Source organism: Lutra lutra, chromosome 16 (assembly GCF_902655055.1).
Source record: "Lutra lutra chromosome 16, mLutLut1.2, whole genome shotgun sequence".
NCBI classification, from domain to species: domain Eukaryota; kingdom Metazoa; phylum Chordata; class Mammalia; order Carnivora; family Mustelidae; genus Lutra; species Lutra lutra.
Window position 1 is genome coordinate 41151532 of NC_062293.1, and position 70577 is coordinate 41222108.

The window sequence follows — 70577 nt, forward strand, 5'->3', positions numbered from 1 at the left end:
TGAAAGTTCTCAGGTTTAAGACCTTGAACCTCATCATCTGTCCCTGCTTTTCAGGAATGGATCATCTTGGGTAGGAAACATATTTTTAAAACAAATAGTAATAATGGAAAGCAAAAACGCGGTAATGAGGCAAAATAGAATTTGGAGAGAAGTCTGGGATATTGGGCACGACCTCTGTCCTAGTTCAAGTTCTGGTAATTATTGTTCTAATGATTGAGCTACTGAGAGGTGACCCTTGAGGGGGAAAAATCTTAGTTTTTCTATACATTTTAAACAAACATTGGGCCAACATTTTAGAATCTGTTCTTTCACTTGCTGATACACCATGGTCTTCATGACAGTCTGTTTTGATTCACACCAGCATTTTGAATGGCTGGAGGGGCTCCCCTGGGTGGACATATAAGAATTTATTTTTTTGACCATATTGTTAGGTACTTCTGTTTCTGTTTTGTGATTACGGCTCAGAAAAACTTGTATTTTTACATGATATCATACTGGGGCACCTGGGTGGCTCAGTGGGTTAAAGCCTCTGCCTTCGGCTCAGGTCATGATCCCAGGGTTCTGGGATCGAGCCCCACATCGGGCTCTCTGCTCAGCGGGGAGCCTGCTTCCCTTCCTCTCTGCCTCTCTGCCTCCTTGTGATCTTTGTCTGTCAAATAAATAAATAAAATCTTTTAAAAAATGATATCATACTGATATGATATCAATATGATAGAAACCTATCAGTAAGCTTCTTTGCATTTACTTTCTCCGATATCAAGCTTAAAAAGCCATCCCCTATCCAGGGATGTATTAAGTTTACAAGTATTTACAAAGTACCAGTGACGTGCCAGGTTCTATTCTATTCTATTCTATTCTATTCTATTCTATTCTATTCTACTCATTGATCTATTAATGAACAAAACAGATAAAATTCCCAGTTCTTTTGGAGCTTATAGTTGTGGGGGGGTGGGGGTTGGTAATAAACAATAAACCTAAGGTCTCCTGGGTGGCTCAGTTGTTAAGCGTCTGCCTTTGGCTCAAATCATGATCCTGGGGTCCTGGGACTGAGCCCCACATTGGGCTCTCTACTGGGCAGGAAGCCTGCTTCTCCCTCTCCCTCTCCCACTCCCCCTGCTTGTGTTCCATCTTTCTTTTGCTGTCTCTTGCTCTCTGTCAAATAAAGTCTATAAAAACAAACAATAAACCTAATTGAATGATATGTTAGGAAGTGGTGAATGATAATAAAAAAAAGGTAGAGTGGGGTAAGGATGGTGGGCAGTGCTGGGAGAGAGAGATGGCAGGGGGAAGGGAGTTGGGGGGGGCAGGGAATCATGTCCTTTAGGCTCTTTAAATCAGGGTGTAAGCCAAAAGGCACACACTGAATGGACCTATAACCACTGGGTACATTGTCTCTTATTTAGTCCAATAGTCTGGCCTCCTTCCAGTAAAGGAATGGGTCACGGTTTCAGTTTCTTTGGTTGTGTTTTAGAGGAAGTGGTTGGCCAACATTGAGGCCACATTGTGAGAATATATGTGTCTTTAAATGTAGGGATCCTGGCGGGGATGGGTAAAATAGCGGAAGAGGGAGGTCCGGGCTGCGGGTTATGGGATGAATCAGTCACGGGGGCAAAAGGCACAGCACAGGGAATAGAGTCAATGGTGGTGTAATAGCATTGTACAGTGACAGAGGGGAGCCACACCTGGGAGCGTAGCCCAATGTGTAGAGTTGTGGAACCACTATGTTGTCCACCTGAAATGAACGTAACGTGGGTCAACTATCCTTCAATTAAAAAAAAAATTTTTTTTTAATGTGGGAGTCACACTCAGCTCAACAGGATGCTGGCTCCATGCCAGTCACTCAGGGTCTGAGAGTAGCCCAGGGGGGAAACAGTTGTTCCAATCTTCCCACCCCTGGCCCCACAGCCCCCAGTGGTTCACGGAGTGGAAGAAGGAGCCAGAAGACCTCGCACTACTTAAAATGGTCCCCATACCATTTTCTTCTTCTAGACCTTTATTCATCTTTCACATTTAACTCCATCTATTAGGAATTCATTTTGGAATACGATGCCATGGCAAGGCCCTAACTTTAACTTTTCTCCTCCAAAATGTTAACAAAATCAAATGTTTTTATTCTCTCCCTGTTGATCGGAAGCATCATGTTATTTGCGTTCTGAATTGAGTACTTAAGGGCACATCACCAAACACCAGCTCCAAAGGGTGACACTAGCTAGACCCGTCATCTTGGGAGGTGACACAAAATTCTGAATGTCTCCTCTTTGCGGATGTCTAGCCTCACATTACTTTCTATGATTTTACTATTAGACAGTCTCACCTTTTTCTATTTGCTTAGGAAGATACCCTGACTGGCTTGCAAACTCTTTGCTGGAATTGTAACGCTACTGGACTGTATTTATAGTAACAAAAAACAACGTGTACTATTTCCCGCATGCTTTCTCCACACCGAGCTCTGTTCTGTGTCCTTTGTATTGAACTTCATTTAAATCCCAACACAAGTCTCCCAAATAGTATTTTACAGTTTGGGACACTGAGTCCAGAAAGGCCCCGTAGCTCCCTCGAGGTCCCACACGGTGACCCTGAGTCTGAATTTGAACCCCAGCAGTCCGAGCTGTTAATCTACAACGGGTGACTTTGCTAGAGGAGTGACCGGGGGAATGGGGAGACAGAATGGTCGTATCTAGAAAATGCTTGGATCCACACATTCACCGTACTTGGAAGTGCTTCATACCTCCAGGATCCTTACTAGACCTTGACTGAAAAGGCCAGCAATAAAGTTGATTGGCCTGTCCAGCCAGAAAGGCTCTGTGAAAGCAGGAGCTTCCTGGCATGCCAGCCAGAGGACAGCTGGGGGTGAACTAGCTTGTGCTAATTTACACACAAAGTGCGTCATCAGTCGCTCTAGGGGAAACACCGGGGCCACCTTGGCTGTGAACATTTGTTGGCGTTTGTTGGCGACCGTCCTTGACGCGATCCACTTCGGGTCCTGGTCTGTCAGCCGTCTCACTTCTGCACCAGATTTATTCTGAACACCCTTGCCTGTCCACAGCAGAGCTGCAGATCCCACCGGGAGCCCTCCTTTCGGCCCTACGTTGCCTCACCACCTCACGCTGTGTTTTATTTCTTCCTCCCGGGTCTGTATACTTTCCGTTTCCTTTTCTTGTTTGATCACGTGAGCAAGGCCTTCCTGCACAGCGTTGCCAAGGAGAGGCGAGAGGGGACATCCTCGCCTTGAACCCGATCTTAGAGGGAAAGCTTAAGAGTTTCTCACCATTCAGTATGATGTTACCTGCAGGCTTTGGTAGGTCTTCTTTATCGGGTTGAGAAAGTTCCCTCTGTTTCTAGGGTATGGACAGTTTTTATCTTGATGGCTGTTGGATAGTATCACAACTTTTTTTTTTTTTTAAGATTTTACATATTTATTTGAGAGAGAGCAGGAGGAAGGGCAGAAGGAGGAGGAGAGAAAGAATCCCAAGCAGATTCCTCGCTGAGCACAGAGCCCGACATGGGGCTCGATCTCACGACTCTGAGATCATGACCTGAGCTGAAAGTCGAGTTGGATGCTTAACCAACTGAGCCACCCAGGCGCCCCTGTCACAACTTTTAAAGATATGTCATGGCATATTTTGTTGTCAATAAAGGCTCATTGATAATGTAATTGTAAAAAGCAGTAATATTCCATTCGTATGGTGATATTGGCAAATATTTCAACACCCTCTGCTTTTGAATTTTTAGGTAGTTTTTGTTTCTTTTAGAGGTACAGAGACTAATTAAGTAAAGACAGAGACGCATCATTTCAGAACCTTACATCTGAGAGGGCTGGGAAAGAGGAGAACCAGAAGCAAAGAGAAGCGGGGGCCCTGGAGACAAGGAAGGACGGGCGTGGAGGGTGAGTGAGATCAGGAAATACTGCCTTCACCTGGCGTCTGCTTCCCTCACACTGTATCCCAGCTACGGGCTAGTCTGGTCTGTGCCTCTGACTTGCTCCTGCTCCTAGAACCACAGTCGGAGGGGAGGGGACGCTATAGGCTTTCATGTGCCAAAGGGCTGGATTCCTGCCCTGCTGCAGGTACCCCTTCTTGTTCTCCTTGCTTGGGTCAGCATGCATTGCCACACGAGAGGGCCAGAGACCATCTGGGGAGGTCAGGAATGCTAATCACCAGGCATTTCGGGCTCTTCATCTTTGCATGGGAGGATTGTGCTTCCTGCTTTGAGATTTGTACCGTCACTCCAGGGTGATAACTTTCAGAACCAAAACATGGCTCACCATGCTCTTTCCTCCTGCTGAGGCAATCAGTGATGCTCCAAGCCCGACTGCCCTCCTCAGCCTGGGTCCCAGAAGAGGAAAGGGCAGGGCAGAGGGTCCTGCTGATGTGCCATGGACTTGCGGCATGGATGAGATACTAGCCTTGTTGCTGAGGCTGCTGAGATTTGGGGTTTTCTTGTTACTGTAGCACAACCTCACCTGTCCTCACTGATACTGTGTCTTCCTGGCCAAATTTTAGGACCCCAGATGAGAGTAACTTCCCATTTGCAACAGGTTCCCCATTCTTCTGGAGAATTCTGAACCGTATCAGATTTATAAAAATCCCAGTTTACACCCCACATAAACCATGTCTGCCATGTTCAAGCTGATGTCATAAATGTATGAGATGAAACCATCTTGTGGGACTTGTTCCGGCTGATTCACTGGATCAGCTTCACCCTTGCCTTCAGAAAGGTCTTACAGACCACTTGTTTATACCCTGCTCTGGGTGTTGGGCAGGCATGGGTATTGAGTAGACAGACCCTCCGTGGATGAAACCAGGATTGTATTTCTTTGTCCTCTGTCCTCTGCCTCTCCAGTCCTCTGATTATGCACAAGCTATGTTAACTAGTCCCCGATCACAACTGCAAGGTTTTGGGTTCTTCCCTCATTCTGGGCTTTGATTCCATCTTTGTGATGTCTATTCTTTCTTTTCCAATTGGAAGGTTATTCTCCTGGATGAAGACAGAAGCAAAATAAAACCTGAGTGGTTCTGCTTTCTCTCCATCATCTGTTTACATGACATCAAAGTCCCTGAGCCCTGACCTCACCTTAGCTTTCTTCTTTTTCATTTGTCAGAGTAGACCTTAAAAATCCCCTCATGTGTTCTTTAGCACATTTCCCCAGTGTCAGTTCATTCTGGATTAATTTATCTTTACTTGTTCCTGAATGTTTCTTAGAACTTAATTAATTAAATTAAAATAATGCTAAAATAACAGATATCCAAGATTAAAATGGCTCATAATTATGTAACCTAATCAAACTAAAGACTTCCCCCATGTTTTCTAACTCTCTATGCATATTTTGTTTTAATATACTGCTGGTAATATTATCTACAACAAACATTTACAATTTTCCAAAATGTAACACAGATACATAAAGTGGGAAAAACAAACATCTGTATCTCAGTGGCAGTATAGCTCAGGTCAAGAAAAGAAATAGATCATTCTAGCACCCCACAAGCCTGCTTCATACCTCCTCCTGGATTACTACCTTTCCCTCTCTGTGTAGTTAATACAATCTGGAGATTAACCTCTTCCTTGCCCCTCTTTATGGCTTTGCCCACTACCCATGTGACCTTCAGCTCTAGTTCAAGTGTGCCTGTTTTTGAAACTTACATAAATGTGACTGTAAGTATGTGCTTCTTTGTGCTGGCTTACTTTATTCAATATTGCATTTGTGGGGTTCATCCATGGTGCAGTATGTGGATGTCATTCATTCATTATCTAACCATACCAAATGTATTTCTCTGTTTCATGTGTGATGGTCGTTTGGATTGCTTTTAATTTTTGGACTTTCGTGAAGGATGCCACTTATGAGCATTCTAATTGCGTTTCTTGGTGCACACATGCACACATTTCTATTGGGTATATACCTAGGGATGAACTTGGATTGGATGCTATGTGGGTGTGCTGCTTTAGTAGATAACGCCAAACAGTTTTCCAAAGCGATCGCATCAATTTGCGCTCCAGTCAGCAGTGTGTGAGAGTGGCCATTGCTCTAAATCCTTTCCGACACTTGTTATCACTGCTTAATTTTAGCCATTCTTGTGGGCCTTTAGCAGTATCGTGTTATGTTTAATTTTGTGTTTCCCTGATTAATAATCAGGTTGAGCACCTTTTCATTTGTTTATTAACCATTGGAGATCTGTTCTGTAAAGTGCTTTTTCAAATCATTGGCCCAGTTCTCTTTTTGGTTGTTTGCTTCTCTCTTAAGGATTTGAAAGAATTTAAAAAACAGATGATCCATGTGAGTTTTTTGTGGTTATTTGTGTTGCAAATATCTTCTTTTACCTTGTGGCTTGTCCTTTCATTCTCTAAATGTCTTTTGATAATCAAATTTCTTCATTTTAATGGAGTCAGATTTAGCAATTGTTTCTTTCGTGACTGTTCTTGAAGAACTTCACCTGTTATCTAGAAGGATTCCTTCCTTCTGTCTTTCTTATCTGTCTTTCTTATGCTTTTCACTTCTTGTGGAATTATACAATATGTATTCTTGCTTCAAAAGAGTGTATAATTATGTTGTCCAACACCATTTATTGAAGACTGTCATTTCCCTACTTCTTTGCAGAGCTGCCTTTGTCATAAATCTCATGTATATATACATCTGGGCTTGCTTCTGGGCTTTTTTTTCTGTTCCGTTGATGAATTTGTCCTTACACCACACTGTTAAACTCTGTATGTTTCATAATAACTCCTTTTTTTTTAAAGATTTTATTTATTTTTTTGACAGACAGAGATCACAAGTAGGCAGAGAGGCAGGTAGAGAGAGCAGGGGAAGCAGGTTCCCTGCTGAGCAGAGAGTCCGATGCAGGGCTCAATCCCAGGACCCTGGGATCATGACCTGGGCCAAAGGCAGAGGCTTTAGCCCACTGAGCCACCCAGGCGCCCCCCATAATAACTCTTGACGTTAGATAGAAAAAGTCCTCCCATCTTGTTCTTCTCATTCAAGAATGACATGGCTATTCTTAATATTTTGTACTTTCATATGCAGTTTTGAATCAGCTTATCAAGCTCTGCAAAAAAAAAGTTGGGATTTTGGTTGAGATTACGTTGAATTTATAGAATAATTTGGGTACAGTAGACGTCTTTACAATATTGAGTCTTCTGATTCATGAACATGGTATAGTCCTCTATTTTGATCTTTGCTATTTCTTATACTGTTTAGAGGTTTACTTTGTAACATATTTTACTAGATTTATTCTTAGGTTTATTTTTATGCTTTTGAAAATGGTATTTTATTTCATTGTATTTGTTTTTTTATATATAGAAACACAAATCTAGTATATTGACCTTGTTTCTAATGCATTACTAAATTTATTCATTAATTCTCAAAATGTATCTGTAATTCTTTGAGTTTTTATGCATCAAATATTACATGCAAATCATGACTGTTGTATTTTTTACTTTTTAATCCTTTCTCATCTTACTGCACCTTATTGCAGAGCAGTGATAACATTGGTGATAGCAAACATCCTTATTTTGTTCTTGATTTCAAAGGGGAATGTTTCATCATTTCACCATTAAGTATGAAGATTACAATAGGTTTTTTCAAGATGCCCTTCTCATGTTTAGGAAGTTACGTTCCATTCTTAGTTTGCTACAAATCATGAATGGATGTTATATTTTTATCAAAATATTTTTCTGTATTGAGATTGTTTTTATTCTTTATTCTGTCACTGTAATAAATTGTATTGATTTTTAAATGTTGATCCAACTTTGCCTTTGTAGAATAAACCCAACCTGATCTATTCATTAAAAAGCTGGGAAATATTTTGTTTAGGATTTTTACATTTATGTCCATGCTTGAGACTGACCTTTAATTTTTTTTCCTCTCTAAATGTTCTGGCTCAATTTTGTTGTCAAAGTCTTGCTGGCTTCACAAAATAAGCAAGAGATTAATATCTCTTATCCCCTAGAAGAGTTTGCAAGACTGGAATTATTTCTTCCTTACATGTTTGGCAGAATTTGCCAGTAAAGCTATCTAGAACTGTAGTTTTCTTTGTGGGAGTATTTTAAATTATGGATTGACTATGTCTTTTGAATATTCAGTTTTTCTATTTTCTTGTGTCCTTTTCTGTAAGTCACATTTTACAAGAAATTTGTCTTTTTTTTTTTTTTAAGATTTTATTTATTTGTCAGAGAGAGAGGAGAGTGAGTGAGCACAGGCAGACAGAATGGCAGGCAGAGGCAGAGGGAGAAGCAGGCTCCCTGCCAAGCAAGGAGCCCGATGTGGGACTCGATCTCAGGACGCTGGGATCATGACCTGAGCCGAAGGCAGCTGCTTAATCAACTGAGCCACCCAGGCGTCCCAAAATTTGTCTTTTTCATCTGGTGTTTAAAACGTATTGGGGTGGAGCTCTCCACAATATTTTCTTCTTATCTTTTCAATCTCTATGGAATCTATGGTAAGATTCTTGTTTTCACTGCTGACATTCATTATGTGTGCCTTTCTCTCTCTCCCGTGGGTCTTGCTTGGGGTTTACCGGTTGCTTTCATTCTTCCAGACACAACCATTCATCTTGTTCAAAACTCTTTAGTGTGTGTTCGTTTCCTAAAATTCACTTAATTTCTGCCCTACTTCTATTTTCTTTGAGTTTAATTTGTGATTCTTTGGTTAACATTTTGAGGTGGTAACATTTTGAGATGAAAGCTTAATCTTCGGGCTTTTCAGTCTTTCTTCTTTTCTCATATATGTGGTTAGAGTTTTGTAAGCATGTCTGTAGGTATAGCCCACAGCTGTCGATATATAGAACTTTGCAGTGTTCAGTTCAAAATATTTCAAAATTTCTGTTGCAATTTCTTTTCTAATTCATGGGTCATTTAGAAGTATGTTTCTTAATTTCCAAACATATTAGGGGTTTTTGGGTTATCTCTTTATGCTGATTTCAGTGTAATTGTATTATGATCACAGAATAAATATCCTGTATATAATTTCTGCTTTTCAAAGGTTTTAAAATTTTCTTTCTGGCCCAGCATATGTATAATTTTGTAAATGTTTAAGGTATGCTTACAAAGAGTCTGTTTACTGTAGCCATTGGGTACAGTATTTTATATATTTCCTTTAGGTCAATTTTACTGATCATATATTCAAATCTTTATCTGATTTTAAAAAATCAGCATCTGGGAGTTGTGTTCTAAAAGCCTCCTCCTCATAGAATTTTCTATTTCTTCTTAAGTTTTGCTTTTCATATACTTAAAGCTGTACTATTAGGTGAATACAAATTTGAAATTGTTCTATCTTCTTAATGAATTGAATGTTTTATAGTTACAAAATTTCTTACTTACCTCTGGCAGTTCGTTTTGCCTTAAAGCTTACATTATAAGATACTAGAATAGCACCACCAGCTTCCTTTTGGTTAGTCTTTCGTGGAATAATTTCCCCCTGTATTTTACTTTAAAAATACTTTAAGATACTTTTCTGTATCTTGGTTTATTAGATGTGCTTCCTGTAAACAACAGACAGTTGTGTTTTTTAATCTAACAGTAATTGGAGCATTTACTATATTTGTATTTTTTATAATGTCTGATGTATTTGCTCTTAAGCTCTTTATTACTGTTTTCTATCTGTTCCTCCTATTCCATGTTTCTTACCTCTCCTTCACTGACCACTTTTGGGTTGAGTAAGAATTTTCTTGTTACCTATCCCCCATTAGCTCAGAAGTTATATACCCTTTTACAAATAGACTATGCTAAAGATAAATAATATGCATCCTTGATTTATCAAGATCAATGATTAATGAGCACTTGCTCTTGCTTCCCAGACAATTTAAGGACTTTAGAACGCTTTTGCTCTATTTATCCTGGTCTGTTTTATATGCTAATGTTGTCATTTGTTTTAATTTTCTCTACAAATATATATCCCACCCCAAATAACTAATATTAGTGGTCTCGTAAGGATCCTTCTTCATCTTTCTCCATGCTCATATAAACATGTACTCATGTATACAGGGATTTCATCTTCAGTTTTTATAAAACTGAGGTTGTATTTGAAACATTTTTGCTGAAACTTGGCTTTACTTACATATATATGATCACTGTTTTTTAAAGTTAGTCATTAGATGCAGATCTAATTCAGCTTTTATTTAGCTACATATTATTCCATGTCATGGATCTACCATACCTTATCCAATAAACAAAAAAAATTATTTTTAGTCTTTGCCATTATAAGCATTGTTATAACAAATAACTTTATACACATCTTTATATGTTGGTGGTTACTGTATTGATTACTGTAGCTTTGCTATAGCTTTGTAGTAAGTCTTGAAATCTAGGATTTTGGTACCTCCAGCTTTATCTTTCTTTCTCAAGAGTGCTTTGGCTAGTTGGGGTTTTTTAAGGATTTTTTGTTTTGGTTTTGTGAAAAATACTATTGGTATTTTGATAAGGACAACATTGAGTCTGTACATTCCTTTGGGTAGTATGGATATTTTAATATTAATAATTCTTCTAATCCATGAGCATGTTGTATCTTTCCATTTGTTTGTGTCATCTTCAGTTTTTTTTCATCAGTGTCTTACAGTTTTCAGAGTATAGGCTTGTCACCTCTTTGGTTAAATTTTTATTTAACCAAATATTTATTTAAATAAATATTTATTTTATTCTTTTTGTTACAGTTATAAATGGGATTATTTTCTTAATTTCCCTTCCTGCTATTTGGTTAGTAGTGTATAGATTATGCAACAGATTTCTGTGCATTGATTTTGAATTCAGCAAATTTACCAAATTCATTTATTTGTTCTGATAGTTCTGCCCCCCCAACCTTTCTTTCTTTTTTTTTTTTAAAGATTTTATTTATTTATTTGACAGACAGATCACAAGTAGGCAGAGAGGCAGGCAGAGGGAGAGAGAGGAGGAAGCAGGCTCCCTGCTGAGCAGAGAGCCCGATGTGGGGCTCGATCCCAGGACCCTGGGATCATGACCTGAGCCGAAGGCAGAGGCTTAACCCACTGGCCACCCAGGCACCCCAACCCAACCTTTCTTTTAATAAGATTTACCAGAAGTCATATATGACATTTCCCTTTACTTCTGATGTCCGGATGTAGTTACATGACTCTATCTAACTGCAAGGGAGGCTAGAAAATAGTCTTTTATTCCAGGCAGCAGTATGCTCAGAAAAAAATAGGGGTTTGATTGACTAAGGAGGAAGGGGTGAAAGCATGATGCTATGGACACCTGCTAGGCTCTGCTGCGGTGGGAGCTGAACTCTTCTCTATTTTAACTAGAGAAGCTTAGTTTTTTAATCTGCTTAAATAGTTGGGTTCACTGTAGGATCTGAACACAAGAACTCTACATTTTAAAAGGAAGAACAAGAATCAAAACCATGGGGCCAAAGCAAGTGTCCCTTGCTTATAGAGCAAGTGGCAGCAAGAATGTAGAGCTGCCAATGGACCTTTCAACTCTTTTGTGGGCCTGGGGCTGGGTCTAAGAAATAGGCAGGGCCCCAACTTCTGGCTTCCACATCCTTGAGAACATATGGTGAGAAAAGGAGTGGAGGTTGGTCCTCCATGAGGTGAGTCCTTACAGAAGACTAGAGGGGAAAGGCCAGGAGGCAAAGGTCAAGCCAAGACTTATAGACGAGAAATGGCAGAATTGTGTATTACATAGAGTGGGCTAGGCTTCAGGATGCAGGGATGCAAAACATTCAGTTAGTCACTTAATCAAGAAAAGGCTTATTGCTTCTAACATAAAAGGCTGAGATAAGGGGCGCCCGGGTGGCTCAGTGGGTTAAAGCCTCTGCCTTCAGCTCGGGTCATGATCCCAGGGTTCTGGGATCGAGCCCTACATCGGGCTCTCTGCTCCGAGGGGAGCCTGCTTTCTCCTCTCTCTCTGCCTGCCTCTCGGCCTGCTTGTGATCTCTGTCTGTCAAATAAATAAATAAAACCTTAAAAAAAAAAAAAGGCTGAGATAAGCCCATGTAGTTGGTGGTTCTGTACCATGCCGGGGTATCTGTTGGTTAGTGGGAGGTCAAAGGAACAAGCATCTTAAAAATATATTGTAGGGGCAGCTGGATGGCTCAGTCAGTTAAGCATCTGACTTCAGCTCATGTCATGATCCCAGAATCCTGGGATCAAACCCTACATAGGGCTCCCTGCTCAACAGGGAGTCTGTTTCTCCCTCTACCTTCCCCCCTGCTCACTCACTCTCTCTCTCTCACTCACACTTTCTCTCTCAACTAAATGAAGTCTTTAAAAGATATCTTGTATTATGGAAGATTCCAAACGTACACAAAAAGCTCAGAGGGAATGATATTCTGAACCACGTTTAGAGAAATCTAGACTCTGCCCCCCGCCCATAGGTAATCATTCAAAAAATTCATTGGTTATCCTCCCAACTAAAAAAACTGTGTGTGTGTGTGTGTGTGTGTTGCATTCCTGCTGGGGCTATATGAGCATACTGGGAACAAACATTACACACAAGATTTACTACAAAGCTATAGTATGGTACTGGCACAAAAACAAATCAGTGGAATAGAACTGAGAATCCAGAAATAAACCCACACTTGTATGTCAATTAATCTGCAAGAAAGGAAGCAAAAATACACAGTTTCTTCTACAAATGGTCTTAGGAAAACTGGACAGTTCTATGCAAAAGACTGAAACGGAACCACTTTCTAACACCAGATACACAGTCTCCCTCCTTTCTTAGATACATGATTGTATACCAAACACACTTATCTCTTTTTTCACTTCACATCGCATCTGGGAGACCAGCCCCAAACCAAACATCGAAGTAGTCCTCATGCCTTTTAGCTGCTGCGTAGAACTCCATTGTATGGATGGACCATACATAATTTATTCAACCAGTCCCCAGACGATGGGCAGTTGCATTGTTTCCAGTCTTTTGCTACTTTAAATCATGCCACAGCAAGTAACTTGGGGCATATATCTTTTGAATTTTTGCTGGTGTGGTTTTTGGGCTAGAATCCTAAAAATGGAATTGCTGGGGCAAAGTGTAGTTGTGTATGTGATTTTACTAGGTATTACCAAATTCCCCTCCGTAGGAGTTACCATTTTTCCATTCCTGCCAGCGATATGTGAGTGCATAAGAAACAATTGTTAGTCTCCCAGTTTTCCCTTTTACAGATGAAAGATTAGAAGTACAGGTGCATCGAGTGACTGGCTCAGGTCACACAGCTAGTCAATAGCAGAGCTGGAACTTGGACCCAGCCAAGAAATGTTTCTCTGTTCTATAAGATGTATGGTAATGGCTTAGGAGGACCTCACTGTCTCTCCTTTCGGGTTTGGGGTTAGGGAAGCTTAACCTGTCTGTAACCATCATCCTGGCCTCCAGTGATGCCTCAGTCTCCAGTAGTTACATTCCAGTTCCAGAAAAATCTGTTTCTCACCCTTGGGGCTATAGTCTCCATGACCTCTGAGGATGGGTCATAGTATCAGGGTGACCCCTGTAAGAAGCAGCCTTTCCTCCCTGTTGCACGTGCATCATGATTTAGCACCCACCAGACTGGATGCTTCCTTCTTCCCTGATTACAGCATCTCTTTTCATGCTAAGATGTGGTAGATGCATGAAAAGCAGGAACAAATGTGCCTGGTGATCACTGGCTTCTCTGGAATCAGGGTATTGGAGGGAGCACTTAAAATTTTTTAGTTTTACAGTAAAATGACTCAGCTTCACAATGCTTTGAGAGAGCATAGCTTCTCCAACCAAAGAGAAGGCACAAGGGAGGGACAGAAAGTGTCACCTGGCATGACCCGGCACACTCTTCACACCAGTAACCTTCATACAGCCCTTCGATGTGGGTATTATGACCTCCTTCTCCCAGGTGCAGGAGGAGGCTCAGAGGGTAAAATGAGTTGTCCAAACTCACACGGATGGCAAATGGCAGAGGTTGCTTAAATCTAGCTTCTGTGGCACAAAGGCTTGTGTGGTTTTTATCTTTGGGGGTTTTTTAGTGCATTTACTTTCTCTCCAAAAAAGAGATCCAGACTTTACACAGGAAAACTCCCAGGATTGCCACATTCAGGGATCACACCCTGCTTTGGAAAAGTTTCAGTAGCCTGCCTCTGGTCCACCTGCCTTCCTGGTTCACCCACACTCTCCCCCATGTATTCCCCACATGACATCTAGCCCTGTGGCCATTATGAGTTGGGTTGTGTTCAGCTGCGAGTAACAGAGACTTCAACCCAATTTGGCTTAGATGATTGGGTGCATTTCTTGTCTAATAAAACTGAGATGGGCTCCAGTGACTTGATGTCAGAAGGTTTACCTTTTCTTTTTCCCTTGTCTTTCTGCTCTGCTTTCCATTGTATCAACCTAATTGTAATCCTGGCTCCCCTTCATGGTTGCAAGATGGCTGCCAATGACTTCTAGATTCTTCGTGTCCAGGAGGAAGAAGAGGTTCTTCCAGAGTGTTCTAGAAAGAGCTAGAGAACTAACACTTGTCTGCAGCCTCAGATGGACTCAGATGCCCATTCCTGAACCAGTTACATGAGCAGAGCATGGGGTATATCATTGGCTTAGACTTGAGCTCTACATCCCACTCCTAGTGCAGGGGTGGAGTTATCCCCCCAATCACATGGGAGATATGGACACAGAAACATAAATTAGGGTAGCTAGCATGTAAAATGGGTATGGGTATTAAACAAGCAACCCCCATGTCTACCACAGCTCCCAAATTCATGCCTCCATTTTGACCTCTGTGTTCAAAAGTCCAACCCTACTCAGTACCTCCACTTGAATGTCTGATATGCACCTCAACAGTAACATGGCCAAAATAGATCTCTTGATTCACTCCCTTGTCCACCTGTCCCCCCCACTCCTCAGTCTTCTCCATCTCAATAAATGGCATCAACCTTTCACCCATTTGCATATGCCAAAAATTAATTTTCTCTTACCACTCTCCCCATTACACACTGAGCTCTAGCCACACTGGCCTTCTTTTGGTTTCTAGGACTTCCCTACCTCAGGACCTTTGCACTTGCTATTCCCATTGCCCAATATGTCATTCAGGCCTTTATTCAAAATATCACTTTTCCTGGTCACTAGATCCAAATTAGGCACCCAGTCTGTCCCATACTTGTCACTGTCTATCACATCACCCAGATTTGGTTTCTTCTTAGCACGCGTCACTATATGACATGATCTTCTTCGATTTTTTTTTTCTTCTTTATTGTTTGTCCCCCCGCCCCCCCCAGAATGAAAGATCCATGCCAACAAAGACCTTGTCTGTCTTATTCACTTCTGTGTCCAGTAGATCTATACAAATATCTTTGTGATATCTATGTGAACACCCTAGTGATGCTGTCCCCTTGAGTTGTGTGACACAGCAGCCCCAACTATATCCCAGAACCAAGAACATGTCAGCTACATGGTAAATTCTCAATAAATATAGGTCCATAAATGGATGGATGCACAAATGGATGAGTAGAAGGATGGGTGGAGGGACGCCTGGGTGGCTCAGTTGGTTGGATGACTGTCTTCGGCTCAGGTCATGATCCCGGGGTCCCGGGATTGAGTCCCGCATCGGGCTCCCAGCTCCACGGGGAGTCTGCTTCTCCCCCTGACCTTCTCCTTGCTCATGTTCTCTCTCACTGTCTCTCTCTCAAATAAATAAATAAAATCTTTAAAAAAAAAAAAAGAAGGATGGGTGGAGAGATGGGTGGATGGGTAGATGGCTGGATAGGTGGATAGGGACTTTAAACATCACCCTTTGTAGAAAGATGATATGGTCAGTAGGCTCTGGTTGGGGCAGAGATTTCTTTGGAATCCAGAACCCTCCTTATTGTCTTCCCTCTACTATTACACTTCTCAGTCAGGTTGAAAAAAAAAGCATTCGGGCTTTGAAACCCCTGATGAGTTCGGCGATCCATTACTGTAATCCCACGTGATTCCCAATTCAAGAGCGCATTCTGACCCAGGCACCCCTCCTCAACCTGCCCTGGCTGAGGCAGGCTCCTCCTTGCAGCTCAGGACCCTGCCTTCCAAGTGTTGAAGAAATAACATCCTCGAACTAAAGTAATAATTATTACTATAATAACTACCATCTGTATGGCACTCTGCAGGCTGCAAGGTCGTTTTTTGCATAGATTATCTCAATTCCTCAATATAACACATCTGGTGCTATTATCATTATGTCATTGAAGCTTAGAGGGGAACTAGTCCAGGGATAGCAAGCCCTGACACCCTCTGTCTGCACCCACGGTAGACATCATTAATCAATTAAGGCACTCTTTCCTGTTTAGCCCAGCTCCAACCCCAGAATCTTCCATCTTGGGACACAGCCACTCCCCATCAGTCTGGCTGACACACAGGACAAAACATTTTCCCACTGGGCTCACCCAGGTCCCTCCTTTTGCATATGTGGCAGCTGGGGACTAGGGATGCCACCCAATGAGTTAGTGGCAAAGCCAATGCCAGAACCCTGGACTCTTGGCTCCCATGTAGTCAGAGGTCTTCCCATTGGCCGCTGTACGTGGTTCTCAAGACGATCAGGATTCTGATTTAACTGGGTGTCACGCTTTTAAAGGTCCCCAAGAGAATGTAATTTGCCACCAAGGTTGAAAGCTATGAACATTTTCTCCCTCTGTGATAGCGTGTTTATTATTTTTCCTGATGTTAAAAATTACCTGGGGCCACTTGTTAAATGTATGATGTACATTGTAAATATACAGGTTGTCTCCCCTGGAGAATCTGACTCAAGAGAACTGTCCTGGGGCCCGGGCATCTGCATTTTCACAAACCTCCCAGGGAATTCTGATCACTTGGGAAGTTAGGCCAGACAGCTCTGAACTGATTCAGCTAGGACTCTCTTTGGAAAGCCTAAGAATGAGGCCAGGTAGCAATTGAGGGTCAGGAGGCCAAGGGTGATCTGGGCTTTGTCTCTTTAAATAGTTGCAAAGGCTTCTGTCCATTTCCCATGCATTTGCTTTCTTTTGAAGTTTCCAGTCTAGATTATTATGTAATCCATCTCAAGAATTTATAAGAATAATATCGCCCTCATGCCTGGTTTATGTAGAAAAAGGGACAGCAAAGGGACAGATAAAGTAGAACGCGGAGGTAAGGATGAAATGAAAATTATTTGTCTATTTTAGACAAGCAATTTTCTCTAATGTTCTGTTCTCTTGTGTCGTTGTCCTTCTGAGAGCTCAAGGGCTTTTTAAGGTAGAGCGAATCTGGGGGGTTGTCCTTGAGCGAGACAAGCTGGAAATGTGGGTAGAGGTTGTCAGGAGCAGGGGCTAGAAGGACCCAACCATCCAGTATCAACATGCGGGCCAGAAGACCCCACTGCATGACACCGGGGCCTGAGTTGGGTAGGACAGAAGCAAAGTAGTGAGGTTTCACTGTGTGTCAGACACCGAGTGGGGTTCCTTTCTCCCCCCATGAAAATGCTGCCAAGTACAGTTAATATCTCCATTTTACAGATGAGTAAATTGAGGTTCAGGGAAATGACACTGTCTTTGGCCTAACTGGGATCTTCTTAGTCTAGGAAGGGAAAGCAGCATTTAACCCCATGCCCATTACTACTAGGAAGACCCAGGTTCACTGGAACATCAGGGTGAGAATATGCTTGGCATTTTAAAAATGGAAACTAGGGTTAATTTTTTTTCAGTCATACATATTCATGGTGAGACATAGCCTGCAGAATTACAAAGAGCAGATTTACCACCTCAATTTATCTGTCCTTGAGCTAATACTAAACTGGGTGGCAAATCCAGAGCAGGAAATCTGGAATTAAGAGCAGACCACAAATATGCACCAAAAACCTTAAAAATGCACACACCCTCTGACCCAGCAATTTCACCTCTAGGAATTTAGCCTCCCAAAATAGCTGAAAAAGTGGGCCAAGAAGTATTTACAAGACAACATTGTTTACAGCTTTGAGAAATGGGAAACATAACTGTCCAACAATAGACTTAATATAAAATAGCACATTCACTCAGGCAAATACCATATGCCCATGAAAAATGGTGCTGCAGACATGTGTCCATCGACCCAGAAAGCAGCTCATCACGCCTTTGTTGGGTGAGGAAACAGCCTGTGTTAGAGTGGCACATTTGATATGATCATGACTGTGTTAAAACAAACAAATAATATTCCAGGAGTGTTAAGTGAGATATAGATCAGTGTGTACATCAGATACACACCAAAATGTCAGCAGTGGATTATGGGATTATTTTTTTAAAAATTTTAAAGATTTTATTTATTTATTTGACAGTGAGAGAGCACAAACTGGGGGAGTGGCAGAGGGAGAGGGAGAAGCACGCTTAATATAGGAGCAGGGAACCAGACACAGGCCTCGATCCCAGGACCCTGGAATCATGACCTGAGCCGAAGGCAGACACCCAGCCCTCTGAGCCACCCAGGCGCCCTGGGTTACTGGATTGTTGTCTCTATATAGTGGGATTAGAGACCATTTTTATTTGCTTATTTTTTCTGCATTTATCCAAACACATTGAAAATACCTTGCTTAATTTTTTTTCCCGGTTTATTAAGCTAGAACTGACATATAGCGCTGTAGAAGTTGAAAGTGTATAGCAGCATGAGTTGACTTACATGTACTGGGAAGTGATCACTATCGTGGGTTTAAGTCTAGTTAACATCCCTCATCTCATATGATACAAAAAGAAAAAAGACAAAATGGTGTTTTTTTTTTTTTTCCTGTGTGATGAGAACTCTTAGGATTCACTCACTCTCTTAGCTTTGAGATTCACCATGCGGCAGTGTGACCTGGAGTCGCTGTGCTGTGCATTACGCCCCCAGTCCTTAGTCATCTCAGAACCGAAGTTGGTGCCTTTTGATCACTGTCATCCAGCCCTCCCCACCCCCCACTCCCTGTCTCTGGCAACCAAAATCTGGTCTCTTTTTCTTTTTCTTTTTTTTTTTTTTTAAGATTTTATTTATTTATTTGTCATAGAGAGAGAAGCGAGAGCGAGCACAGGCAGACAGAGTGGCAGGCAGAGGCAGAGGGAGAAGCAGGCTCGCTGCCAAACAAGGAGCCCGATGTGGGACTCGATCCCAGGACGCTGGGATCATGACCTGAGCCGAAGGCAGCTGCTTAACCAACTGAGCCACCCAGGCGTCCCTGGTCTCTTTTTCTATGGGTTTGGTTTTTTGTTCATTTGTGGGGTGTTTTATTTATTTATGTTTTAAGATTCCGTATATAAGTGAGCTCATACTGTATTTGTCTTTTGCTGTCTGACTGACTTCACTTAGCAAAGTACCCTCAAGGTCCATCCATCCATGTTGTTGCAAACGGCAGGATTTCCTTCTTTTTTATGGGCAAATAATATTCCATTGTGCATATATCTCTGTCCATTCACCATCCATTCATTCGTTGCTGGACACTTAGGTTATTCCGGCCTGCTTTTGTCTTGTTTTGTTTTGTTTTTTGCTTAACTGTTTCCTTCAGAGAACACCTGTCACTTGCATAACTAAATGAAAGTTGTAAAAGTCTCAATTAATGCCACCAGTGAGAAAGAGGTAGGGAAGGGACCTGGAGGCAGGGAGGGGCTGGGGGACATCCAGACCCCAAGCCAGGAGGTAGTGGGAGGTCTCATAAGCAGACAGATACACCCAGCTTACAAGCTGCATAGACAGGTTATGTCATGCCCTTGAACCTAATACCTGGTCGATTCATGGCATGTGGAGTTCGGCACTGCCATGCCCCCCCCCCGCCAACCGCCTACCATGTATCTATATGGGTCACCTGCTTTGTGTGGGGGAAGAAACACCTAACCCTTGAACCACATACACATCTGGAGGCATTCGTACAGAGAATGTCTGGCCATCCTGGAGATGAGGGGTTGGGTGGAGAATGGGGGTTCTTGAGAAGAATTCATGAATAAGCGAGGGACTTCTGGTGTAAGGAGCCCCACTCAGAGACCACCTGAAGTATTATTGGTGAGGCTGGTCCCATCTGTCTTGTGGCTGCTGCTCCAGCGTGGGGTGGGTCTGTGCTCGGTGGAGAGAGCAGGTGTGGACGTGTGATCCTTGAGAGCCGGGAGAGGAGCAAACGAGTGCTGCTCCATGAAGATTGCAGATGTTTGCTGCTGGGATGAACAAGCAGAGACCTCCAGGCTTTGGGGCACCAGGGGGGAGCCCATGGAGAGACGGTTGGCTGACTTGGAGCCACGAAGGACGAGGTAGTGGCCCAGCAGAAGGGGCAGAGGAGGACAGGCAGGGTGCTCTAGGAGGAATACGAGTGGCCGTCCGTCCTCGGGAGTTTGGTTCTGCATGTCAGTCTCCTATTGCTGCTGTAACAAGCTTCTGTAAACTTAGCTTACAACGGTGGGTCTTTCTCTCTCGCACTCTGGAGGTCAGAAGTCCTCTAAAATCAGGTTTCTGGCCAGGCTGCGTTTCTTCGGCCGGCTGGCTCTGGAGGAGGATCCATCCACTTGCCTTTTCCAGCTTCCGGCCCCTCCCTTGGATCACTCAGACCTTGGCCTTGTCTCCTCTGCTTCTGTCCCTACATTGTCGTCTCTGATTCTGACACTTCTGTCCCCTCCGATTGGGGCCCTTGTGACTGCACTGGGGCCACTAGATAATGCAAGATCATCTCCCCTTCTCAGGACCCCTAATCTGATCACGCCTTCAAAGCCTCTTTTGCCCTGTATTGTAACGTATTCCCAGGAAATTCTAGGGGTTAGGGTGTGGCCACCTTTTGGGGGCCCTACCGTATAACCCCAAAGGACAGGCAGGATGCCCCCAGAAAGCACTGCTGGGAGAAGGGGGAGCTTGGACTTAGTAGGTTTGGGCATTAATATTAAGTAGTTATTCACACTCACAAATGAGTGAAGTTTAGGGACCTTTAGGTTTCAATACAGATAGGGACCCTGGAGCCCAGGGGAACTAGGGATCTGTCCAAAGTCATAGGGCTAGTGCTCCAGCTTTTCTCCATGCTGTCTGTTTCACTCACCTGACACTAGGAAAAGGAAATACTGCTGTTGTTTAAGGCAGAGAATAAAACTTACCAGATTTTGGGGGGGAGTAGGTGGGTGTGGTTTGCTTTGCAAGGGAAAGCCCAGAGCCCCCTGAGTGTAGGTGGCCTGCAGGGACTTGCTGGGCCTCGGCCCTCCTTGGGAAGTTGTCCCTCACTGAGGCGTTTTATGAAGGGAGGATGGAGAGGGGCCAGGTGCTCCCCGTGCTGGCCCACAGCCCATTCTCCTGAGGCTGCGTGGCCACTGTTGGTCAGCCTTTGGCTCTTTCCGCAAGGAGGAAGATCTGATTGGATTGTGGGGTGGGTTCCAGGGACAAAGGGAAAGCACTTGGGACCCACCCAGCAAGAAAACATTTCTTTCTCTGACCTTCTGGAAAGCCCACACCAGTGTGTGGTCAGATGGTGAGAGCTTAGGGAAGGCCAGACTATAAGCTTTGCTGTTTTTCTTTCTTCCTCTTCTGAAGTCAGCCAGTTCTCAGTGGATTTGTCAGAAAGAAGCACTGACATCAGAATACCTAAGTTTCAGTCTTGCCCCTGCTTCTCGCCCGGTATATGACTCTAGATACATCCTCTGACATCTCTGGGCCTCAGTTTACCCATCGTAGAATCGAGGGTTCAGACTGAATGATCTGCAAGGTGTCTTTTAGGATGTGTCCAGCTTATGCTGGAATGCTTATGATAACCTCCCCACCGGTCTCCCCACTTCCTTCCTTGGAGGGTCCCAAGCCCACCCGGTTGCTAAAATCAAATCCCCTCCCCGCCCCCCGAGCACACTTGTTTCTGCTCTCTGCCATGCCCCGGTTGCCAGCCAGGTGCCTGGCCTTCAGCGGGCTCTGAGCTCCATGAACATGGAGAGAATGACTCAAAGGAGAAGGCCCAGGCAAAGGGGCCAGTGTCACACTCACCACGCACAGGGAAGGGAAGCCCCTCCGCCCGGTGCCCCCCACCCGGCTCGAGGCCTGCAGAATCCCAGGAAACAGGTTGTTAAGGAGCCAGCCGCCAGCAACCAAGTTAGATAATGAGGGCTTGGGTTTTTTCACCCCTGTTTACCTTGTGTTAAGTACACGAAAATGATGTCATTTCTGCACCCATCCAGCTGGCGCGGGTGACAGGGTCTCCTGGGCCTTCTCCTCTCCCCACCCTGGTCACCCCAACCTTCATCAGTGAGGGCGGGCCTCGGGGAGGCTGGTCAAAGCCACATCATAGCTCTATCCCAGTCTTCCCCTCCCATCCATCCCGTGTTTCCATTCTATCCCAAGTTCATCTCTCACCACGAAGGCTCAGTGGTGTCTAATTGGTCCTCTTGCCACTGGCTTGTCCCCTCCAGTCCCTTTACCCACCGCGGCCAGAGGGAGTTTCTAGATGGCACCTGCCTGACAACCTTGATGGGTTCCAGTGTTGTGTTCAGAAGGAATCTTCGCCTGACCTCAGAGCCTGGTGATCGGCCTCCTACTACCCACCACCGCACCCCAGGACTCCACGCCTCAGGCCTTCAGCCACCTGGAGCTTCTTCCGTATTCTTTTTTTTTTTTTTCCTTAAGATCATATTTATTTGAGAGAAAGTGCACACCTGCAAGCAGGGGGAGGGACAGAGTGGGGAGGAAGAGGGAGAGGGAGAGAATCGCAAACAGGCTCCACGAACAGAGTAGATAGAGCCTGTCGTGGGGCTCCATCTCACGACCCTGAGATGATGACCTGAGCCGAACCTGACTAAGCCACCCAGGTGCTCCATTCTTCTGTCCGCATTCTTTTTCTTCTTTTTTTTAGATTTTATTTGTTTATTTGACAGAGATCACAAGTAGGCAGAGAGTCAGGCAGAGAGAAAGGGGGGAAGCAGGCTCCCCTCTGAGCAGGGAGCCCAATGTGGGGCTCGATCCCAGGAACCTGAGATCATGACCTGAGCTGAAGGCAGAGGCTTAACCCACTGAGTCACCCAGGTGCCCCTCTATCCGCGTTCTTGAAGGCGACCTCCCCTCCCCAAGTTCTTCACCCCTGGGGCCCCCTTTCCCTTTACATGAACTCCTCCTAAGTCCCTCAGGGAGTCTCAGAACCAAGCCTCCCCGCTCCACTCCCAGCCCTATTCCCTCCCGTATGCCCTCATTGTGTCCTGGGAAGAGATGCTTTTGGAGATGGTCAGAGGTTGCAAAATTTGCAAGACCCAGAGAAGACCCTGAGCTTTGCTGATCCTCTTAGGAGGCGATGTGCATGGAGTGGAAGGAAGGGTGAGGAGCCTCCGCTGGCAGGGCCTTGTGTTCAGGAAATTGGATCTCACAAGGAGCACAGGAGGACAAAGGGCCTGGAGCTTGGAGCCTGGCTCCCTGTCCCACTGCCCCTCTGGAAGCTGTGGTCCTTCCAGTTTTTGCATGTCTGCGGGGCACACAGACCCCACGTGGCCGGGGTGCTGCCTCAGAGGCAGAGGGTAGGGGAGCTCTGACGGTCCTTGAGCCCGGGAGGGCCAAAGAGCAATTGCTCCTGTTCCAGGCTCTGAGCTGGGGGCTGCCGTCACAGGGGAAGCAAGATGCTTTCCTCACCCTGCCCAGTGCAGGTGACGGACGAACATGTGACACATGAATATTCCAATGTGATCAGAGACGCAAAGCTGAGCCAGGGACAAAGTAAGCCACGTGGATGGGCACTCCGTAAAGAGATGGTGACCAGTAACAGCCAAAGTGAGCTCATTCAGTCCTCACAGCAGCCTGTGATGGGGGGTGTAGCTCCCCTTAGCACACCAGTACCTACGGGGCACTTTTCTGCGCATGCACCAAACCAGACAACTACATAACCAAGCTGAGCCTTGGGGTGCCTGGGTGGCTCAGTCACTAAGTGTCTGCCTTCGGCTCAGGTCATGATCCTGGGGTCCTGGGATCAAGCACCACATCGGGCTCCCTGCTCTGTGGGAATCCTGCTTCTCCCTCTCCTGCTGCCTTTTCTTGTGTTCCCTCTTTCATTGTCTCTCTCTGTCAAATCAATAAAATCTTAAAACAAACAAACAAACAAACAAACAGGCTGAGCCTCAGTTTTGACTTCTGTTAAGTTGGCTTATTGATACCTGTGTTACCAGGCTTTGTGAGACTGAACAAAGGAATATATGTGGCAGGGCCTGGCTCCTAGCAGGTATCAGATTTCAGCTTTCTCAAGAATAAGGAGCCATCCTGACCACTGGACAAGATTGTAGGTGGGATTGGGGGTCTTTGACAGACAAAGCAAGTTGGGACCCGAATACAGGATGCATAGGGTGCGTTCTCTGGGGCCGAACTTCAGGACTCCTGGCCTCTGGGTACTACCTCCGCCTGACCCCTTCCCACGAGGCCCACCCTTCCAGCGCCACCACAGGCCACGCCACCCAAGTGTCTATCACCTCAGGTGTGCTCCCTTCGTGGTTCCTGCAGGCTCTGGGCTCACTGTCCTGGCCTGCCCCTGGCCTCGACTATTCTGAAGTGGAATGGCTAGTCCAGTTCACTCCTAATCTGGAGCCCCTTGAGGCAGATGGAGGGGGTGGTGAGGCCTGGCTTCCTCCTAATCCTGGACTCGATACCCCTACTCCCCCCACACCCCCGTGGCAGAGGCTGCCTCTTCCCTGCCAGGCTGGGCCAGCAGTTGCGCTGCCTATAAATAGCAGAGAGATTCCTCGTGGCCCAGTGAATGGCGCTGACATCCTGCCTCCGCCTGACTGAGCCCTGAGTCACAGGCCCCGCCGGAGGCCCGCCCAGGCAACCAGGCCTGCTCTCCGACATGGCTCAGAGGAAGTGTCAGAGCGGAGGGGAGTCTCTTGGGAGGCTGAAAGAGCCTGAAAGACATGCAGCTGGCATTTCCTCCCCACGAGGCCCACTAGGGCGCCTGAGTATGTGTGCACATGGATGCGAGCCAGGCCGAGGGGCCGGCCCTGGGAAGCACAGTGGCCTCGGCACCCCCTTCCCAAAGTATAATAGGAGGGGAGAACTCCCGGCAAACCTCCTGTGTGAACCTCATCGGTTCCCCTTGCACTCCTGTTCTGGCTTTTGCTTTTTTCAAAGCGCAAACCCAACCCACAGGGATGGGCACACCCACACAGGCTCAGAAAACCAGGCTGTGGGAAGGGGCAAGGACTGAGACCACTCCAGAGGGCCAAGTGGAAGGACCGGCAGGAGGCGGTGGGGGTCTTCGGCCCTTTGCACACTGCTCGAATCAGAAGGAAGTTCTCCCTGGCCACACTGGGTCCGCTGTCCCCCTGTGGCTCGGGGAGGGCAGAGGGAGCTTGGTAGGCTCTGTCCAGCGGGGAGAGGCCATCCCCCAAAATCCTGCTAGGAAGGAGAGTGCTTTTGATCGCCCAGGCCCAGGACATGTCCACTGTCAGTTCTCTGCTCGAGTGCCACCTGCTCTGAGAGGTCTGCCAGCTCCCCCCATCCAGAGGGTCCCCCACTCCAGTTGTCCCCTGCAAGAGCCTGGATACAATCTAATTTATGGAATGTGGTTTTGTTTTCTTAAGGTTCCGCGCACACACTCACATGCTTATTCACCTACTCGTACACACTCACACTCTTGTGCAGACACGCAGGCCTCTTCAGTGATCTGAGGAGCTTGAGCAGCCCCCTCCCTCACTGTCACCTCCCAGTCTCTCCCAACCCTCCCTCCCTGGGACCACTGGGGCAGGAGATCCCAGCTGCAGACCTGCATTCTTTGCACTTCTGACGCATGGGTTCTTCCTAGGAAGACGGAGACGTTCTCCTGACTCGTGCATAGGTGTTGGGGATCTCACAGTCTAGAGGGACTGTGGTGGAAAAAACCTGTTCCTGCCCCATAGCTCCTGGCTGATTTCCTGTGGCCCACAGTCAATGTCCCACCTCTGCTGCCTGGTTTCTCCACAGAGGACAAAGCTTGGGGCCCCAGGAACCTTCTGTACTTCTCTAGACACTACAGGCTCTTTCATATCTCTAGGCCACACCCAGCCCAACCCTTCCAGGTCCCCCTGGCCCAGTCCCCATACCTTCTTGCTCACCTAGCAAACTCCTACTTATACTTCAAGACCCATCCAAAGACCAGCTCCCCACAAGACTGTCAGCTGCATGAACGATGTCTACCCCTCCTTTCCTCAGTTTGTCCTGAATTCTTCAGAAACACAGATGCACAGAACCATGGGCTTGGCAAGGTCCTAAGAGACCCACAGTGGTTTGTGATTCGGGGATGGTTGGAAATGCGTGGGGTGTTTTTTGCTTGGCGTAGTGACAGGGACTGCGGGTGGTGTTTAATGGGCGGGGGGCTGGGAAGGCTAGGAAGGATCCTCCATCCTGAAGATCAATTAACAGCCCATTGAGAAACACTGTGCCGCCTTCTGTTGGAAGGGGAACCCAAGACCTAGGGAGGGAAAGCATCTTGTCAAGGTCACATAGGCACTTTGGGCACCAAGGGGGTTGGCACCCACTCCCTTGGGGGAGCACTCCTGGGTGGTGCGCCTGATAATGGCCTTCTGACCCTCTGGGTCCTCAGCGCCCAGCCCTGGCCACGCCATGGGCACCAGGGGTGTTATGGGAAATGTGTCTGGGAATGCCCCCAAGTTCCCACCAGCTGCCGCACCTTCTCCTGCCCTGTGCTGGCAGCCAGATGGCTTGACGTGGCTAGAGATGTGCCTGGAATGCAGAGCCAGCGTCCCCCAGGGAGGGGAGAGCTGGGCTTGTGGGCTGGGGCCAGAGATCTATAATTACAGCGTCCAGCTCCGTTAGCTCATCCCAACACCAGGAAAGCCACGCTTCAGATCAGCATCTGGGCCTAGCGACCACAACACCCCAGGGCCCAGCCTGGCCACAGGGGATCGGGGGGGGCACATGAACTGTGTTCCCTAAATCAGCCCCCCAGCCCTAGTCAGGAAAGGGGTGGCTCTTCTCCACACTCCCATCTCCCACTCTCAGCTGGGGCCCCCACGGACCCTTCCTATGGGCTGAAGGAACTTTTGAAAAACTTGAAAAGAAACTTGTAGAAACTGTAATTGGTTATACGTAAAGCCAGAGATGACAACATAACCTATCCTCCCGTCCCTATCACTCAGCTACAAGAATCATTGACCCAATAGCCCATCCTGCCTCATCCAGAGTATCCCCCCCAAGCCACACCCCTCTTCTGGGATGATTTTGAAGCAGGATGCCAAATGTGACATCATTTCATCCATAAATATGTCAGCGTGTATCTCAAAAAGGGCTCTTCCTTACAAACTACACCATAATCACGACACCATTGTTACACCAAAAAGTCTTCATGTTATCAAAGACCCAGTCCCTGTTCAAATTTCCAACTGTTACATAATTGCTTTTTTTCATAATTGCTTTTTTAAAAGTATAGTTTAAATTTTGATCCAAATAAGGTCTATATCTTGTAATGGGTGGGTTAATCAGTTTTGAGTTTCTTTGGGTCTAGAATTTGGTTTGGTTTTTTGGTATTCATGGGAAGAAACCAGCTGTTCGTCTTGGGGCAGTTTGCTTATTGCTGTCTGGTGGTGTGATACAGTGTAGTCTTCTGTCCTCTATCCTGGAACTTGGTAGTTAGAAGCAGAGGCCTGATCAGATTCAAGTTTGATTTTTTTTTTTTGACAAGACTACCTCATTAGATGGTGTTAAGTTCTTCCATCAAGAGACACATGGTATCTTAGTCTCTTTTTTCTCTAATGGTAGCAGCCATTCAAGCAATGAACTTGTTAGAGACTGCAAAATGGTATTATATTTCATTCCTTCTGCATTTATGAGCTAGACTCTGTCTATAGAAGAAACATACTATTTTCTATTATCTGGCATGTAGTGATTCTATTTAAAAGAAACTTTTAAAGTTTATCCACTCCCTCAGTGGACCCTGGGGTAAATGGTCCAGAGAGGGCAAGCCCCTCACTAAAGGACACACAGCAAATTGGGAGCAGGCCTGGAACTCAAACCTGGGTGCTGCCTCATATGCCACAACTACTCTGGAGGCAGATGGTGGAACAGAGAAGGCTGGGGTCCAGGAATCGGGCCAGGATTTGAATCTAGGACCTGCCATTTATAAGCATGGGACCTTGCGCCGACCACTCAGCCTTGGTGCTCTGGACAGTCCCACTTCCAGACAGTCCCACTGTCTGGGTGCTATGGACAGTCCCACTTCCCTCATGCAGCCCAGGTTTGCCAACCTTTCAGCCCTCTATAAGAAGAGGCTTGGAGAAGCCCATGCTGATCTCACAAGGTGGGCTACCTTCACCAGTCAGTGCTCAGGCCCATGGCGTCTTAGTTTAGTTTCCCATGACTGCTTCAGGACTTGCCTAAGGACCCTGCCTGCCCGAGGAGAGTTTCTTAGGAGATTCAGCCTTTTGTTAGCAAGGCGATGAGCTCAGGACTGGCCGTATTATTGTGAGCACTTTTGTTCAAAAGTGATTATGAATTTCAAGACAGTGACAGCAGGACATAAAACCGAGCACAGAGCTCTTCTGGGCACAGGCCGTGGGTACCATGCGGGTCCCAGGTCCACAAAACAGCCCCAGAGGAGCTTTGTCTCCATGGCACATGCATAGATCTCATCCAGTTCCACCAAAATTTGAGTAAGTTGGGACATACTGGCCACAACCAGCAGAAACCCCAATCTAGTGAGCTTCAGTTAAGAGGGTATTGGCAGTAAACAGGATTTAACAATTACCGTCATTTAATTGCTGTTTCATGGCTTTTGATCCTTTGAGTCAACATGTAGGCAAAGCAGTAAAAACTCGATTGTGGGGCAGAAGGAAATAGGAAAGCCACAGACAACGTAAAAAATCTTATTGCTGACCAAGGTGGCAGGTGAATGGGCAGAGGAGTGGTAGGGATGTCCATATTTATCCTTAATTCTAAAAAGGGCTGGCAAGACAGGATAAACTGCCTAAAGGTGGACAAAAGAAATAGACATTTAGATATAGGTAACCAGTAGGTGCCTACTAGATGTGCTCTAAGCCTCAGTGGAGGAGGAAGAGGCAGGAGTGTAAGTGAACTCAGTTCTTACAGACCTTTTGGAGAAATCCGTGGATTCAGTCTAAAGTTATAAACCAAGAAATGGGTGTAGAAGCTTCGTATCTAGGGTTATGGAGTAAACATCAGAAAAAAAATACAGAAGGAAATGTGTCAAATAGTTTGCCTCTAGAATGAAGCAGGAAGAACAGGGAGGAGCCTGCTGCTTTCCTTTATGAGCTCTTTGGTACTGTTCGATTTGTTACCATATTCCTACATTATTTTGATAATAACTAAAAGTTCTGGGGGGGTTGTGGGAATGGAAAGGCAGAAGGGCTGATGGCCACTGGCTCATTCAGGGCCTCATTCTCCCAGGCTCCAACACAGGGCCTCTGGTAATACAGCTCATGATCCAAGGGGAAAATGCAGAATATTCCAGGGAAGGATTCTGATTGGCTCAGCTGTCCACCCCTTGGGCCAATCCAGCTCATGCTGAACTCTGTTTGGCCTGCCCAGGGTTATGTGACCCTCTGATTGCCAGGAAGTTAAGCTTTCCCAGGGCTCTGTAGAGCAGTAGAAGAGGAGCTCTCCAGGGGAAGGGCAGGGCTGTTCTGGGAAGAAAGGGAGAAGGGATGCGGGGTATACCCAGGGTGCTGAGACTACCACGGGCCAGACGCTGACAGAGGGTCCAGGGTTGTGGGAGACGTGGGGACGACTGCAACATACAACTCCTACCGGGAGTTGGGATGAGAAATGGAGACAGGGCAACCAATAGCTGTTACCCAAGCGAGAATGCGGAAGAGCCACAGTGTTACCAATGCAGGGTTCTTCGGCAGTGGGCGGACAACCTGTACTGTCAGGGGGCATCCAGAACTCAAATCAGTTCCAAAGCGCCCGCCCCACTCCGCTCCAGAGATGCCCAGCTACAGCACAGTGACTTGGGTCCAGATCCCATTCCTGCTCAGGGATTTTTTTTCTCACCTCTCTGAGCCTGTTTCTCCATCAGAACAATGGGACAGACCCCAGTTTAGCTATTAGATTGGTTTGGGAGGCTGAGTACAGAGCTTGGAGAGTAGGAGTCACTTCTCTACCCTCCCAGAGTCCCAGGGCCCCCTGCCTACACTGCCAACTTTTCTTAAATAACCTGATGAGTTCCAGCTTAGCTTAGAATCAAAAGATGCTCTTCAGAGTTGTTTCGTTATCTGGTCTATAGAAGAATACCAGATAATTATCCAAATGCCAAATATCACTTAACTGTACCCAAATTGTTAATGTATACCCCCCACCCCCACTAACACAGAAGCTCCCTGAAGGCAGGCAAAGCATTATTCATTTTTGCATCTGTCTCTGGTACCCAGCCTAATGGATGCATCCTTCCTACCCCCCACTCTCATCAAGAGATATAATTAGCACACAGCACCGTGAACGTTGAAGATGTACAGCAGACCGACTTAACAAATACATTGTGAAATGATTACCACAGTAAGTTTAGTTTACATGCATCCTCTCTACAGATACAAAAAGAAAAAGAGAAAAGCATGTTATTTTCCCTGTGATGACAAGACCTCTCAGGACATATTGCTCTTACCTTTCAGATACAGCATACAGCGGTGTTAACTATTGTCCTCTCATTGATCATTACATCTCCAAAACTTATCTATTCCTGGGAGTTTGTATCTTTTGAACACCTTCATCCAATCCCCCAGTCCCTCCTGTGTCTCTGGTAACCACGAATCTGATCTCTTTTTCTATGAGTTTTGGTCTTTAGATTCACCATATAAGTGAAATCATACAGTATTTGTCTTTTTCTTTCTGATTTATTTCACTTAGCATAATACCCTCAAGTTTCACCCACTTTGTCACAGATGGCAGGATTTCCTTCTTTGTATGGCTGAATGATAATCCATTGTGTGTGTGTGTGTGTGTGTGTGTGTGTGTAACATTTCCTTTATCGACTCACCAGTCAATGGATACTTAGGTTATGTTCACATCTTGGCTATTTTAAATAATGCTGCTATGAACGTGGGGGTACAGATATGCCTTTGACATAGTGTTTTCACTTCCTTCTGATATATTCCCCCAAATAGAATTGCTGAATCATAGAGTCGTTCTAATTAAAATTTAAAAATTGTTATTATTGAACTATAGTTGACAATGTTAACGTTAGTTTTGGGTGTACAACGTAGTGATTTGATGTTTCTGTACATTACTCATAACCCACCATGATAAATGTAGTCACCATCAGTCACCATACAACATTATTACAGTATTATTGACTAAATCCCCCAGTGGTAATTACATCTCCATGATTTATTTTATAACTAGAAGTTTGTACCTCTTAATCTCATTCACCTATTTTGCCCATCTCCCCCCTTAACTCCCTTCAGCAACCACCAGCTTGTTTTCTGTATTTAAGTATCTGGTTTTGGGGTTGTTTGTTCATTTGTTTTGTTTTGGATCTGACCTGTAAGTGAAATCATGGTATTTGTCTTTCTCTGTCTGACTTATTTCACGTTGCATAATATCCTCCAGGTCCATCCATGTTGTCACGAATGGGAAGATTTTACTCTTTTTATGGCCGAGTAATGTTCCATCGTGTATATACACCATGCGTTCCTTACCCCTTCATCTATTGACCAACACTTTGGTTGCTTCCACACCTTGGCTACTGTAAATAATATTCCAGTGAACACAGGGGTGCACAGATCTTTTGAATTAGTTTTTGTCTTGTTTGGGTAAATGCCCAGTGGTGAAATGACTGGATCCTATGGTATTTCTCTTTTCAATCTTTCCAAGAGCCTCCATCCTGTTCTCCACAGTGGCTGTGTCAGGTTACAATCCCCCTTTCCCACATCCTCATCAACATCCGTTACCGCTTGTGAGGCCGTTATCTAATTGTGGTTTTTTTGTTTGTTTTGTTTTGTTTTTAAATTTTATTTATTTGACAGAGAGAGAGATCAAGATCACAAGTAGGCAGAGAGGCAAGCAGAGAGAGAGGGGGAAGCAGGCTCCCCGCTGAGCAGGGAGCCCGATGTGGGGCTCGATCCCAGGACTCTGAGATCATGACCTGAGCCGAAGGCAGAGGCTTAACCCGCTGAACCACCCAGGTGCCCTTCTAATTGTGGTTTTGATTTGCATTTCTCTGATGAGGAGTGATGTTCAGCACCGTTCATGTACCTGTTGACCATCTGTATGTCTTCTCTGGAAAAATGTCTCTTTGGGTCCTTTGCCTATTTTTATTTTTTGAAGACTTATTTATTTGAGAGAGAGAACAAGCAGAGGGAGGAGCAGAGGGTTAAGCAGGGAGCCTGATGCGGGACTCTTTGATCCCAGGACCCCCGAGATCACAACCGGAGCTGGCAGATGCTTCACCAACCGAGCCACCCAGGAGCCCCTGCCTCTTTTTAAATTAAACTCCCTGACTTTTCGCTCTCGAGGTGCATGCATTCTTTATATATTTTGGATAGTAACCCCCGATCAGATATGATTTGCAAATATTTTTTCCATTCTGTAGGCTGGCTTTCCACCTTGTGGATGAATTCTTTTGCTCCCCAGCAGCTTTTTGCTTTGATGTAATCCTGCTTGTTCATTTTTTATTTTGTTGCTGGTGCTCTAGGTGTTAATATCCAAAAAATCATTGCCAAGACTCACGTCAAGGAGCTTTTTCCCTATGTTTTCTTCCAGGCATTTCATGGCTTCTGGTCTTAGAGTGAGGTCCTTAAAGCATTTTGAGTTAATTTTCGTAAGCAGGTGAGATAGGAATCTATAATGGACACTTCTGATAGGTTTTGTTTTTTTTTTTAAACACTAGCTGAACAGGTAAAGGGATGAATGAGGCCCTCAGGAGGACACTGAAAACAGCTCAGTTGCCAAGATGGTCTCTTGGCAGACACCAAAGTGGGTTCGGACGGTGGCCAAGGACAAGTAGAGAGAGCAAAATGTGTACCTGGCATGGAGGTTGGAAGGCAGGGCACAATAGAGGCAGCAGTGGGCGATGGGCCGACTTCATTTTTTTCAAGCAACAGGTGTCTGTTAGCCCACCTACCCTGTGGCGGACACCATTTACCTGGGATACAGCCCATGGCCAGGCAGCTGAAATCCGGGGTATGATGCGTGGAGAGCAGCAGAGCAGCAATGGGCCCTGGGGGAACCTGGCCTAGGCATCCCCATGCCTGCATCATCCTGGTGATGTATTTATAATAATAATGTATTTTTTAAAGATTTTATTTATTTATTTGACAGAGATCACAAGTAGGCAGAGAGGCAGGCAGAGAGAGAGGAGGAAGCAAGCTCCCCACTGAGCAGAGAGCCCGATGCGGGGCTCGATCCCAGGACCCTGGGATCACGACCTGAGCAGAAGGCAGAGGCTTAACCCGCTGAGCCACCCAGGTGCCCGTTTATAATATTTGCAGTAACAGCAGCAATTATACACAGAACCTATTGCATCAGTCCAGACCACTTCAATTTTAAGTCACAGAAATTCAACCTGAACTGGCTTAAGCAAAAAAAAAAAAAAAAGGGGGGGGGGGTGGGAGATGTGGGGAGAGAGAGAGAAATTTCGTCTGTGTGCTAATTCCTAAAAAATTCCAGGGGTTAACTAGCTTCTGGCATGCCTGGATCCAGGAGCTCTGGAGACATCCTCAGCATTTGGTGTCCTGCTCCACCTTTTGGCTCTGCTGCCTTCTGACCTCATTCTCTAATGGCCACATAGTAAAAATGGCCTTTGATAGCTCCAAGCTAATGATCTCAGCAAAGAGCAAGCACCTCTTCCCTTACTGTTCCAGAAAACTCCAGGACAGTGTGACAAAGGACCACTCCGACTTGGGTCTCATTCCCAGACGTGAGCTGATCCTTGAGGTCAGGTCAGTATTGGGATGTGCTGATTGGCGTGGGTCTGGGGACAGATATGGGACTGGGGTGGGGGACAGCCCTGTAGACTCAATAGGGACTGAGAATGGAGGAGAGGCCTTTTCGAGAGAGCAGGGCTGGACTTGGAAGAGGTGACATTGGACAGGGAGCATCCACAAGGGCATCTACACCTACTACGTGCCAGACACAAAACCAAGCGTCAGTTAAGTCGCTCAGCAGTCCTATGTGGTAAAACCATTCTTGTCCCCATTTTATAGAAGGGGAAAGTGGCTCGGAGAGGCTGAGGACCTTGAAGCATCACCTACTAGCAAATAGGGCATCAGGGAGCACAGACTCAACTCTCCTGGACGGAGGTTAGTGGGGCTCTGGAATACGGGGGGTGGGTCAGACAGGATTTGATGGATGAAACCTAGTGAATAGGTTGCAGAGGGCGTGGGGGAGAGAAAGGGGAATGCTCTGATGAATTTGGCAATGTCCCTGGCCCCTACTACTTCCCTCTGACTCCCCACCTACTCCCCATCCCCCAGGGAATGCTGTAATGCATCTTTCTCTTGTCCCACATTCTCTGCGGCCTGCCCCATTTAGACCCTGGGGCCATACCCCCTGAGCTCCCCAGAAAACAGAGCCTTTGGCTAGGGACTGAGTACTGCTGACTTCAAGAGGGAACTGCAGGGCAGCAAGAGGGAGGGGGAAAAAAGGGGATGGGATCAGAGGGGAGGAGGGGAAGCGACAGGAGGTGATGAGAACCACACAGTCCCTGCTTTACACTGGACCCTGCTTTACACCAGACCACACATGGGAAACGTGCCTCAAATAGTCAGAGGGAGGGAAAGAGGGAGAGGGGTCTGTCCTCCCACCTCCTACTGCTCAGAGCACGTTCCTAAGAATGAACTCCCTCCATGCTCCAGGAGAGTGCTCTCTAGCCCCTTTGCTGGCCATGCGGGAGCCAGACCCCTTGCCCTGAGTGGGTCAGCCAGTGGGGAGGCAGCTGGGCAGCTCAGTGTGGAAGAGCCGTAGCCAGGGGTCTGGTGGGCAGGGGAGCAGACAGACTCTGTAGAGGCACATGCGATACATACAATGCACCAGCATTCTGTGTATGATACACCTAGGTCTCTGTGCCTCAGTTTCCCCCACAGTAAAATGCGGGTAATAGTGTCTCCCCCAGGGTTGTTGAGAGATTGGGGATAATGCACATGAAGCACTTAGCAGTGTCCACACCACCAGCACCCCACCCCAGGAAGTGAACTGGACGGGCTGTGTGTTGATTTTGCCCGGAGAACTTGGGGAAAGCTTCACCAAAGGGTGCAGCCCCAGCTAAGCTATAGGAGCCAGTACTCCTTCAGTTGTACGGGGCTCAATAAAGGAGAGGAAGGCCCAGAGGTGCATCTGGCTTTGGCACAGCTGGACCCAGGGCTGACTGAGAGTCCCTAGGATGCTGACCCCTGTGGAATTCAAAACATGCACACTTGACATCCAAGGGCTGACCTCAGCAGAGAGAAGCCCAGGAGGGAGAGATTTGGCTAAGCACCTGGGAGAGGAGAGGCTGGACTAAATCAGGGCTTACCAACTTGACCTCCTCCCCTACGGGGATGGGTTCATGATTTGTTGGTCCTAAGCCAGGAAAAGAAAAAGCAGGTCTCCAGTCTGGGCTGGAGTGATTTCAGCTCCAATCTTCATACAAGCTTGTTGGGTGATTATCAGCTCAGATAATTGGGGAAGTCGATTCTGGCTTCTCGAATGCAATCTGTTTAGTAGGTATCGTCTCACACAGCGGAATCCACAGGGGAAACAAATGATATGAAAAGATAAAGACAACATGGCTACAACTCATTCTGACCATCCCAACTGGCAATGACAGCAATGATGTTCTTGAGCAGTGTGATTCCACACGCCCCCTCCCCAAGCAGTCTGAGGTCGTTTATTAAAGGACACCCGCGCACCCAGCTGCATCACTGCCCTCCTTTGTGTTCCCAGTGCAAGCCACAGGAGCCCTCAGCCGTGTGACCTTGGACAAGTCATTCTACCCTCCCGACCCTTGACCTCCTCAACTGTGAAGTGAGACTGATGTCTAGGCACAAAAATGGAAACGTATGCCTACACAAAGACCTGGGTTCAGTGTTCAAAAACAGTTTTATTCATAATAGTCACAATCTGGGAACAGCCTGACTATCCACCATCTTATAAATGGCTGCACAAACTCGTACATCCCCACGGTGGAAGGCTTCTCAGAAGTAAGGCATGAACTACTAAGGCACACAGCATGGGTGAATCTCAAAGACATGCGGAATGAAGCCAGACGCAAAAGAGTACACACTAAACGATCATATTTATAGGAATTTCTAGAAAAGACAAAATCAATCTCCATAACCAAGGCAGATCAGGGGTGGTCCCAGAGCTTGAAATGTTCTCTATCTCAATGGCGGTAAACAAAATGGGTAGGTTTTATGGCATGTCAAGTATACCTCAGAACTGATTTATCAGGACCCTTTCTAAGACAGAAACCCAACTCAGGATGATTTGAGCAAGAGACATGCATTGGCTCATATAATCAGGTTAATCCAGAGGTGTGGTTAGCTTCAGGCATGGCTGGATCCAGGGGCTCACTGATATCCAGATAGCCTATTCTCTCCATCTCTGAGCTTTTTCTTCTTTGTTGGCTTCAACCTCAAGTAGAGAACAGGATGGTGACCAGCCATTCCATCAACCTGGCAAATTGCACAAACAACAAATGCCTCTTTCCCCATAGTTGCTGCAAAACCCCCAAGGGGCGGTCTCCGTGTCCATCCTGGGATCCGTGCCTGCCTCTAAAGCTGAAGGGGGTGAGAGGTGATCCTGGGAAGGGGAAGAGGGATTTATCAGGAGAAAGAGATGTAGACGCTGGGTAGGGAAAGCCAACAGATGGCCGTCGCATTTTACCACATTCCCAGGTGCTGGTGGTACTGCCCATTCCTACCTCCAGCCACCCCTACAGGGGCCAGGCATTAGGAAAGGCTCATTCAAGGCTCAAGCGTGCTTTTCTGTGACGTTACAGCCTGCCTGTTAGTTCGATACGAGAGTCAAAACAGAAAGCGAGCACTAATCTCTTCCCCACCAGCCATGGCAAACAGAAGGCCCTTCCTGCCTGTGCTGGGCTGTCTGCACCCAGAGAGGAGGAGGAGCTCTGCCACAGCTTCTCTGGCCCAGGCCCAGAGGGAACGCCTTGGAGTTGGCGTCTGGCCTTGCAGGATGAATGTCAAGGAGGGGAAGGAGGCCTCCATGGGCTCTGGGTCTCCGTGGGCCTGACCTGAGAGGAACCGCAGCATCTCAAGCCAGAGCCATCCTCCCTACAGGGTCCAGCCAGGGCAGGAGGGCCAGAGAGGAAGAGGAAGAGGAAGGAAAGGTCATCTCTATGGAGCTAAGGACAGAAGGCACCAATCCAACACACTGAGATCAAACCTCACTTCCTGAGCACGGCACCTACATTAAGAGAGCATCTTCTCCATGCTAGACACCTCCCAGGGTTCTCTGCTGGAGTACTCCTAGAAGGGGTGAGAAAGGGAGCAACGACTTCGTATTTGCACTCAGACACATGTTTACAGGGCCCTGTTATGCCCATTGACCAAATGAGGCAACAGACTCAGTAGTGGGGGGCTTTACCCAGGACCCCAAGGTAAACGGCTGCCCCCGATCAGATTCCAGGGCAAAGGACTATCCCCACTACCCCACTCCCATCCCCCTACCCCCTGGCACTCCCCAGCTCCAGGAGCTCAAAGCTCCGGCCTCAGCCTGATTGTTCGAGGCTGTGAGTTGAACTAAGGTTATTTCTGACCCAGGTAAGCCAAGGCTGCTTAGGGCCATCTCCCAACCCAGTCCCCCAAGGAGCTTGGGTAAGGAAAGCCTGAGCTGAGGTCCACTGCCCTGTTTCCCACCAAGGTGCTGGCTGAGTCTGTCTGCCCAACTATCCTGTTTTCTGGGAAGCAGGTTAAATGGATGTCATTGCCAAGAGCGTGGTCTGCTGCAGAACAGCTGGTGGGGGGCAGGGGGAGAGCCCGACTGGGGAGAAGAGAGCCAAGGCCAACAAGGGAAGAGGTGACCAAGGCTCAGGTCCTTATTGCCCAAGAAAACCCGTGGGCCTGACCCAGAGCTGCTGGGCTCTGGGAAAGCTGTGTTCTCAGCTCCTGGCCGCACCCATCATGTTTGAGGCAGGCTGGCCCTCCAGCTCTGCAGACGGGTCCAGGAACAGCCAACAGCTTCCTGGAGCTCACAGTGTGCCTGCCCGTGACTTCCCCGCACTGGCAGCCTGCCCAGGTGGCCCTCTGGCCAGGCTCCTGGAGACTAGCTCTGCAGGAAGGAGGGAGGGGCAGGGACAGCCTTCTGGAGACCCAGGTACTCCCCTAGCAGGGGTCCTGACCCTGACGGCTGCCAGCTCAGAGCAGGGTCCAGATAAGCAAGCCCCATGTAGGCTCGGCCCCTTCCTAGACACCCCTGTCCAGGCAAGGAGCAGGGAACTGGGGGCCTCTGCCTCACCCCCCAGCTGCTCCACCTTGGCCACGCCTCTGGTATGTTCTGAAAATGGGATTCAGTCTTGCCCTGCCCAGAGCTAGGATCCCAGGCCACACGGCAGCCTTCATGGCAGCAGCTGTGGGTGCTGGCTGGCCAGGGGCACACTCCCATCAGGAAGACTGGAGGACAGGAAGCCAACCTCCCTGGAGTGCAGACACCTACCTCCTCCGTGAGACAGTAGCATCCGACCCAATGCTTAAGTATTAGTAAGCATCATGCTACGCCTGTTAGGACCATATGCTCATTATCAGTAATTATCACTGAAACCACCCGCCTCGGGAGTCCGGAACTATAGCTCTGACCCCAGCTCTGCCCCATCCCAGCTGCGTCTTCCGGTGGGCCTCCATGCTACTCGATGAGGATCAGAAGAGGCCTCTGAGCACAGAGAAAGTGCTGCCTACTGGTCACACCTCCTTGATCAGACCCTGAAGGCAGAGCCATAAGAATTTTCCAGCTCTAACGTGTGGCCATGAAGCCGGACAGTTCTCCAGCTACTTAACAGAAGAACAGCAGACAGACAGATACCAGTCCCTAGGTGCAACCTGCCCCATCCTTGGTAACCCAAGTCCAACCTGCCTTGCTGGGGAGGAAGAACAGGCACTGATGTTTGTAAAGGCTCCCTAGATTCTTAAGGCCACCAGGGTCTAGAAGCAGAGCAGCTGCCCACTTGGAGATCAATCAGGACAAAGCCTGCCACTCCAGTGTCCTCACCAACTTCATTAATCCTGGTTTAGAAGAGAGACCTCGTGTGCCTCCAATAACCTGCCACAGAGCTTCCTGGCTACAGGCGATCAACCCATCCCACTTGGCAAAAAGAAGAGAGACTCCGGCTCCCAAGGGCACAGGGCCATTGCTCAAATGGATTATAAGCCTCACGCCTTTTAAAAATCCCAATCCTAGGGCGCCTGGGTGGCTCAGTGGTTAAAGCCTCTGCCTTCAGCTCGGGTCATGATCCTGGGGTCTTGGGATCGAGCCCTGCATCGGGCTCTCTGCTTGTCAGGGAACCTGCTTCCTCCTCTCTCTCTCTCTGCCTGACTCTCTGCCTACTTGTGATCTCTATCTGTCAAATGAATAAATAAAATCTTAAAAAAAAAAAAAGAAAAGAAAAAAAAAACCCCAATCCTGCTAACTGGGTGAGGGTGTGTATGCGCGTAGGGGAAAGTGCTGGAAGGATCTCTTTCATTAGCAGACATTATCTCTAGGCATGGGCATTTTTATAAGCCTTTTCAGCCTTCTGGATTTTGAAATTCTCTACGGTGGAAGGCAGTACAGTTGGGGAGGACATGGGACTCAGCTTTATTTTTCATGTACGACCTTTTAAAAAAATTTGGGTGGGGGGGAGCAAGCTTTTTGTTGTAAAGGAGGAGGAACACACTCAAGCATATGGAGGTTTTTGTGAGAGCAGGGAATGGAAGGGCAGGGCAGAGCAAAAGGGCCTCAGGGAGGGACAGTTGATTTTAAAGTTAGCTATGAGGAATGACCAAGCACCCTACGACCATTGTAGGTGGTGAGAATCTCATTTTGCAAAAGCCCCATCCACCTCTTACCACGCAGCCATGAACATCACTCTGCACCCTGCCCCTGCCCCCAACCTCACGTTAATCTTTACCTTGACACTGTCCCTTCTCCTGGACAGAGAACGCTGAGGCTCCTGAGCAAACCCAGCCGTCTAAAGTGGCCTCTGGGACAGCTGGTGTGGAGAGATGACCAGAGCCTAAGAAGCAAGGGGCCAGGCTGCCCAGAAGGATAGTCTTGTGGTCAGGGTCCTGCAAACAGCCATCTTCTCCGGTGACCAGAGCTTGTTGAGTCTGCACCTGGAAACCCAAGAAATACCTAGACGATTAATTTCTCTTGCTGACCTGTGAGGTTGCGAGGAACTCAGGGGTGGACCCCAGGAGCTCAGAGTCCTGTTTGCTGCCTGTTCACCTCCCTGTCTGTCCATGCACGGGCAGGCCACCTGCTTGGCCTCAGCTAGGGGTGGTGGTGGCGGCAGGGATAGGGGGGCAGATTCTGTTTTGGGAACTGGGGGCCTTCTTATGAACTGGCATTCCTGCGTTGAGAGGGACAAGTCACAAATTTTGGTATTTCTTCTCGACAGCCCCCCAGCAAGCAACCCCAAATCCACCCAAGACAAGGTCTTGGCTCAGCCAACCTATCCATGGGGTGGGCTTGAAACGTTTAAAGGGGGGCACCTGCTGAGACGTGAGGAGCCCCCAGGAGGTGTACCTGGGACAGAGAACATCCAGCCAAGAACAAGCCAGGTGGGGGCACAGCAGGGGTTGGCGGGGAGAAGCCCTTTGAATCCACCAGCATCGTATTTTCAAAATGGCTCTCAGGGAGTGGGCTGGGCTCCCTCTGTTTTTTAAAACATAGTACGACTTCCTGCCCCTACTCGGTTCCAACTTCTCAGGAGAGTGGAGCATCCTGGCAAGCCCAACACTGCCGCTCCTGATGTAACTGGCCCCCTAAGGCGCCCATCCCTGGGCCCCACACATGCCGCCAGGCTCCCAGAACCTTCCCTGCACGCAAACTGGGGAGATGCTGTATTCTCCTGAGTTCCATTCTGTGCAGGACTATCTCAATGCTGAGCCCCCACAAAAAAAAAAAAAAAGAAAGAAAGAAAGAAAGAAAAGAAAGAAATTGTAAAAATATATGCAAATCAAGGCACTGGCCCAACAGAATTGTTTTTAATAATTCGCTCTCATTTCAGGAGGACAGGGGAGGATGTCCCAGTCAGACCCCAGGAAGCCCTTCCTGTCCCAGAGCTGCCCGGCGGGTGAGGAGGGGTGGCTTGGTGGCCACTGTCTGATGCATACTGCAAGAACAATAAGGATTTTTAGGGGCATTATGACTGAGTCAGAGAACACAGCTGCCCCTGAAAGTCCCTCATTTTTCTTGCTGTCCTTGAACGCTCTCCAGGTAAGTAAGCAATCCACGGGCCGGCCCAGGGGAGCCGAGGTGGAGAGGGCGTCCCCTCACCAGACCCGGGCCACCCACCGCCCTCTGGCCCCTGAAGGCTCTGTGGGGGGTAGGGCAGCTGGCAGTCTCTGGGAGGCCAGCCTCACTGCCCCCACAGCATGCTCAGGAATGACCAGCCTTTCCTCCACCCCGAGCCAGCTCTAAACCCAGCACTTTCTGCCCACAGAGGGCGGGAGACTGGAATGCACCAGAATCCCAAGCGGCTGAGGGCAGTCCCAAGAAGCAGGGAATGTAGTAAGACCTGTGAGAAGGGTCTTCCCCTGTGGGGCGTGGACCCATCTTGTAGAGACTGAGCTCCAGCCGAGCCAAGGGAAATTCACAGGCCTGACGTGGCAATGGGAATGCAGGCGAGTCAGCTCTAGACTTCCTGGGAGGCCAGGCTAGGTCCTTAGAGAGGAGGATATGGGGTGGGGATGGGGGGGGAGTCATAGTGGTTCCACTCCTAAAACCCTCTCGAAGAACAGCTGAGAGACAAAAGACTCAGAGTCAGAGGGGACCTGAACTCTGGTCCCTCCAGCTTTGGGCTTGGTGACCCTGTCTCTAAAATGGGCTCAAGAGGAACTGAGCTCCCAGCGGTCTCTCCCCTTTCAGAGGCAGTAAGAGAACTTCAGTTCTGCTGTAGGAACCAAAGGGTCAGCTCTTGAAAATCCTTACCCAACTAGGTTTTGACCATTGTCCTCTTGCCCACAGCCTTCTGCCCTAAGATCACGGCCATACACTCCTCCAGCAAAACCCAAGCTGTCCCCCACACACGAGGACCGAAGCCACCTGGCCCATTCGACAACACGACGGCACCATGCCTTGCCCGCTCATAAGCCCCAGCCTCAGGTTTGCACAACTTCTGTGTGAGCGGGTCCTGGCACCTGGGGTCCCCTGGCTCTGTGGGGGACAGAGCAAGAGGGTGAGACCCAGCTCCCAGCTTCCCAGCCACAGTCCTGTCCCCGGTGGTGCTCTGTCCCTGGTGGGAGGCAAGAAGTGTGGTGTGCGACAAACAGCACGCCGTGGGGTCCGTCCAGCCTTCCCCGCTCTAGCCCTTCCTCAGAGGTGGGCTCTGGAGGAGACGACAGCGTCCGGTGGGCCTGAGCAACAGGTCCCTGACTCCCACAAAAACTGCCTATGATGGGCAAAGATGGCTGGTAAGTCCCAGATGGTACTCAGGTTCAAATCCACCAGCTGACAGGCTCTGCTGGGAAGCACGGGCTCGGGTACACTGGGGGTGGGGTGAGGGGATAGTCAGAAAGGGACCAAGAAGAAAGGGGAGAGGATGGTGGCAGATTGCTTTTCTTGTGGGAGGATGAGAAGGGCTTCCAGAATCAAGAGCCTGGTTTATGGTCCTTCTTTATGGGATGAGCCCTTCTGCTCCCCAGTCTAGGCAGGCCTCTGGGGCAGCAGAAACCCCCCTCCACAGACCCTGGGCTTTTGACTCCTCTGAACCTCATGGTACAGAATGCCACCCCTCAGTGGGTAACTTGTGCCCTGAAGCCTGAATTCCACCCCCCACCCAGCCTGACACGGCACGCATCCCTCAGGGGCCTGTCACCAGTGGGGCTGTGCGGCCCCGCTGTGGTGAAGGCAACGTGGTGCCATGCTCTGTTTACTTGCTGTGTGACCGTGTATAAGTTACCTTGCTTCTCTGTGCCTTGGCCTTCTCATCTGTGGACAGGAATAAGCAGCCCACTTTACGGGGTGGTATGAGGGTAGAAGGGAGCAAGTATACAAAGCACTCAGCAGGTTCCTGACAGAAGTGTATCACCCTCTCTGAGCAGTTTCCCCCTTCCCCTCAGACCCCAAGGGCAGGGGCTGGGCCAGGATCGCCCTAGAAGTTGCCAAAGACTCACGTCCTGGAAGTTCTTCCCCTTTGGGAAGAGCACCCGGGACAGGGGTCCAGGCACAGACCTCGGGGCTTCCTGACACTAGGGTTGAGCCTTTGCCCCACACCACAGGTCCTTCCTGGTTCAGACCAAGAGGAAGTGTGCCCAGAAACCCAGCCGCCGGGCTAGAGTCTCACCCTCGCCCAACTAGGTTATGACAACTGTCCTCTCGCCCACAGCCTTCTGCCCTAACCAGATCACAGCCATACACTCCTCCGGCAAAAGCCAAGCTGTCCCCCACACATGAGGACCGAAGCCATCTGGACCATTCGATGGCAGGATGGCACCATACTTGGCACGCTCAGAAGTCCCAGCCTGAGGTTTGCACAAATTCTGTGTGAGCAGGTCCTGGCACCTGGGGTGCCCTGGTTCCGTGGGAGACGGTGCAAGAGGGTGAGATCCAGCCCGGCTTCCCGGCCACAGAACCTTTGCTGGGCTCTCCAACCCACTGTGCTTCAGTCCGCTCCTCTGCGAGATCGGGGTACCTACCTGTTTCACGGGTGGCTGGCAGGATTAAAGTTCACTCCTGTCAAAGGCTTAGAACTCTGCCTGGCCCAGAACATTCCATGGGGGGCGGGGAGCCATCCTGACCCACCCCCTGCTGTGTTTTTCTCCACTCAGCTTCCCTCCTCTGGGTGACCTTTCTTTCCTGCTCCCGGTGCCTCTTTCTTTCTCCCGGCTCCCCCTGACCCCATGCTTGCAAAGCGGCTTTACCTCCTGCCCCCCGCCCTGGGCCCACAGTCCTGAAACCACATACATCCCTGTCACAAGCATGGATCACCATGGTTGGCTCTCAGGGGCCCAGTCCACATTGCAAACAGGCTCTTTGTGTGATGCTCGGGCACCAACGCTCCAGGCCGCCCACTCAGGCAGTCTGATGCAGGTGTTCAATAATGCGGTGAGGTCGGTGTGAGAGTGGGGGGCTGCCCCAGGTCGTGGCCAGAGACTGTCCCCCACAAGCCGTGCTAGGGGTATGAAAGTGACCCACTTAGGCACAGCAGACAGCAGAGCTCACCCCTTCCTGGTCCCCGGGCCTTCCCTGAGCCTGGCCTGTGCCAGTCACACATGGATGACCAGGGGGCGGGGGTGAAAAGCCATCCAGGCTTCCAGAGTCGCTGCATCGTGAGGAGGCTCCGCTCTGAGTGTGGCATCCCTAAAATAGCCAGCAACCCACAAAACCATGGTGGAAGGAAAAAGAAAAGCCAAGCAGAGTTATCAGCCCTTGTTTGGAATTTGCTTTAGAAAGAAATGTGCCAGTCCCACCCTGGCGAGGGAAGGAAGTGGTCAGGCGCAAGGCAAGAGTCCCGAAATGTCTTGGGGGAAGCCCTCCTCCAGAGAAGCTACTGAGCACACAGACGGTGGGTACTGGGGCCTGCGGCGGAGGCTGGCTGAGACAGGCTGGGCCTGGAGGGGCCAAGCACGCTTCGAGGCAGGGGCCAAGCTTCCCCAGCAGAGCGAGCTGGTCAGGCCAGGTGGAGGGTCGCTGGTGCTCCGGCTCTGGGGAGCCGGCCTGCAGGCCCTCCTTCCAGCACCTACCCGGTCAACTCCAGGACAGCTGCTCTGGAGGTGGAAGCCTGAGGGCTCGCTGGCCCGGAGCCTCTGCTGTGGGAGAAAGCCTTCCTAGACGTGGGGGCCCCATCCACCCCTACCGGCTGTCCACAGGCTGGGATGAACAAAGCCAGGAGACCCGTAATCATCCATCAGAATCCCTAGGTTTACGATAACCAATCTCTCTCAGCCAGAAATTCTTCTGCCAAGAACACCTCAGCTCCTGAATGCTTACACTCACCCCTTCTGCTCCCCCCGCCCCATAAACTCTCCAGCCCTGCCTGGCCCAATGCCGACTGACCAGTGTGCCTTAGAGTTGGCTCAGCACCGCCCCCCAAAATTCATCAGCGAGTGGAGGTCCAAGTGCCCAGGGGCAAGGCTGGCCGGCAGCCTGAGCGCATCTGCCACACAAACACCCACGGCCGCTAATGAGGCTGCTTCAGGGAGACGGCACCCTCCTCTCATCCACAGCTCCAGACCTTCTGGAAGAGCCAAAGCCAGGCGTGGGTTGTCCATCAGAGCCACAACTTTTATCTCTTTAAGGGAGACTCCACGGGGGAGGAAAACAAGAGAAGCCGAGTAGGCATGCAGACAGCTCAGCTAACCGTACGGAAAAGAAGAGTCTACGTTTAAAGATGCCTTTATCCTTCGCACAGAGGTTGGCAGACGGGGGGCCCAACCCAGACCCCTTCTTGTTTCTGTATCTAGTTTTATTACAACACAGGTGTACTCATTCAGGCAGCATCGACAACTGCTTTCACACCGAAAGAGAAGAGCAGAGTTGCCACAGAGAGCAACCCTATTTGGCTCCTCACAGGGAAACTTCGCTGACACCTGCTTCTGGTGAGTATTCACTTAGGACCTAGTGTGCTCCACAGAGAATACAACAGTGAGGAAAACCTCTGGGCCTCCGTGGGGTTTGAGGCCTGACGAGGGAAGGGCTCTGAGGACCGTTGAGGCCTGCTGCTGTTCGGATGTGCTGAAGGAGAAACACACCCCAGAAAGGCTGGGGCCCTAACCCCCGCCCCCCCGCCCAACCGCCGGGCTTGGACTCAGACCTGTGTGCTCTCCCCAGGAGCCCTCAGACCATACATATTTCAGAATTTTCCAGGGTTTAAAAAAGCCATGAGGTGCACACACCGCCTGTTTTGCCACACCCCAGCAGGGCAGCACCCCTAATGGAACACACTCATCTCTCTGTAGTGAAACCCACAGATACTCATACTGCCCGAGAGAAAGAGGGACTCTCGTAGTCTCAAGTCCATGTGGGTCAGGTTTTCCCACAATATTAGTTATAACAACAAACTTTTGGTTTGCAGTTTTCTTGCATTTGGAATTTCACCTAAGGACCGGGAGCCTGCACCCAAGAACAGCCAGAAAGGACAAAAGCTGGGTCCTGGCTTCATTCCCCGCAGACAGCCCCACGGCCACCAGGCACAAAAGCGAGCACTCAGGAGGCATACGACAATACGAACTACATGAACTAGATCACCAGAACGTTCTTCCTCAAAGATCAGCCACTAACATTACTGCAGACAAATGTCAAAAAGTAGTATCTGAACCCTGCCTTCATGGACCCGCTCCACTGTCAGAAGAAACTGACATAGATGAGAAATGTTTCCAATTCCATTTACCTGAGATAAGGAAAACGAAACTGTTGTCTGGACACTGTGGCTGCCACATGGGAAGGCACACGAGGTGTTTTGTGGGGAACAGGTGAGGGGGTGATAGCCAAAACGGAAAACACATGATTATTTCCCTCTGTGGGTACTTGCTCCAAACCTCCCTGTCGTTAAAGTTCCATCTGGAAATCTACAATAATTTATATCATCCCAAGTTCCTAACAGCTAATTAGAAAAATGTACTAATTAGGTAATCTGGTTTCAGATGTTCTAATTATATTACTTTGGAGAAGAAAAAAAAAAAGTAAAAAAAAAACCCCAACAACCCAGTATGGATTATTCTTATGTATATATAGTTCAATAGCACTTCTTCCAGAGTGTAAAACATCCAGAAAGTCTAGTAAGTCTGAAAAACCAAAACCCTCAAACCTTACAATAGTCATACCAGAAGAATATTTTAATACCTATTATCTATAAACAGTGGAATCATCTATGAAATGCAGCGTTTCTGCGGTAAAGGGTGATAACTTAAAAGTATTTCAGCAGTAACTCGCATCAGCTGTCCTGGAATTAAATGGATTCCCCCTTTTCATGCAACAGGGTTTCAGCATTCTGAAATGTCATACCCTCTGTTTCTTAACAGAGCACTCCTACAAATGACTCCCAGAAATTTCCTCATCGCCTGAGATTTCTAAACCCCAAATTGGGAAAGAGGTTCTGGGCTCCACTGATGAGCTCTGCCTAAGCCGGCTCTGGGCAGATTTCTAGGAGGGATTTTACGGCGGGCTTGGGAAACACGGTTAGCCTGACAAAACGTCTGGGGTAAGAAGGTGAGAGGGGATGTGGGCGCAGAAGAGGGTCTGCACGCTGGAGAGAGCGCCTTGGATAGGGCATTCCCCCACCAAAGCCAACCACCTGGAGGGGCGTGGTCAGCGACCGTGGGCGCGGCCAGACCAACGCTCCCAACCAATCAAAGCTGCCTGCGACCTCCAGGACTATATTTAGTCAGGGCTGACTACCCTTCAGGGGGAGGGGCTTGGGCAGGCCAAGCCCTGCCACCTGTGAGCGCGGGCGTCCGCAGCCCAGCCACCGCGGTGCAGACGTGCTAGGACACCACGACTCCTGGTGGAGAGAGGGCACAGGCATCCTCTCTGGCACTTCCTCCAGCCCTCGGCGGGGCACGTGCTGCCCATCTGACGAATACCATTTGCACGACAAGGAGGGACCATGCTGGGCACAGGCAGGGCTGCGCAGAGCACCAGGGGCCGGCACTGACAAGGGCCACTCAAGTTAGTTTCACTTTCTGGTTTTCATCCTGGGCCACCTCTCACCCTGATGCAAGAAAATATCCTCTGAATGCCAAGAGAGAAAAATCCTCAAAAACGTTCCTTGTCATTTTTCCTTTTTTTCTGAGGACACGGTTTTCCTCTGAAGACCCGGTAACAGGCTTTGGTGAAAACCCCAACTGCGTAACTTCGGTCCCCCGGGCTGTTTAGCTCTAATATGATTACACATCTAAATGCAATAAACGGGGCAAAGTGGTATTATTTTTCTGGGAAAAACCAACATCATAAAAGGGTCTTTATTGAATCAAGGGCCCGAGAACTGTTCTCTTGCCTAATTATGACTCCCCAGTGAACGAGGCTGGGTTTCCAGGCAGGAGTCCTCACTCCCCAGCCCAAAGGGCAATGGGATATTTGTCACGACTTGTCTAATTACAACAAAATCCACCGAAAGGACAAAAGGGAGGATGCCAAGGTAGTTTGGCAGCAGCCCCCTTCCCCCCACTCAGGCCCTGCAGACAGGGCCTCCTCCCACCTCCTTCTATTTAAGGAGCAGCCCCCCCCCCCCCCCCCCATCACCACCTCTCATATTCAAGTCAGGATCCTGGACCCTGCCCCTTTCCACTGTCATTGCTTAAGTGGTTTTCCAGCATCTGACACTGCCCTTCTCTATCCTCATCTATACAGAAAAGGCCCATTGTCGAAATGTGGTATTTTGCCAGATGTTTAACATTCAGTGATTTGCCAAGGTTAGTGTGTGTCCAGACCTGAGTGACAATGAAGGCAGGCGATCCCCAGACATAGAAGAAGCAGAGACAGTGGGGAGGGGGAGAGGGAGACTGAGGCCAGGGGAGGGCGAACCCTGCACATGGACCTGCTGGGAGCAAGTGGTCTGGTTGACTTTTCTCAGGTATACAGTTGGAGACTAACACTTTGCTCATATGCAAGTCCTGCTTCCAAGTTAACTGTTTAGGGCACTTGGGCAGCTCAGTCGTTAAGCATCTGCCTTCAGCTCAGGTCATGATTCCAGGGTCCTGGATCGAGCCCCCCACAGGGCTTGGGAAGCCCGCTTCTCCCTCTCCCACTACCACTCCCGCAGCCTCCCTCTCTCACTGTGTCTCTTGAGTGTCAAATAAATAAATAACATCTTTAAAAAAAAAAAAAAAACAAGTATCTGCTTAATCACCCTCAAAGTTCCAAGAGCAGAGACACATTTTTTTCCCATGTTTTTAAGCTCACCAAGCAAGCTGTGCGGGAAGAGATTCTCCCACTAACCTGTCTCTTCACATAGGCTGGAGCACAGGGAATGCATGAACCCACCCCTGGTAGAGTCAGCGACACCCTCCCCCTCCCCCACCCCCTCCCCCTCCCCCACCCAGAAGCAATGACTTTCTTTTCTCCTCCCACTCCCCTCCCCTAGCAAGGACTTGCTTTTCTCCCCATATTTTCTCCCCAGATATTAAGCCAGCAAGCAGCTTGCCAGGCTCAAGTCATCTTTCCTTGACCTCACTCGGTTTCTTCACTGGCCCCACAGCTCCTGGGATGAACTGTGGTGTCCCCTGAGAATAGCTATACATGTGCCCCTCTCACCGTGCACACCGCCCCGGCCCCAGGCCTTTCACCCACATATCCTCATTTGATCCTCTGATCAAACACGGCAGGCGTGCTGTCATCGCAGCCAGGAAAACTGAGTCCCAAGAAGGCATGTCACTGGTCCAAGGTCACTCAGCTTAGTCCATGGGAGAGCCTGGTTTCCAACTGCAAGGCCTATGCCTTTTCACCAATGCCTGCTTTCAGCAGGAAAGGATTTTGTCTTCCCCCAATCTCCTGCAAAGCCAGGTGCCATGAGCAGATAAGCAGCAATGCCACTTCTTTGTGTTTAGGAAGAATGGGGGAGGTCTATCTACCTTGCAAAGGACACAGAAACAGAGAAAACTGCAGACTGGAATGAAAGCCTCTGTCACCAAGAAGGAGAAGCTACTTTTTCCCTTGAACACCCCCCACCCCGGGGCAGAAATCCAGTGAGAGGAAGTGAGTTTCATGAGAATGAACCACAAAGTCTTCACGGACAGATCCAAATTTCCCAGCTGCACATCTCCTGAGTCCCTTCCCCACCCCTCCCAACCGCAGCCCCAGGTTCCAATGCTGTGCCCTCCTCCGTGCCTCCTGGCCCAGAATGTGGCCCAGAATCGTGGAAATTAAGGCTATAAGTGGGGGGGTATGCTGTATTCAGTCCAATTCCCCCGCTGGACAGACAGAGAAGGGGGCTCTGGGGCCCAGAGTGGCAGAGCAGAGATTAAGATCAGGAGATGGTTCTTTCCACACAGCACCTCCCTCCCCAGTGCTCCTGGACAGCAAACACAAGGGGTCTGGCTACAGGGCGATTTCAAAATTCCCCAGATTTCCAAATTCCCCAGACTGTGCCAAAGGAAGGAGGGAGGGAGCTGCACAGTGGGTGAGAAGTCACCTGCTCTGGGGCCCATCTGTGAGCCTAGCCTACTGCCCAAAGGCCTTGAAAGCACTGAAGAGATTCTGGTCTTTCTCAATCACTGGTTTGAAATCAGAACATCACTGAGCCATTTAAAAAAAAAAAAAAAAGTAGAAGGAAGTCCAACGAAACTCTGATTTTTATTCCCATGCTGATTATCCTGCCGTGTACTTTGGAATATCAACTAATTTCCTTCCACCAACACCCCCACCCTGATTCTGTACCCTGCTTCGCTGGTCCCACCAGGGTGCATTTCTCGTGCCCACTGGGTCAATGAGCGAGCAAGCCAAGAGCAGCTGTAGAAATTCACCTTTTCTGGGACCCTTTCACAAAATGTGCTCAGTTTCAGAACCAGAGTCCCCAGGCCTTTCAGACTGGAGGTACTGCAGAGCCTATGTTCCAAGGCCGCCACGTTGGCACAGCCAGGGTACTTTTTAAAGACTCTGTGCTGGCTAATGCGGGCCCCATCCGCCTCCTGTTCACGCTTGCTGGCTCCAGACCTGGGAAGTCCTACTGCACCCAGCCAGCCGGGAGATGCTGGGGAAGCCACTCCCTCTCTGAGCCTCAGCCTCCTCCAGGAGAAGACTCAGAAGCCCTCAGCTGCCCTCAGAGGTAGAGGACAAATCCCAGTGGGCAGCTCAGGACCATGCCTGTCTTACAGCTATAACCCAGCCCGGCCCCATCCCCTGCATGGGGCTGGTAGACAAGAAAGCCTGAGTCCAGGGAAGAGGTTCCCAGGCATGAGCCCCACCTTAGGATCACAAAGCTGCTGTTCCCAGTGGGTTAAGTAACTTGCCCAAGGCTACACATTAGACAGCAAAAGAGACAACCTTGCAACTGGCCAGACCCACCAGCCTGAGGTCTCCATCACTCTGTACCCTTCTCAACAGACAAGTACACACACGCAGATTCCAAATAAGAGAGCCGAGGAATGAACACCAGTCAAAAGTCCACTGGTGTGTGCCCAGCACTGAACCTCCATTTTTCCTATATAGCTCACCACGCCGTGACAACACAGGTAGTGAACTCTCATTCACAAGGGAAGAAATGGGCACAGAGGAGTTACTGGTCCAAGGCCACTCGGCTGGCAAGTGGCAGTTAGGACTCCCAACTCAAGCCCATCTGGACCCCAGGTCTGTCTTCATGACCCTCACACTAGGATGCTTCCAGAAACACACTTCGCAGAACCCAAGCCGACCCCTGGCTTCTCAGACAACTCTTTCCCGAACGTGTCACTGTTAGGAGCGCTGTTCTTTTGTATAGAGGAACTGAGCCAGGCCCCAGACTGGCCAGGCAGCAAATCTACTCGGTGCAGGAGTGAGGGCCACACAAAGTGCAAAGCAGGGGACAGAATCCTGACCTTTGCCGGGCATTCAAAAAGCTCAGCTTTTAGGCCAAGGAGCCCGAGGGAGACCTGGGGAAGCAGCTCAGATGCCACTCCCAGGGACGGCCACCAGGGAACCGCCGGAGGTATTTCTAACTATCCTAACTTCCAGAGCGGCTAGGACATTCAGGGTGGACATGAGAGGGCTGGCTTCTCCCAACCCTTCTGTTGCCAATCTGATCCTGCTGGACAAAAACGTATCTTTAATCTTTCATAGGTTGGGACTGGATTTTTCTTTAAAAAAAAAGGGGGGGGGCTGCAAGGCCAAGGTTAATTATTCACCAGGCTGTAATCTACTTAAGAGTTGAGGGAATACAAGTTTCCTCCCAGGAGGCAGGACCAGGAGTCCAGCTGGATTTTAAGTCTTCTGTGGGTCACCCTGGGGGTCTGGTTGAAACCCGTCCCTCCCACCAGCTTTCCACCTCGCATTCGGATGCTTCCAGAAGACCACTCCAGGATACACAAGTCTGCCCAAGTCAGCCACTTTCCCTAGGAGCCAAGAGGGACCTGGCTAACAGGGAGGCACTCGAGGGAGGGGTAGGGGTGGGGGGCATCTGTTTCAGGAGACTATGAGAATTCAAAAGGGACGCAAAATCCAAAGGCTCTCAACCAAAGCCCAATTCCTAAATACAACACAATAAAGCACAAATCAGCTGCTGGAGGCCAGGCCAGTGCGATGTGTTGCCGATTCAGTCACACTTTGCAAAGGAAAAATCCCAAGAAGGAAAAACGTAATCACTCACTTCCCCCAAAGCAATGAAACACTAAGGCATTTCCTAAAAAGCCCTAAAACCCAGATCAGCCCCAGTTACGCCGGAGGGGAAACTGCAAGCCACCTGAACCAGGCCAGGGAAGCCGGGGACACTGCTGGCTCCTTATTCCCATGTCTATCCCCTCCAGGGTGGCTGCTAATCAGCTTTTCTGCATCCTATCACTCCAGGCCAGTTCTGCGACCACAACATTCTGGAGATTTCCATGGACTTCACTTAGTTTAAGGGACTCATCCCCAGGGCCAGGAGAGGCATGGGTTCAAAGGGAGAGAACGCTGTTTTCCCAACCTGGTTCAGTACTCTGAAGAGGACACTGATTTTCTTAAATAGGGAAGGCCTCCAGCTGAAGCTCCCACCAGCCTGCTCCCAGACTCTTTTGCCTCAAAATGGAGAATTTAAGATACTTGTGCATTTAGATGTAAGACCAAACTTTTTCCCATAGTTCTGGCATCTGTGCTTACACTAACTAGGGCACGCAGGACAAAGCTCACACTTGAAAACACGCAGGCTAACAACAGAGCAAGGCTGTGCCCACTCCTGGACTCACATGCCCCAACCTAGCCTCAGTGACCCCACAGCCCATGGGGTCCCCTCACCCTGACACGGCCACCCAAACATGGAGAGCAGGTACACTGGGTTCCAGGAAAGTCCACTCTATACTAAGCCCACAGAAGCCTGTGGAAAAACCTTCCAGATGGGGTCTTTGCACAACTTTCAGAGAGGTGGGCCAACCTGGCTGGGCTGCTTTCTCCCTCAGCCTCCTCCTACTTCTAGAAAACCCTTCAGTTTTCCCAAGTCAGGCAGAAGGGTGCCCCAAGGTGCCCCGTTTTGTCAGCCTGCCCTTCACACAGCTCAGGTCACCTCACCGCACGTTCCCAAATGTTTTTCCAAGGCCCCCGCCGCCAAGAGAACCAAGACACAATATAAAAATAAACTAGAAGTTCCAACACCCAACAAACTCAAGGTTTCCGGGGCTGGGTGGGCTTTTTCTTTTGGAGGGCTAGAACAAAGTGACAGGGCAGAGGGTTTAAGAGGCATAAAACTTGACTCCGGCGGTCAACATTAGGTGGTACAGGATCAGGGAACAAAAGAACACTCCCACAAAGATGCATCTTTGAAGAAACGACGGTGGGAGGGAGGGGCAGGCAGGGGCTTCCCCCTCCACCGAGGCTAAACCGCCACATCCCGTCCCATCTCCCCACTCCAGAGACAACTCCAGAAATAGGGCGATCCTCCCCACTTTCACGCTCAAGGTGGCTGCTCTGGGAAGTACGGCAGGACAAAGCTGCCGCTGGGCGTGGGGAGTTGGGGAACAGGAGGCTGTCTCTCCCCGCACCCCACGTCCGCCCTGGAGGGAACGAGCTCTACCCGAAGAACACGGACCCGACACCGACCGCACACAGTGACCGACTTAAAGTTCTGAGCACGTTCCCACTGTTTCTGCGAAGCACAGGGATCCCTCGAATCTGCCCAGAGAGCCCGCACCGAGCTCCCCCTGCTACCCCCTCTCTAGAGTGGCCCCGGGAGGTGGCCACCGGCAGGGGTCCACACTCCCGCCCGGGTGCAGCTCCTGCCGTGCCGGCCTGGAGCTTGGGAGAAGCCGCCGGTCCTGGGGGCCGAGGACTGGGACTTTGTAGGCCAGTTGAACCGACACCCTCATCTCGCCCGCAAAGACCCAGCCCTCAGCTCCCCCGCGTCTCCGAGTTCGGTTGCGGGCGCGTCCCCGACGGGCTTCCTTGGGCTGGATCCCGCCACGCGCTCTCCAAGGCGCTCTGCTCTGCCGAGGCTCTTTCCCCCAAGCGGCGTCCGCCAAAGAAGGCACCCGCCCCGCCCGACCTCGGCCCGCGGGCTCCGAAACCAGCCCCCGAAGTTACACGACGTTCGGCGCCGCGGCTTCCAAGCCACCGCGGCGCAGGCCGAGGAACAGTGCTGGGCGTGGGGGTGCTGCGGGGACCCAGCCTTCCCTGACCCCGCACACCGAGCCAAGAGCGCTCGAGTCACACGCGGAGAAACTTCGCCACGATCCCACGCCGCGCCCGCAAGGCCCAGCTCCGCGTCCCTCGGTTACCTGCGCTCTGATCCGCGGGGCTGGGGCCGAGCCGCCGGCAGGGCACCTCCCACCGCAGGCCGCGCCCTCCCGCACCGCAGAGCCGGGATCGCCTCCGCCAACGGGGAAGTAGCTGCGGCCGGACCCTATGCCCCGACGTCCCGCTGTCCCGCGCGCGCCGGGCCAGGGGCCGGGGCCTCGCTCAACATGCCGGGACCCGGGGGCCGCTGCCGCCCCCTCCCCAAAGAGCACGAGCCCGGCGCTGCGGGGAGAGGAGCTGGGCGGCGAGACCCCTCGAAAGTTGGGGGAGTTCCGCCCGCTCGCTCAGCCCTAGCTAGCTCCACGTGCTGGTGACACATCAGGAAGGCTGCGCGCCCCGCGGCTCCCGGCGGGCGGACGCGACCAGCGCCCGCCCGCACCGCCTCCCGGAGCAGAGAGGACGGCGCCCCGCCCCGGCCCGCCCTCCGCCCGCCCCCCGGCGGCACCGCCCCCGGCTGCGGCACCCGCGGGAGGACACACAGGCGGGGGCGGGGAGGTGGCTTGGGTGCCCCTCTCCCGGACTGCCCGAGCCGCCCCGGGGGTCGAGTCCGGACGCGAGGGGCCCGACTCGACAGTTTCGAGTGCCTTCGTCCCAGTCACGCAGCTCTTCCCGCCCCCGAGCTCCAGTAATTTTCCCTTTTCCTCCTCTGACCGGTCCGAGCGGCTGCCGGCGCGTCCTCCCGCGAAGGCCGGCACGGAGAGCCCCCTGCCGGCCACGCTGCTCCTAGGCCGTGTCCCCGCCCGGGTGGAGCTCTCCGGCGGCCGGCCTCAACCTCCCCATTTGGAACCCGGAGCCATCCAGACGCTTCCTGGGGCCTTGCGTGGCCAACCAAGATAATAAATGTAAAGCGCCAAGTGCAACGGTACCCCGCAGCGTGCTTTGTAGAGATGTTAATTTTGTGTTTTCTACCCATCCCCATCCCCTCTTCCAGTTGCCTGCAGACCACCTCTTCTCCTGGCTGTGCTTTTCGAAAACCTGAGCTCCTTTAGCGGGACTGTGGGGAGGAAGGGTGGTAGAGAAAAGCTGAGAGGCCCGGCGACAGCTTTCCCAAGATTGGAAAGGGGTCAGAAGTCAGTGGAATCCCCTTTGTGGGGACCTGCTGACCCACTCTCTCTAGAGACGCCAGGACGTCGGGGAGTAACTGCCTGTCTCATCTGAGAGCGATCTGGGGCATCCACGGGCCTCTGCCAAGATACCCACCCTCAAGATGGCCAGGATTCCAGGGAACATGGAAAAGGAAGTAAGATGGAAAGGAATGATGGAAAAGCCCAGATCACCACTGAGATGCAGTCCCCCCTGCTTCTCTTCAGTTGGAGCTGGAGTCTGATTTAATTTAAAGAAAATCACGAGACATACCTGTTTGTGGCCTCATGTAGATATTGGCTATGTTCCTGTCTTTTTCTTGGCCTCACCAACCCAAAACATGCCTTAAAACCTCACTGTGATGGAAGAGAAGTGCTTTATCTGCTCAGTTGGCCAGCTCCCTCCATGCAGGGGAGAGTCTGGGGCTGGACAGACAGAAGTGCAGGAGCCGGACCTCCCAGGGGAGAGTGGCTTTGGGAGGGATGGAGGGCAGATGGTGGCCAGGTGCGGGCAGAGGTGCTCAGTGCTGGGGCAGGGTGAGCAGTGGGCCCCAAGTGTCTGTAATCCCCGTTTTGTGGGAGCCTAGGATTAGAAGGGAAGAAAGAGGAAGATGCACTGACATTGCTGGTGATGCTGCCGGTGCTAGAGGGGGCCTGGGGTTCATGCTCTGCTTTTTCTTCCCCTTTTATTGCTCTCTCTAAATCTGACAAACCCTTTGGATCTCGGAGCCTGGAGGGGCCTGGAGGAGCTGGTGCCCTGGGGGGATGAAAGGGCAGGGATGTAATGGGTTTACCCCAGCGCTGATCCCAGAGAAGCCTGCAGAAGATTAAGATTTGCTCCCTGAGCTTGAAATCTCCCTGCTACCCCCTGACCACATCAAAGCGCATGGCCGTAGGGGGCACCTAATCCCATCAATGGAATCAAAGCTGGACTAGAAAAGAGATTCTGCGGAGTTTGTGGCAGCTCACTAGACAAAGTTAGATGCTGGGCTCTGGCCTCCTCCACTGGAAGTGACATCCCCCAAAAGATCCAGAGCCAGTCCACAAGCAGACAGGGGCTGTCCTTGAGGGGGCCACACTGGGAAGGTCAACCCCAAGGACTGGAGAAGCTGGGCACTGGGCTGGGGCTGGTCTGCATCTCACAGTTCCTCCAAGCTGTACTTTGAGCCAAGTGCTTTCACCGTGACGCACCCGTGTCCCCAAGCACAGCGCTCCTGTGTGTCAGACAGTTTCAGGTAGAAAAAAAAATATGATGTGTATTTTTCAAAGTCAATGTCATGAATATCGTTGTCACAATGATGGGAAAAAGTGGTTAGTGAGAAGGCTCACAGCCAAGTATTAAGTCTCTACTATTAGAAAAGGTATTCCGAGGGGCACCAGGGTGGCTCAGTTGTTAAGCATCTGCCTTTGGTTCAGGTCATGATCCCTGGGTCCTGGGATCAAGCGCCGCATTGGGCTCCCTGCTCAGTGGGGAGCCTGCTTCTCCTTCTTCCACTCCGCCTGCTTGTGTTCCCTCTCTGGCTATCTCTCTCTCTCTCTCTCTCTCTCTAATAAATAAATAAGTATTCTGATATGGCCAAAATGGGGACAGTTAGTAAGTTAAAAAGATATCCCTTCCAACCATCTTTAATAGAAACACTGTCTAAGGGCAGTAACTTTCAAACTTCTAGTCACGCCCCATGGTAGGAAATATCTGTACCTACTTATGTATATAAAATGTCTCATGAAACAATTCTTTTTTTTTTAAAGATTTTATTTATTTATTTGACAGAGATCACAAGTAGACAGAAAGGCAGGCAGAGAGAGAGAGAGGGAAGCAGGCTCCCTGCTGAGCAGAGAGCCCGATGCGGGACTCGATCCCAGGACCCTGAGATCATGACCTGAGCCGAAGGCAGCGGCTTAACCCACTGAGCCACCCAGGCGCCCCCTCATGAAACAATTCTTATGCACATGACAGTTTTCTTATCCTAGCCTATTCTGTTCCAAAAAAAAAAAAAAAAAAAAAATGCTACTCGCAAGCTGTTAAAATGTCTTTCACGGGGTGCCTGGGTGGCTCAGTGGGTTAAAGCCTCTGCCTTCGGCTCAGGTCATGATCCTGGGGTCCTGGGATTGAGCCCCACATCGGGCTCTCTGCTCAGCGGGGAGCCTGCTTCCCCTTCTCTCTCTCTGCCTGCCTCTGCCTATTTGTGATCTCTGTCGGTCAAATAAATAAATAAAATCTTTCCCAAAAAAAATGTCTTTCACGATCCACTCATGTACCTCCGGCAATTTGAAAACTACCGCCTTCAAGAATGTGCCCAGATGAGCTAGCTCTCAGTGAGAAATTTCTAGGTGCCAAGACCCTGTGCTTCTCCTTAGGTTCTCACACTGACCCTCAGATGGGTATTATTATTGTCCACATTTTGTAGATGGCATTATGTGCCAGGGTCGCCGCAGTAAAGTACAGGCCTGAGAGCAGCCCCTCTCTGCCCAGTTCCTCCCTGGTCTGGTGCACCTTCCATCACCTTTTGGGGAAGCAGCTCAGAAAAGCCCAGCAGCCAGGGTCATTCATGCTACCTTTGCTCTTCTCCCACCCTCTCTGTCTCTCTAAGACCTCTCCGTGCTTCTGCCCTTTATGCACCCCCTCCCCCACAGATGACCCCTCGGAGTCAGGCTCTTTAGCAAGCTAGCCTCAGAGCCCTTAAGGGGTGGGGGGAGGGGAGGGTGTGATGCGACACCGACATTTTTAAGGTCCCAGACACTCTGACAGACTCCTGCCCACATCCATCTCTGTGGCTGGGAGGGACCAAACTGCCTCGGGGACAAAATCTTACAGAGTTGGAGATACTGACCTTGTTCTCTCCTCCCTCCCCCATTCTAGATTCTTCCCTAGGTCTTCCTCGGTTCCGTATTTTAAACTGCAGCCCCCTTCCCCATCACATCTTATCCCCAACCTCCCTTTTTTCCCTTCCCATAGCCCCTTCCCCTCTAAAGTGCCACATATTTTGCTCATTTGAGTATCTATTCTGTCTCCCTGCTGATCTTTGCCTCCAACTCCAGAATATAAGCTCCACAGGGGTAGGAATTTCTGTCTCTCTCATACATTACTGTGTCCCAGTGCCTCACACATAATGCACACTCAGTAAATATTTGCCAAATGCCTTTCAGTCCTGCCTACACTGCCCTGAGAACCCAGCTTTGCTATTATTGGATGGGCTTGACTGCCCCAAACCCTCCCCAGGGGCCCCCTGGGGCTGAGCCACACGGAGGCACTCCCTCCAACACTTACTGATTTCCCCAGTTTCCTCTCAGTGGGCGACCATACCCCCCAGGACAGAAGAGCCAACATTGACCATGGCCTCCAATGCCCAAACCGTGCAAGGTAGTTAATATCCACCTTGTGCTGCGGTATTGATTCTCAGCTGAGAACTTGAATAGCAACCCACAAAGTGTTATGAAGTGGCAGAACCTTGGTGCGGGGAGAGGGTGGGGGAACACCAGTTTACCCAGAAACTGGGCTGACAGAGATGCAATGATTTACCCAAGGTCACTCTATGCTGCATTCTTTCGGCTCAACTTCTGCCTCTGGACCACCCAGCCTCTATTAGAGGCAACGTCCACCGTCCCAGACTGTGCTGGCTTCTTTCCAACTTCCTGCCATCAGTCAGAAAGAGCTCTGTGACAAGACACAGTATATTCCGTTCAGATGGCAATCTACATGCATTCTCTTTCCCAGCCCAGATGGCTTGGCCAGAGGGGAGAGTCCCAGAGCTCAGGAGAAAGACAGGCTGCGCATAACGTCTTTGCTGCCGAGAATCCACCCCCGGGATCGCTGGTCCTGTTGTCCACATCTGGAGCCTGTGCCACCTTCCATCAGTTATTCTCTGCCCCTGGGCCTCTGTGTCATCACTGACAGAACTGGAATGGGATTTTCTCTGTGGTTTCTCCCAGCTTTGCCTATTCCTTAACTATAGGAAAAGAAGTTGCTGACTTTTTTAATTGTTGTAGACATTCATTCATTCAGCCAACATAGAAAGAGCCCCTTTATCTATCTGGGTCACTTGAGAAAACGCAACGCTTGCCCAAAGCAGAAGCAAAAGGTTGGCTAAAGGACTCCATTCTTTCAGGTGTGATAAGAGTTCGGCAATGTCACGGCAATGAGTGCTTGAGCTGGATTCGGTTTTCCTGCATGATGGGGGGTAGGACAGAGGCAGGTGGTCTGACACTCTGCTTGGGTTATATCCTCTGAACGTGACTTAAGGAGTGAGGCAGAGAGGATGCGAAGTAAGCTCATATCAGGAGCCCTACTGGCCCAGGGTCCCAGCCATCCCAACCGGGGCACTCTGCCAAACTTTCAGTGCTAAGTGCCTGGACAGTGTTAGAGCCCTTGGTCCAGCGGAGCTAGTAGTCAGTATCCTGGGGATTCCAAATGTTGGCAGTGTGGGTCTGTGTCCCTCTTCCGCCTCTACAGCCTGAGTGGGTCTGGTCAAGCCTCTGATTTTGTCTCTATGTGCTTTTCCTGTGGATGGGGGTGAATATTAGGCAGGTACTGTACCTGCTTGGGTCACAGGCTGGCAAAGAGATGGGCCAGCTCCTGGGTACGGGTCCAGTAATAATGGAGATGACATTCTCAAACAGATTTGTGCTCGTTCTGTGGAAGAGCCTAGAATGTATTATATATAAAGGTAGAGCTTTCTAGATGACCTTGAAGAAATCACTTCCCTCTCTCTACCTGCTTCTGTGGCTGTGAAATAAGAGGACTAGTGGTCATTTTCATTCCTATCAGCCTGCGATTCCAAACTGGTAACCTCTGTCCCCAAGAATGGGTTTGGACCCTTCATGTTTGCTTATAAATACTCCAGTTTTGTTTCTTAATTTGCAATTTCATTTTATGTGCAAAGTTAGAGGGGCTGGGAGGGAAAGAAAAGTACCTACCACTGCCTAGTTAGCTTCAGTCTAAATTCTAAATCATGGTATTTGAGTGTCAAAGATGATTGAATGAGGGCAGAAATACCCAAGATCTCGCAGTGCTCTAGCGAACTCCTATTTATCCTCCAGAGCCCAGCCATGATGTCACCTCTTCAGGGAAGACTTCCCCACACCTCCAAATAGGGACCTCTCTTATGCTGGGGCTCCATCTCTGCACCAGGTGCTAAAAACCCAGATATGAGTGAGACACTGTCCCAGCCCTAAGGGGTCTCCCAGTCATGGTGTGAGATATACAGAGAGGTCCTAGACAAGAAGCTGAGTCACTCTTTACCTGGGGGAATCAGAGGTTTCTCGAAGGAGGTGATACCTGAGTCTTGCCAAAGAGCTGAACCTGACTCTGATCCAGTGTCCGGACATCGCTGCTATTTTGCAGGACATACAATGACAGAGGAACTTGGTTAACGGCACCAAAAGTTTGCAGCTGGCAAAGTCCAGGCTATGGGAAACCCTACAGGTCAAACGGGCAGCTTCCTTCACTGATACATTGCAAGGAAATGAAAGGGAAGGAAGATAATCCCAATGATTGAAAAGAAAAAAAGAGCTTAAGAGATAATCAATTTGAAAGATGAACAAATTCAAACTATAGGGTATAAAGAAGCATAACAAGGTGATATGTAAAAATGCAAGGAAGTGATTACTATACAAGGATGGAGTATGGTGACTTCAGGCTGTGGGGGGCTGTGATTGGGAGGGGCACATAAAAGAGGTTTCTGAGGTACCTGGCAAAGTTCTCTGACCTGAGTGGTATTCTTCTTACATAATTCATTAAGACATTGACCTATGTGTGTGGCTTTTGAATCTGTTTTATTGTACAATAAAAGATTTAAAAATATCTCTTTCTAGGCTGGAATATTGGATTCAAACTGACAGTAGGAGGCAAAACAAATTCTGCTTGCCAAATTCTGCTTTTAAGTTAAATAATATTCATGTTCGGGAAGGAAGAGCCCTGACCTAAAGTAGTGTATATTTTTAAAAAATATCCTGCAGGTTTTAGCTGCCCACAAATGGCCGTCTGCCTACGTGGCTCTCAAAGTAGAGAGCCAGAGGTCCTGTGTTCTGTTCTAGAACCTGGGGGGAGCATATAGGAGGAGGTCTGAGCAAGGGGAAACTGGCAGTCAATGAAACTATCTCTGGAGTAGCTTATCACAATTAAAGAAGAAGGGGACAGACAGACTACAGGGTATCAGGAATGGGCACCTTTGCAGCTCTCATCTTGCCCATGGTGGAGACTGACTGTAACTCTGACCCAGAGTCAGATAAATCTCCTCATGAGGTCAAGATCACCAGGCCCCACTGTGAAAGAGACTCCTATTTTCCACCACCTCGGCAGCCACGAGAAAAATGGGTGGGACAGCTCCAGGTCCCGTTGCTTCTCTCCAAGATCTGGACTCTGAGGCAGAAACCAAATTTCAGGCCACAAAGTAGTTAGGAAACAACGCTTTCAACTTTCCAAGTTTGCAGCTAAGAAAATTGAAGTCCAGGGTATGCCAGTGATTTACTGGAGGTCATGCCATAAACTCAACATAGGTATCTCTTTCTGCCTGTGCCTTCACTCTGTAAGCCAATGACCTACCCGCAGCCCGCTGAGATGAGTGTAGATATCTGTGGGCCTTCAAAGGTAACCACGAGACCTCTGTTCCCATGCTCATCTTGGTACGTGGATCTGCCCCTTCTTCACTTCCATCTTCCCTTAATGTGGAATCTGTATTTGACCCTTGTCTTTGGCCCTTTATCTTTGGGGACTCATGTTTCTTCCCATATCTGTAGGTTGACCTATGTACCTTGACCTTGTATTAATTTTGCCCTTGTTCATCGCCTGCCCTTGCAGGGTGAAATTCTCCGCTCCAGCTACTATAGGAAACCCAATATCTAACCTTGGAGTTTCTTTTCATCAGGAATCCAATTTAAGGGATAAGACTCAAGGCACTATCCAATAGTTTGGGACCTTTCTTCTTCCTATTTCTGAATATCTGCAGTCTGTCTCAGTTTGTATTTACTAACGATTCCATGATAACACTGAGTCCCTAGCTCAGCATTCTCTTCAAAAGCCATTTCTTCCATTTATTGGCATCTTAGGGAAAAGATCAATATATTTCCTTGCTCCCTGAGCCCCACATCCTGTCTTCTGGTAACTCTAGACACCACCTCAGAGACTCTGTTGACATTCAATCCACCGGAAGCTCCTCAGTGGGGCCCCTGAAGGTAATGTGATTTGGGGTCACATTAATAGAAGTATGGGATGCAGAATGAGGGAGGCAAAGTTCCACTCATGAAACTATGTCTGGAGTAATATTTTCAGTGCTGAGGATCACAATTGAAGAAGGGGACGGAACGACTAGAGCAATTCAGGAATGAGAGGCTCTCGACATCATGTCATATTACATGGGGTTGTTTATCCTAGCGATGACCTGGGAGTGTCATAACCGGCTAGGGGCCAGATCTAAAGGATCACACAGGTAGGCACCAGACTCAAACTGTCAGTTCACAGGGCCTGGGAAAGGACTAAGCGCCCATTAGCTGAGCGATGCGTTGGCTTTCTAAACCAGAACACAAGCAGCGAGCACAGGTGGATAACTCACCTTACAAGCAACACACAGAAACCAGAAAACGCCGCTCCAGAAATTCCAACGTCCTTTCTGGAAGGTTCTCCCACCCTTAACACACGCAAACCCGGCGACACAGGACCGCCCCTCCCCCGCCGGCGACAGCAGTGCTTAGCTTGGGCCCTTGCCCTGGGGCCTCGGTGTCCCCATTGGTATCACAGGGATCCCAGAAGAGGCAGCGTTGCACGGAAGGGTGAGTGGGGTTGCTGCAGGGGAGCGGGGTGGGGACGAGGGGAGGGACGGGTACGAGGTGCCGGTCCTGCCAGGGAAGCGCAGCGTGGCAGGGACCTCGCAGGTCCATCAGCAGTCTGGTGAGCCCCGGGGCTCTGGCCCGGCCTGCACCGGTGACTGCGCAGCCTGGGGGAGGGGAGAGACCGAGGACTCCCACAGAAGCCGAAAAGTAAAAAACGCCACGCAGTTAAGGGACGGCGCACGTGGGGACATCAGAGACCCCACCGCCAAACCCCAACCTCATGCCCCAGGCACGGACGGGGTTCGAACCCGCGATCTTCGGTTTACGAGACCGACGCCTTACCACTTGGCCACCGCGCCTGACAGCCGAGCGAGCGGTGGAAGCTCTCAGTGGAGGGTAGGCGGCGCAGGCGCGGGAAGGGCGGCGCCCCGCCTCCGGCCCCGCCCGCCCCTCTAGACCCGCCCGCCGAGACCTGGCTCTGCGGGACGCTGGACCCGCTCCGGGCCGGCTCAGGGCGGAGGCCAGGCGGCCGCTTCCTGCCCGAGGCGGGACCCGAACTCGCGGCTCGCCGGCCCGGCCCCGCCCTCCTCCCGCGTCCCCGGGTGAGCCGGGGCAGAGGCCCGCCGGGGATTCGCTAGGCAGCCCAATGGGAGAAAAACCACTACCCGCGCCTGGTACGACGCGCGCGGAGGCGGGGACCGCGGCCGCCAGCGAGCCAGGGCCGGGCGACCGCGTGCCGCCGTGTGACCTTGGCCGGGTCTTTTCCGTGCGGTCTGCAGGTTACGCGGGCAGCGCCGAGCGCCCCCAGGAGCCGAGGCGGGGCAAGAAAGGCGGTGCAGGCAAGGACGGGACCTGCGGTGGAGAAACTTGCAAGGGAGCGGAAGGGATGAGGGCCACGCTCCTGGGGCGAGGGGAGGGGACCTTTCCTCGCTGACCCCGCAGGAGCGGCGGCCTGCGTCAGGAAAGCCTTCCCTGGCCTGTACCCGTCCGCCCCTGCCCTCCCAGCCCTGGGACGGGAGACTCCGCCTAAATCTCTGTTTAGACAAGATGGGCTTGCCCAGGAGGGACCGGCGGAGATGCCCCCAGGCATGTTCGCGGACACAGTGCTAATAATGGGAATGGACAACGGGAGGCCACCTGGGTGGAGGAAGCCAGTAGTCTGTCCTGCCGGGGAATAGTGGGTTACTTATTAAAAGGACTGATCTAGATTCAAAGGAATGATGGTCAGCGGAGGTAGTGCGCAGAAGCACGTGTGATTTTAAAAAGCAGGATATAGGACAATACTAACCATTGATTAAAGAAAAAGACGTACAAAGTAGGTAAGAGTAAAATATAAAGGAGACTGACTGGGGATAGGGGACAAAAGGAACTTTACTGGTGGTGTTTGGTTTCTTTTCTGTAAAAGGCAAAAAGCTGAAATGGTGGGAATATGGGTGATTATGATACTGTATACTTTTTTGTAGATCTTGCGTTTTGCTTTTTTTTTTTTTTTTTTTTTTAAAGGAAATTAGATCCCTCTGTCCTCGTCTGACCTGTGGCCATAGCGTCTGTTCCAGGAGAGGTGGGTGGGCGAAGAGCCCTTTTCCCGGGGCAGGACTTGACGAACTGCCTGCCTCAAGCCCTGCTCCAGGCCAGCACCCCAAGTGGGGTGGGGGGGCAGGACACAAATCAGACCAATGGCACCATTGCTCACTTGGCCACCGTCACTGCCAAAGTCATTCTTGCTTATTTATAGAACTTTTTAAAAAGTATAGATTGTGGAGATTTGGGGAAACCCAGGAAAACGGTTTTTGTGTGGGCTAAAAAACATACAGTTTACCATCTTGACCATTTAAAAATGTAGTGTCTGCTCTCTGGACATCGTTGTGCAACAAATGGAAGGTTTATGGAAACTCTGCCTACTCCCTTCTGCAGTCTCTGCCCCGCCCCTGGCAGCCACCCTTCTACTTAACTGTGTTTCAGAGTTGGGTAGCAGGTGGAGTCCTACCATACTAGTCTTTTTGTTCCTGGCTTATTTCACTTAGCATAATGTGCTTAGGGTTCACCCATGTTGTCACATGACATGATTTCCTTTTTTTTTTTTTTAAGCTTGCTATTTCATTGTATTTTTTAAATAACATTCATCCCTCAATGAACATGTAGTTAGTTTACTTTGACCTCTTTGCTGTCGTGTGAATTGGGCTGCAGTGAACAGGGGTATGCAAATAGGTCTTCAGTTCTTTTGGCTATATAATGCAGAAGTAGGATTGCTGGATCCTATGGTAATTCTCTTTTTAATTTTTCCAAGAAACCTCCATACTCTTTTCCATAGTGGCTGCACTGGGTTACGTTCCCACCGATGGTGTGCAAGGGTTCAAATTTCTTCACATCTGTGCCAGTATTTTTTTTTTTTTTTTAAATACTGGTCATCCTAGTGGGTATGAGGTAGTGTCTCATTGTGGTTGGGTTTGCATTTTCCTGATTGTGATGTTGAGCATATTTTCATATGCTTGTTGCCCATTTGCATATCTTCCTTGAAGAAATGCCTATTTAAGTCCTTTGCCAATTTTTTATCCTGGTTATTTGAGTTTTTCTTTAATTGATGGGTTGGAGTTCTTTGTAGATCCTAGATATTAACCTATCAGATATATGGTTGACTAATATTTTCTCCCATTCTGTAGGTTGATTTTTCACTCTGTTGATGGTTTCCTTTATGGTGCAGAAGTTAAGTTTGGTGTAGTCATTCTCATTTGGCCGTTTTTGTTTTCCTTGTCTGCGATTTTGGTATCATATCTGAGAAGTCATTGCCAACTCCGATGTCATGAAGCCCCCCCCTTTTTTCCTAGAGCTATATCAATTCAGATCATATGTTTACATCTTTAATCCATTTTGAGTTAATTTTTGTATGTGGTATAAGGTAAACATTCAGCTTCATTGTTTTGCTTTTGGATATCCAGCTTTCCCCACACCATTTGTTGAAGAAGCAGGAAAAGGGTTGAAAAGTGCGATGAGGAGAACACAAAGGATCAGTAGTCACCACCAGAGAGAAGCACAGGGCCCCCTTTCTTGTATGTATAGAACACACCATAATTTACTTATTCTCAGATGCAGGTTTTTTTCTCACATTTTAACAAATTAGAAATTATGATGATAACTGATTAGTTGATGGAGCCTTATAATTAATTGGTAGTATTTTTTCCCTTTTTAATGGCCCATAAAATAGCTTTTTAATTGGGGAATTTGGTGAAATCGAGTATATATAACACAGAAGAGTCAGACTCCTATTTTCACACTTGTATGTTTCACGGTGTCCTGATTTTTCTCACTTACGATTGTAGGAAGAGCATTTCCCACGTCCTTAGAAGTGGGTCATTTCATCGACTATAATCTGTACCACTCTGGTACGGGATGCTAATAATGAGAGAAGCTGTGCACGAGAGAGGGGGTAATATGGGAACTCTCACTTTTGACGTGGACCTAAAACTGCTCTAAGAAGTAAAGTCTGCTTTATAAAAGGACCTTAAAAAAAAAAAAAAAAAAGCCCTAAAAGGAAAAAAGTAGATAACTTCCACTCTTTGCTCTGACTTGCAGCCAACCCTGGGCTGCCCTGGGTTTGTTCCTTGGTGGGGTTGCTGTGGGTCTATCCAGGTCCACTTCTTAGGTGGTAGATCTAGGAGCCTGGTTTTGTCTCCTTCCAGGAGTGAGCAGCCATAAGAACATGATCTAACTTCTCTTTTTTAAACTCATGTACCATTTTTAATACTGAGCTTTTGCATTGGCAAAGTTGCTATGAAACTTAACCAAAAGGTTGAGAGCTGGTTCCAGAACAGAGAGCTCTTAAGCAGCAAAGATCAGGCCATCCCCACCTCCATATAGCACAATAGTAATAGCATCCCGTCATTCATTCTTTTAACAAATCCTCAGTGAGCACCTACTATGTGCTAGACCCTATTCTTGGTGCGGGAGCTATAGCAGGAACTAAGGGACACAGCCCCCTGCCCTCATTGGGTTTCCATTCTTTTTTTTTTTTTTTAGATTTTTATTTATTCAACAGACAGATATCACAAGTAGGCAGAGAGGCAGGCAGAGAGAGAGGAGGAAACAGGCTCCCTGCTGAGCAGAGAGCCCTATATGGGACTGGATCCCAGAACCCTGGGATCATGACCTGAGCCGAAGGCAGAGGCTTTAACCCACTGAGCCATCCAGGTGCCCCTGGGTTTCCATTCTTAAATGAGCAAACCATATACTGTATCAGATAATGATAAGTACTAGGGAGAAAAATCCAAAAGGGAAGGATAGGACATTCTGGAAGTGGGAGGGAGAGTTGTAATTTTAAAAGAGACAGGCACAGTAGATTAAATGAAATCTCCCATGCTTTTCTGCTTTCCTTTTCCTGAGGCAGAGTCTACGTCCCACCCCCTTGGGACATGGGCGGGCCATCTGGCTTCCTTGACTAGTAGTAGAATGTGGCAAAGGGATGTTGAGTAAATACCCAAGCTTGGGTCTTGAGAGACCTGCAGCTTCCTGCTCTGATCGCTCGATCCCTTCCAGCAGGTCCCGAGCCCACCGTGTAAGGAAGGCAGTCTAGCTACTGGGGAATGAGAGCCTATGACAAGTCTCCCAGCTGAAAGCCAGCACCACCACGTTTCGAGGGTGCTTTGTTACCTAGCAATAATAGTTCATTGACACAGCAGGTTACGTACCACTAGGTTTGTGGGCTGGTGGTTATTTGCACGGAGGCGTTCAATCTTGCGCAATGCTGGATGAATGCGGGAGGGGCCGTGCCCTGTGTCCCCCCCAGCGGTGACTTAGCCTCCGTTTCCTTAGCTACAAAGTAGGAGAGTCTGGTTAGCTCTTAGCCACAGCCCCGCGTTAATTAAAATTTGAACGCCTTCTTCATTATTCACTGCTAAAGTTAGCAGGGGGGTGAGATGCCACTTGACCTTCTTTCCTTCCGTGCAGCCTGACACTTTCCCCCTCGGTCAGGTGTGGTGGTCCCTTTGCCAGCACGAAAGCTCTGAATTGAAGGCTGCTGTTAATAGGAGAAAAAGTCAACTGACCTGAAGCCTTTTTAGAAGATCTGGCCACACTTGTAGACATTTAAATGAAGGCTGCTTTTCATATTTAGGATTAATGCGGTTTGGTCTCCCCGCCGCCACCTTCTCCGTGGTTAGTTCAGTTCCCTTTCCCTGACCCCTCCACTTGTTGGTGGAATATTTACGCTTAACAAGATGGTTCAAGGCGGCTGTGGACTTTAAAGGAGCCAGGGTGGGTCACAGGCTGAATAAAATCAGGCCACCTCAGAAAGCCCCCAAAATGAGGCAGGAGCCTTAGTGAGCATCGCCGCTGGGCAGCTCCCCCAGCCACCAGGGCACTCGTTCTTTCATTGAAGGTGAGCCAGCTCTCATGGACACTCTGCCTTCTCTATGGGGCTCCTACATGGTTAGAGATCTGCCTGGGGAAGGTCTGAGAACTGACGGACCCAGTCATTCCCCGAGATGCTTGGGTGGATTCCTTTTGGGGCAGATGGATCTTGTGAGAGGGGGCCCCACAGCAGACTCTTGAGGACCCGCTGTTTCGTGCATCATTGCCGTGTAGCCAACTACCCCAACCCACAGAGGCTTAAAACAAGACCCTTTTCAGGTCCTGGCGGTCAGCCAGGCTGTTGTCCTTCCCCTGTTGGCTTAGGTGCTGGGATGGCTGGAAGGTCCCCCCCATGGCCTCCCTCCCATGACTGGCACTTAGCTGGAGCTCCTGGGTTGGGACCTCTGTCTACCATGTGGCTGCTTGGGCTTCCTCCTAGCGGGGTCTCCAAAAGGGTGCCCCACATTTCCTTGTCGCTTCATAGTGCTAGAGCTGAGAAGTCCCAGGAGACCGCTTCTGCCACCAGTGATGCATGTTTCCCTCTATTGATCAAAGCAGGCACAGGGCCATCCCAAAGCTGGCGATCTTTGGAGCCTTTACCATCTAAATCAATCACTGACCATGACTTTGAGTATAAGCACTGATTGGCGCTCAGCCCTGGGACTGGATCCACAGATGATGCAGAGATAGGAGGTGGATGGATGTCCTCTGTCTCTACCCCAACCTCAAAAATCAGACTCATCTTGAGGGGTCTCTGATGGGACAGGTTGGACTAGATGGTCTCCCCATCTCCTTCCAGCTCTGCCTGCCTTCAGAGTTGACATTCACAACATTCCTCCCCCTTCACTCTTCCAAACACACTCCCACCCACAACTGCGGGTCAGAGTATGGAGGTCTGGCCCAGACTCAGCCAGGGACCAGCAGATGCCTGGGAGTAGCCTGCTGGACTGGATAAGCTGGGAAAGCCGAGTGGGGGTAGAGGGGCCCAAGGGGCTAAAATGCAGGGGATGAGTGTCTCACTGGCTCCCCTGGGCTTAGCGCCATCCAATACGCTGGAGAAAGTGGGCTCAGACTTCAGTGCTTTGCCCCCTGGGTTTGGGCCTAGTAGGAGGTCTAGCATTTTTTTTTTCTTTTTTTAACCCAGAGACCACATCAATGTCACAGAGCCCAAATCAGAACCCAGTGCTAAGAGCTTGGAGTGAAAGCCAAGGGCCACACCAGGGATGGCGGGGGAGTGAGGGGAAGTTCCTGCAGCCCCAGCCCAGCCATTGGGTTAGTTACTGGAAGGACCGGTTTGAAGCCGGCTCTGGACTTCTGAGACCCAGAGACCATAACCTTGCCCTAGGGGGCTTGCAACATCAGTGACCCTCAGCCCACTGTAAGGTAAGGCCCTGCCAGCATCCTTCCGTACACAAGCTCCCACCTCCGTGCACCTGTTCCCATGGTGCCTTTCACAGCCCCTCAGCGCACGGAGAGCCGCCCCCGGCTCCAGGGCTTGGCACGTGTCCTCCTTTCTCCCTGAAGCCTTTCCAGCCTGAAGTGACGCCTCCCTGTTCTGAGCAACCCACTCCTCAGGCCAATCAGTGGAGTCCCGCTTTGGGATGACTCTTCCCCTTACCAGCTGCCTGGGTGTGAACCCTGGGTGACCACCTGTGGCAACTTAGGTCACCTGTGATGGCTCAATTTCCTCATCTGTAAAATGGGGATAACACTACGGCTCACCTCGCGGTGGCTGGGAGGCTTACAGGACCCAGTGCGCACCGGTCCGGTCACTCAGCAAGCCGTAAGTACAAGGAAGCCAACAAGAACTACTTCGCTGTTGACTCCTACGCGCACGGCGTCAGGCACAGGGGAGGGATGACGCCAAATCCGACTTCCCCAGGGCTGGAAAATCAGAGCGCCGCCGCCTGCGAGCGGGCCGGACCCAAGGAGAACCCGCCTCCTCCTGCAGCGAGCGCCCCCTGCTGGCCACAGGTCGCGGGCTGCCGTCGCTCCTGCGGCCCCGGGGACCCCGGGCGGGTGTGAAAGCGAGGCGCTGCGGGAGTAGCTTTGCCCACCTTTGCACGTAGCTTAGTCATTTTCCCGAGACAGGTTGGCTGGAGGAGGCCCTCCTGGCAAGGC

At 49.5% G+C, this 70577-nt stretch overlaps 1 protein-coding gene, 1 long non-coding RNA gene and 1 other non-coding gene across 4 annotated transcripts; 1 reads left to right on the plus strand and 2 right to left on the minus strand.

Moving 5' to 3' along the window:
• Positions 1-33453: 33453 nt before the first annotated feature.
• On the plus strand, positions 33454-47617 carry LOC125087758 (uncharacterized). 2 transcript variants are annotated; one of them, XM_047708398.1, is made up of 7 exons: positions 33454-33686; positions 33951-34046; positions 40946-41154; positions 41905-42042; positions 43265-43405; positions 45358-45476; positions 45953-47617. In XM_047708398.1, the coding sequence occupies exons 3-7, from the start codon at positions 40960-40962 to the stop codon at positions 46113-46115; spliced, it is 756 nt and encodes a 251-aa protein (XP_047564354.1). In that variant the 5' UTR covers positions 33454-33686; positions 33951-34046; positions 40946-40959; the 3' UTR covers positions 46116-47617. The 2 variants fall into 2 exon arrangements, with proteins under 2 accessions (XP_047564354.1, XP_047564355.1); XM_047708399.1 differs by lacking the exons at positions 33454-33686; positions 33951-34046 and having other exon boundaries at positions 40685-41561.
• Positions 35805-54629, minus strand: LOC125087759 (uncharacterized). Its single transcript, XR_007123509.1, has 4 exons — positions 54249-54629; positions 39845-40049; positions 37154-37211; positions 35805-36525 (listed from the first exon to the last, which is right to left on the minus strand). It is a non-coding gene; the product is annotated as an uncharacterized LOC125087759 (long non-coding RNA).
• Positions 54630-63400: 8771 nt separating this feature from the next.
• TRNAT-CGU (transfer RNA threonine (anticodon CGU)) lies at positions 63401-63472 on the minus strand. Its single transcript has one exon. It is a non-coding gene; the product is annotated as a tRNA-Thr (tRNA).
• Positions 63473-70577: the final 7105 nt, after the last annotated feature.

Coding starts and splice junctions, on each gene's coding strand:
- LOC125087758 (XM_047708398.1), top strand. CDS start 40,960: ATGTCCCAGTCAGACCCCAGGAAGCCCTTCCTGTCCCAGAGCTGCCCG. Junction 41,155..41,904: donor TGTCCTTGAACGCTCTCCAG/GTAAGTAAGCAA, acceptor TCTTGCCCACAG/CCTTCTGCCCTAAGATCACG. Junction 43,406..45,357: donor CTCAGAAGTCCCAGCCTGAG/GTTTGCACAAAT, acceptor ATTACAACACAG/GTGTACTCATTCAGGCAGCA.